Here is a 72,089-nt window from a genome sequence, read left to right as displayed (position 1 = left end):
AGCTTTATCCGTGGCCCAGCGCTGAGATATGCCACTTTGCAACGTTGCCTCTTCGGCACAGAAGAACCCGTGTTAGTGTCAAGACTGTGAAGAGTGCTGGAAGCAATGCCCCCTGGGTGGAGACAGGAGGGACGTCACAGCTGAGCCCTCCCCGAGTCTGGGTGCCGGGCACCTGTCACCTTGGGCCCGCTGTCTGTTTAGCAACGGCAGACTGTAACAACACACCTACCGGAAGGGAGGCTTGCGGCCCAGGCCCCCCGGTGAGGTGTTTATGATTTGTTCACGGGCATTAGCAAATTTTGCTCAAATGTGCATTGGACCGTGTTTCTGCACATTTCATGAATAATTGAAAATGAAAGTCTAAACCTTTCGTGTGCAGGGATTTGAGTATGATTCTCAGGAAAGACAGACGCCAAGGTCTAAGAACTCAATCAAGAACATGGGTGTTTCAGCTTGCTTGTGATGTGAGCTGCACGTGGGAAATTGAAATCCCCCTTTTAAGGTGATTCGTGCGATCTGTGTTTTTGAAGACGGTGGATTTTAACAAAAAGAAAAGGAAAGAAAGCTTTAAAATATTCAGACTGATGCTTTTCCATACCTGATACTGAACTCAGAATGCATTCTAATATGCTGACATGTTAATGCCTTTGACCTGAGCTCCTCCATAGAGGCTAATGCATCAATGCACGATACATGCACTGTTTCAGCGCCACCAGGCCGCCCTTTATTTAGGTGATTTGCCTCTCGCCAAGGGTGGCTCAGGAGTTGTGCTGTGGGGGGACAGTTAATCTCTCTCCTCCCAGCACGGGCCCAGAGGCAACCCCTCCAGCACCTTCCATGCTCTGCCGCCCTGTAGAGCCTTGAGCGGGCTTACTAAGGGGGACGTGTTATCCCCACAGGCTGTTCCACAACCAGGCTCCCTGTTGAATCGTGTCCCTCAGAGATAGGATGCAGATTTTCTAGCGTCCAGGACCTCAGAATACATGACCTGATCTGGAAATCAGGCTGTTGCAGACGTAACCAGTTAAGATGTGGTCATACAAGGGGAAGGTGCACCTCAGTCCAGGTTCATTGGTGTCCTTACCGGCAGGGATGTTTAGAGACAGACGTATATGCAGGGAGGTGCCCCGTGAAGGTGGGAGCCCACAGTCACGGCCGAGGACCCATGAGAAGCCGGGAGGAGGCCTGGAGCAGGTGCAAAGGGGACAGGGGCCTACCACACCGCCCTCGGCTCTCAGACGTGAAGATGAGCTTCCTCTGCTCCCGCCGTGGCTACCGTGGCCCCAGGCGACCGGCCGGTCCCCAGGGCTTGGCCTCCGTCCTCTGTCATCATGCCTTCCTTGGAGAGACGGAGGCCTTTCATCGTAACTGAAGTTATGAACGCAGATTTCAGATCTGGTCAGGGCAACAAAGATGGTCCCCTCCAACCCTTTAACGTGAACAGATAAATGAGGCTCAGACAGATGAAATGGTCTTTGAGGAAATGACACCTAGAAACAGTCATTAGCCTGGAGCCCAGCTTCCTGAGTCCAGCACCAGTGTTCTCTCTGGCTCCCGATTCTCGTTTCTAAGTGTGTATCCAGGGCCTTTTGGGAGTGTCCCCCACTGGCCGACTTCTCAGAGGTGGGGACTGCTCTGGAGCCCATCCCCGTGGCCGCGGCCCCGAGGGTGAGTGCACCATCCACGGGAGCCTCCGCCCCACCCCAGTGCCTGCCTGCACAGCCATGCCTGGGTGTCACCGAACCCTGCTTCCCCTCCTCAGAAGGCGATGGAGCCTGGGGTGGAGCCGGCACGTCCTGGATGGGCCTCAGGGAAGACGAAGGAGGCCAGCGGGGACCCCTCTTCATAGTCTCTAGGCAGGCTGCACGTGGTGAGGAGGCATGTTCACGCTGGGAGGCCGGGGACCAGCCCGGCAACTGGGCAGGGGGAGTAGGGGCTCTTGGTGAAGAGACCGCAGGGCCCTAACACCGAAGTGTCTTTGGCGTGTGTTCTGAACGTGGAACACGCCAGTCTGGTCAAAGTCCCAAAAGAAACGCACATCACTGTTCTCTTAGAGGATGCTTGTGTCCTTTCGTCAGGAGGGCAGCCGGGTGGGAGGGGGTGATGGCAAGGGCAAATCCAGGGGAGAAGGCGCTGCGGGGGGAGAAGCCTGGGGACGTGTGTGCCCACCACACAGGGAAGAGTCAGGTTCACGGGCGCAATGACCTCTTCAGAATCGTGGGTTTGCCCGCGGCTCTCAGACAGAAGGAAACGGGAGCAGTGATGGGAGGGAGGGAGGCTGGGGTGAGAAGGGGTGCCTGCAGAGAGCCCCTCTTCTTGACGCCCTGAGAGTCCTAGGGACGCAGAGCGGTGGCCAGCGGGGAGGACTCGGGCTGGTGACTGTGGGTGGCCATGTACAGCGTCTGGTGGCCAGCACCCGTGCTGCGGTGGATGGAAGTGCTGTCCCCACTTTCCCTCTGGCGACTCCATCCGTCAGAGCTCTAGACCCTTGAAAGTCGACACAAGTGGTTCACAATAACCACACATGGACTTGTCACAGCCAGCCAGGAGGGCCGGCTGGTGGCTTCGGGCTTGCAGAGCTAGGACGCCGGGCATCGGATGTCACCCCTGGGTCTGGCCGTGGGGACCTGTCCCATCCTGTGCGGGGGGCTCTGTAACCACCAGCACGGTGGCCCTGAAGCATCTGGGGACCTGAGAATCAACCCACCATATGTGAACAGGTGAAAAATGTGATCGGCAAATGGACTGGGTTTATTCCACCGTGTTTATTCCTAGATAGTTGAATATGTACCTCGGCTGGAAGGCTGTGGGTCACGAGTGACTTTCTTTTCCCTTCATTACTTATGATTTTGTGGAAATAAACCAGATATCCACAAATCCATCAGTCCAGACCACAGATAACCCTGGCTACCTACCAGGGTTGCACACTGCCACGCTCTCTCCAGGAACGTGGCACATGACCCCATGACACACCTTTCTGGACTTTTCCTAAAGGAATTATGCCACATCCTGGTGGCATTTCTGCGTCTGCAATTCAGAAGAAGAGAGGGGAGGGGGGAGAAAGGAAAAACATTCTCGAGCGGATGAAAGAGAGAGGACAAAGGAAGAACGGGAGGGAGCCACTCTAGCTGGAGATTAAATCCAAGCAAACGCTCATGACGGTTGTTCCTTTTAAAATGAAATTATTAGACTGTGAATTGCAGAGACCGGAGAGCAAATAAAGCAAACAAACAAAAGATTATTCCCGTTTCCTGGACAGACGGTCTGTCCAGACCAATGAATGCGACTGAAAGACAGGGCCTGGGAAAGAGCAGTGCCCACAGCCCGCATGGGGCACCTCCCACGTGTGCACAGAAGTCTGGAGGTGAGAGACGAGACGCGGAATCGCCATGAAAGAGGGCAATCTCTGCCCAGGGAGCACAGGGGGGTTGCCCTCTCTGCAGCACCCGGAGACGCCGGGGGGAGCTGCATCTGAGGGCGGTGTGGTGCCACGGGCGTCAGCAGCTTTCCTGGATCCAGCCTGACAACTGGGAGCGGCGGGGTCCCCTCTGCCCACGGCCCCTTCCATCCCGGGGAGCCCCCCGCTTCCCTCACTGCCATTCTGCGGTGTCTCCTTCCCTTCCGCTACCTGGCCGGCTGTAATGTGTTTTTTGTTTTTTTCAGTGTTCGCCCCGTAATGATCCCTGTCTCCTACAAAGGCCACAGTGTAAATGAGATGTGACTTTGCTGCAGTGAGGCGGCGTTTCAATTGAAATATTATAGGGAGGGCGGCGCACTGCAGACCTTTGATGTAACAGTCCGCGTCTCAGAGGGGCTGTGGGTACGGAAGCCATTGTCAGCTGTGCAAAGTGTGTCGTCATCTCCAAGAGGCAAGGGAGCGGCCAGAGTCGATACAAATAATTCCGCCTGGGGACCCAAAGTCGGGGCCGCAAGCTCTGAAGCTGGATGGCCCTTAGCTTTGGAAACTAAAGCCAAAACGGGCCATTCACCTGATTCAAAATGGCTTAAGGCAACATCTATGTGTTCTGGACACATGGTATCATCTTTTTGTTAGAACACCAAACACGTAAATACAAACAATGAATGAAATGAATTAACCAATTAAACTACCTTAAAGATGTTTGAAAATAACCCCAGTCCCTATAAATATGAGGGAAGGCCTCCATGGGCATAAAGATGCTAGGATGAACTCTTCCCCGCCCAAAACAGGATGACCCATGAGGGACTGTTTATGTCCTCTTACTTAGTTTAAAAGCACGTTGAGGATTACTTTCAATAAACGTGTATAACTGTTCATAACTCTAAACATAGAGTTGCCCAGAGGTGACACGATCTTATATAGAGAAAACCTGAAAGATTCCATAGAGCAAAAACAAAACCAAAACTTTCCAGAGCCAGTAAATGAATTCAACAACTTTGCAGAATATAAAATCAATGCACAAAAATCAACTGCATTTCCCTACACCAGCAATGAACAATCTGAAAAGGGAATTGGGAAAACAACTCCATTTGCAATAGCACCAAAAGGAATAAAATACCTGGGAACAAGCCTAGCCAGAGAGGCGAAATATTTGTACATTGAAAGCTACGAAACATTGCTGAGAGAAATTAAAGACGTACCTGGAAGGACGGCCCATTTTCGAGAGTCGGAACACAACGTTGACGTGTCAGTACTACCCCAAGCAATGCACAGATTCAGTGAAGTTCCAGTCCAAACCCCAACAACGCATTTTGAAGAATTACAAAAATCCATCTTAAAACTCGTATGGAATCTCAAGAGACCCTGGGGCACCAAAATAATCTTGAAAAATCAAAACTTACTACAAAGCTGCAGGAAAAGGACAGTGGGGCCCTGACATGAAGGCACACCAATAGACCAAGGGTGCAGAGCAGAGGGCCCGGAAGAACTCTTGTGCACGTGGTCAGACGATTCAACAAGGAGACCAACCAGTTCAACGGGGGGAACAACCCTATCTTCAGCAAATGGTGCTGGGGGAACTGGGTTTCCACACGCAGAAAGAAAATGAAATTAGACATTTGTCCTACATCATCTTTAAAAATTAACTCATAATGGATGAGGGACCTAAACATAAGAGCAAAGTGTAAAATTCGTAAGCGAAAAGACAGGAAAATGCTTCATGACGCTGACGCTGGCAATGATTTCTTGGATATAACACAGGTAACAAAGGAAAATACAGACACAGTGGACTTCAGGACCTCAGCCATCAAAAAACAAAGCAAAATGAAACAAAACAAAAACACAAACTTTTTGCATAAAAGGGTATAATCAACAGAGTGAAAAAGTCAACTCACAGATTGGGAGGAAATATTTGCATATCGTGTATGTGGTAAGGAGTTACTATCTTAATATATAAAGAACTCCTACAGCTCAGTAACAAACAACCCAATTAAAAAGGACTTGAATGGACATTTCTCCCGAGAAGACATCCAGATGGCCAACAGACGCTTGAAAAGATGCTCAGCGTTTCCAAGGACAGGCACATCAAAACCACAAGAGACCAGTGCCCAGGTTAGCATGGCTATCATTAGCAACAGTGTTGGTGATGATGTGGACCAAGTGGAACACCCCTCCCTGTGCTGGTGGTGAGAACACAGAGTGGTACAGCTGCTGTGGCAAACAGCGTGTTGTTTCCGGAGGGAAAACTGACTACAAAAGCACCACATGACCCAGCGACTCCACGCGGAAGAAAGTGAACAAGGACACAGAGACGTGCAGGGTGCAGGAGGCCTTCAGCCACATTTTGTGGCATCCTGAGAGGAACACGTTATCGAGCTATTTTTTAACAACTGGTTAGAATATTTTGTTTTACTTTTTTAATACAATTGAATGATTTTGAATAAATTCACTTATCTGACTCAGAGGAAATATTTCCATCAGCTGCTTGTCCCACACAGGGAGGGTGCAGGGGTAGCCATGGCCAATGTCAGTGGGCAGTTGGAGTAACTTGAACCCCCCAAATCAAAGTTTGGCTTTCTCTTGTGGTCCGTAGAGTGGAAAGTCAAGTGAGGAGACGTAGAGCTATCTTGAGAGCAGAGCCAAAAATGAAACCGTCCCTGTCCCGCAAGCTGCTCACTTTGTACTGGCGTGGAAGGAGGGTAAACCCAAAGTCTGGGCTCTCAGCCCTATTGCTGCCTGTTGCTACCTTTCAGTGCCTGAGGAAGGGAGGAAAGAAGGAAGGTGGGAAGGTAGGAAGGAGGAAGGGAAGAGAAGAGGAAGGGAAGGAAGCAAATAGGGAAGAGGGAGAGAAGGAAGGAAGGAAGGAAGGAAGGAAGGAAGGAAAGAGGGAAGGAAGAAAAGAAGGGAAGGAGGAGGAAAGAAGGAAGGTGGGAAGGTAGGAAGAAGGGAGGGAAGAGAAGATGAAGGGAAGGAAACAAGTAGGGAAGAGGGAGGGAAGGAAGGAAAGAAAGAGGGAAAGAAGGAAGAAAAGTAGGAAGGAAAGGAGGGAGGAAGGAAGGGAGGGAGGAAGGGAGGAGGGAAGGAAGGTAAGAAGGTGGGAAAGTAGGAAGCAGGGAGGGAGGAAGGAAGGAAGGTGAGAAGGTAGGGAGGAGGGAGGGAAGAGAAGAGGAAGGGAAGAAAGGAAGGAAAGAAAGAGGGAAGGAAGGAAGAAAAGTAGGAAGGAAGGGAGGGAAAGAAGGAAGGAACAAAAGAAGGAAGGAAGGAAAGTAGGAAGGAGGGAGGGAGGGAGGAAGGGAGGAAAGAAGGAAGGGAGGAGGGGAGGAAGGAGGGAAGGAAGAGGAAAAGAAGGAAGTAGGAAGGGAGGAGGGAGGGAAGAAAGGAAGGAGAAAAATTATAGCTAATTACAGCCACACTACACCCTGCACTGGGGTCCTATAGAAGTCGATGGGTTATTAATTTTCTTACTAAATGATATCTGGCCAAGGAGAATGATTGCCCAGGGTGTTTTCTGTCTCCTGAATTATCCCAGTAAAGGCAACATCCCTCCATGGAGGGATTAGGCCGACAGCCTTAGACAATCCGCTTAGACAATCGTTATTCTCCCTCATGCTTTAACCCGTGAGATAAGTTTTAGATTTTTCTCTGTGTGTGTGTGGAGGGGGAGTTAATGGTAAGAGAATGGACACACAAAAACAAGGTCAGAAGATTTCTACACCATGTGGCTCTTTCTGCCTGGCATGGGCCCTGATGAGGCCACAGGAAAGTACAGGCCGTTCAGATGCCAGGAAAGACCTGCCCTCCTCCCCTAAGTCTGGCCCTCCCCAGATGCGCTCCGTGTGAGGGTTTAGACTGGGTTGGGGACTGCAGGCCGGGTCCCCTTGGGGGAGGCCAGGGGCCGGGAGGCTGGCCACCCCACCACTCAGTGTCCGTCAGGGCCACTGGCTTTGTTTTTATACATCATGCTTCTGATTAAGGCTTTTTTTTTTTTTAATGAAGGGTTACACTGCTTTAGGGGAAAGAAGGTGGAAAGAGAGGTTGAGATGGTAATTACTCCGCTCCCGAGGAAAGCCCTCTTCTGAGCACCTGCCCATGACTAAAAGAGGAGAATTAAAGTCCCTTAAATAATCCGAACAGGAGCCAAAAGTCTCTTCATGTGTGGCCCGGTCTCTCTTCTCGTCTCCGGCACAAACTTAAGTAAAGAAAATAAGCTGAACCATTCTTGGAGTGACTTTTCTGTTATCTGACTCACTACAAAGTACAGTTCACTGTTGGTGGCTTATTCAGACCCAGAAGGGGTGAAATACCGTTTTTCCAGGGAGGAAGACCGTTTGCATTTCTGGGAAAATGGATCATCAGTTGGCAAATCATTTCACACACGCAGAACATCCCATTTCTGAATCTTCTAAATGATAGGGCAGTTACGGCAACCTGCCGGGTAGAGCCAGGAACTGGCTGGTATTAAGGCCACATGTCTTTAGGGAGACCAGGGGTTCCGGCTTGCCCCAGGCTGAGGGGATTGCTTGGAAAACAACACAATCAGTGCTACAGGCCGACAGTCCCAGGCAAGCTGGGACCGTTGGTCACCCTCTGTGCCTTGCAGACACATGTCATAAACGACTTATCAGTTAATTGATGGGTTTATTCCTTAAATATTCAGCGAATGACTCTTGGGCACTTAATCAGCCCCAGGGTGGTCTGATATGGATTCTATATGCAGGATTTGCTGTCTAGAATCACTACAAATGCAGGTGGAGGGTGATTAAGACCCCAAAGGAGTCATGGGTGGGTTGGACAGGAGGAGAAATTGCTACCTGGGGGAAGCAGAGGAAACCACATGGACCCTGGATGCAGAACGGCCGAGACTGGAGCATTTGCAGACAGGTGTGGAGGGGGCTGTTTGAACGAAGGAAGCGTAGAGACAGAGGCATGAAGACAACGACCGATCTGTCATTGGTTCTACTCCTACCCCTTGTATTTCAACCCCATCACACGTACTCCTATAAAGCCGCTTTCGTGGGATACCCACAGGCACACACACTTCGGAGGGACTGTGGTGTTGCCAGAAGCCACCTGTACGCAGGCACGTGCGTTGTCAGTGCCCCAATAACACAGCACAATATAGCCTGGGTCCTCTCTGTGAATGGGGCTTTGGGAATGCAGCAGAGAAGAAGTGCCATAGGGTTCCCCCTCCTGGAGCAGGTGGTATGGCTGAACCAACTGGAGATTGATGGGGAGGCAGATGAAGGAATGAGGTGACCTGGTCTCATTCGTGCAATGACGGAAGACAAGCCAACTAAGAGCTAAGAGCAGGGAAGGTGATGAGATGGGCAGGGTTATTCGAGATGGAGGAACCGTGGATGGCTTCTCTGGGGAGAGGACATCCGAAGAGAGCCCTAAAAGAGCCCTAAAAGATCCAGGAAGACCAGGGGGAAGGAAGGAAGGGTATTTTAGGCAAGAGAGTCCCCCCCACCCCAGCCCCGCCAAAGGCTAAGACACCGAGAGTGAGCAGGTGTGCTGGACGTGAGAGTGGATGGGAGTCGATGAAAATGGACATGACTCAAGAGGATGTTGAGACATCCTGGTGGGGGTGGGGGTGACACAGAGCAGAGGCTTGACCTCTGCTCTAGTTCTGGGCGGTCTGAGGCAGAGGAGTGACATCATCAGATCACTTTTCAGATGATGACTCAACATGTTGAGAGGAGCATGGACAGGGCAGGGCCCATGCGACATGCTCGGGTCAGGTGAGGAAGCAGTGGGGTCTGGACACTAACAGATGAAGGAAATGGTGGGCAGTGCAGGAATCTGGATCATCTGAGGGCAATGTTGGGAGGGATTGTGACAAAGTAGAATAAGGGCAAAGAAATGAGGAAAAGCCAAGGTTCTTGGGATAAGGAATTGGTGAGAGACAGTGGGCTTCCCTGAAGCGGGAGTTCCCAGCAGAGGATCGGCTGTAGGGGAGGGATGGGACTCAGGTCATTATGTCAGTGCCCAGACGGAGACACCCAGGGTGAGTTGACTTTGACTCTGCAGCTCAACACCTGGATGGCGATGAGACCAGGGGGCACGTCTGGTCCCACAGGCAGAAATGCTTGTTAGAGAAGAAGACCAGACCCCACGCTTTGGTTCTTCTAGGACTTCGGGATCAGAGAGAAGGTGGCTAGAAAGACCAAGAAGGGGCAGCCCGTGCTGTCTGATGAAGCAGGATGCTTCTGATGTGTGCTGAGCTCTGAAGGAAGGGAAGAGAGTGCCTGGCGTTCACCGCTGCTCCCCCAGTCGCTGAGCACGTGCTTCCCGGTGAGGTTTTTCCAACTCAGTCTACATAACTGAAGACACTAAAAAGCTAACATGCAATGGAAAGGAGGCTGAGTCCAAACGCTAAGAACTGAGCCAGGCACCGTGTCGGCCCCACTGTCAGTTGGCCACCCTCATCACAGGTAATTACAAAGTTGGGTTTTGCTCATTTTCGTTTACATTTCCTGTGCCCACAGCAGATTGGGGTGAGTTAAAGGACCACTCATGCTTGCCTCCCAGGGGTGGGCTTCCCACCCAGGAGACCTGCTCCCCTGTATGGGTCTGGGCTCAGGGTAGGCATTAAAGCAATCTGTCCACAGTGAGTGCGCTGTGCTGCCTTCCACAGAGCTTTCTTGGTGCTCTTGGGAACACCAGTTTTGCTCATCCCACTGTGTTGTATGTTTGTAAAGAGTCACCACATCTACACTTCGCCGAGGCCTCAAGAAAGCATTCATTGGATGGGCCTCCAAGAGTTATAGAAGTTTTCTATTGGTGCTACAACAAATTGCTATAAATCCTGTGCCTAAAATTAACAACACGGATTTATAACCTTGCAGTTCCGTATGTTAGAAAGCCCATGCTGGTCTCGATGGATTAAAACCATGGCATCAGCAGGGCTGCACTCTTTTCTGGGGAATCTGGGAGAAAATCAATTTTCTCGCCTTTTCCAGCTTCTAGAGGCCGAGACATTCCTTGGATGGCTGCCCCTTCCTGTACAGTCCATTTGCTTCTGATTTCACATCCCTTTCACAGACCCTCTCCTCTGCCTTTTCTTCCACCTTTAAGTACACTCATGATTACACTGGATCCACCTAGGTGATCCAGGCTAATCTCCCCATCTCAAGGTCAGGTTATTAGCACATGCATTCCATCTGTAACCTTGACTCCCTTCTGCCACGCACCATATCCATTCGCAGGTGCCAAGGTTAGGATGGGGACTTTTCCTGGTGGGCCATTATTCTGCTTCCACATCTTGGAATTGCACACACAATGTCGTGTGAAGATTTTTCCTGGAGAGAAAATCCATAGTCACCGCATGTTCAGTTAGCAGCCCGAAGCAAAGGTTAGAACCACTGTTTGAACAACCGCATGACAAACACCTGTCCACACAGTGGCAGGTGGGCATCTGCTTATGGTACCCACCACTTGCTGTATTGATCCGCGAGCATTTATCATTACTCAAACATCGGTTGTCAAAGCAAATCAGTGTTTGAGTTTTTGTCTTCCTCCAGCTCCACGGGGCCACACTCCATCTTTCCCCCAATCAAGTATCATTGCTCAGTACAACCTATCTCATATTTTCCTTAGAATGTGTTTGATGTTACTAAGATTAAAAAAAAATGGGGGTGCCTGCGTGGCTCAGTCAGTCAAGCCTCTGACTTCGGCTCAGGTCATGATCCCGCGGTTCATGAGTTCCAGCCCCACGTCAGGCTCTGTGCTAAGAGCGTGGAACCTGGACCCCACTTCGGATTCTGTGCCTCCCTCTCTCTCTGCCTCTCCCTTGCTCATGCTCTGTCTTTGTCTCTCTCTCTCTCTCTCAAAAATAAATAAACATTAAAAAAATCAAAAGGCAATAAACAAAACCATGCACACTGAGTCTAACCTGACTTTGAAACCAGAAACCAGTCAGCGGACAAGCAATCCTCTCTGTTTTTACGTAAATAGTCAGTGTGTTGTGTGTGCGTGTCGTTGGCCTCTGTGAATCCTGGACTTGTTTATAAATTGCATCATGCTTATCTGCAGACTGCCAAAGGGAGTGATTGAGAATGGAAGGCGCTGATGTGGACAGTTCTCTGGGCATCTACTCTACCAGTCGGAGACAATAGAATCCTATTGTCCATGCAGTGGCCTTCCACGTCTTCAGTCTGTCATCAGTGTCTTATCTCTGTGGAGATAAAACAGATCAGATAAAGGTTGAATGCACTAAGAATTTGTTGGCTAACAGGTGATTGTATCATCTAAGTCAGGTGATATGCCCTAAGTCTATTTAATAGCATATCTGTGATGGCAAGGGGCATCGCATTGGCACGTGTGTATTTTTACCCAGAATATCAGCCAGCGTCAAAATCACCATTCACAAGAGACAAACGTTGGTGCCATCGTACCTTGTAAGTTAGTGGAGTCCCGATGAGGTTGAGAGACGCATGAGATGCACGTTCTCCCAGTCTACAACTGTGTAAACTGAATCATGGGAGAGCGTAACAGTTGTTCTAGAGTCTCGGGGAATTTCTATAATTAGACTTCCTTGTCGTTCAGTGTCTCGGGCTCCACCGTGCAAAGATTTTATCGGTACCTTTCTTTCAGCATCTTGACTCATCGTAGGTACACAATCCACATTCAATTTAATGGGGAGTAAGTCAGAAAAAATGCTCTTTCTGAAGAGCTGTTTCTGATCAAGTTCTGAATCTTACAGCTCTGCTCATGACAGTAATGCATAACTCTGTCCCTGGCTTCTACAGATAATCTACTAGGAGGGAAGAAAAGTAATCAGCTCCTCAATGCTGCAAAGTACAAATACATGGAAGGAGACAGAAACCAGCAGCCTTGCACTGGGGAAAAATAAGCATCCAATCCATCATTACATTAAAGGTATAGGACCTGGGCTCCTGGGGGGCTCAGTCAGTTCAGCATCCAACTCTTGACCTCGGCTCAGGTCATGATCTCAGGGTCGTGGGATCGAGCCCCATATCGGGCTCCATGCTGAATGTGCATCCTGCTGAAGATTCTCTCTCTGCCCCACTCCCTTCCTCACGTTTGCACTCTTTCTCTGTCTCAAAAATAAATAAACACGCAAACAAATAAGTACAGAAAAGGTATATGAGCAAACGCAGTGTCGCTGGGCTCTCAGGGTCCTAGGATAAAAGTTTACGTGCTTAGGATTATCAGCCTCTGCTGCACGGAGCCTCCGGTGATCTGGCTCCTGCCACGGAAGGAGCCTACGGGACTGACAGTGGCCGCGCCGCGACGAAGCATTTCACGCTGAAGCGCCGCCTGTCACCTCACCTGTTTCCCAGCCCATCCGAAGGCCGGAGAAATTCTCCAATTTAGCAGGCAAACTTAAGTCATTATTAGAAATGACAGGGAAACCTGATGAAATTGTACTTTCAATTGGAAAACAAAATTGCAATCAGACCAACATGATTTCCTCATGGTCTGACCATGCTAATGCCAGCCGAGACATGGGCAAATGTATTTAAAAGTCATAATGGAGCATTACCATGCGATCTCCTTTCACTGGCCCTTATTAATATAAAACTTCAATTTGCATGTAAATGTGGTCAACTTTCATATCATCAAAATACATGAGGCCTGGGAAAGTAATGAATTGAAGTTGGATGCAGCAATTACTGACGTTTATAAAGAATTTTAAAGAGGTCAGTCTCGCCTTGGCTGAGAAAATGAGGAAATCAACAGGGAATATTGTCAATATAGCAGCCGGGGGAGGCCGAGTCAGTCCCAGGTGTTGGGAGCCAGACGATGATTAATAGAGAGGGAGCGGCCGCCTGTCACCCAGAAGGGCTCGGCCGGACCCCGGGCCAGCGGCGCCGCATGAAAGGTTCTCGGCGGTCCACTCCGGAGCTGCCTCGCGGTGCGTTCCAGGGGGAATCAAGGAGCACGAAGAACTTACGAGCGAAAGCAGGGCTGAAGGTTTAATTGGGCTGCACATCCGTTCGGCTTTCTTCAGTCGTTGATGTGCAGTTTAACCTTCCTTCCACCTCAGACACTCCAGAGCCACGGGGATTTTAATAAGGCACTCGCGTGACGGCTTGGCTAAACATTGACTTAGTTGCTAAATTGAGTTAAACTGCCTTAGCGTGTTGTAATGGCAATTTAGGAGTTGCCTGGGTTTTTTTTTTTTTTTTTTTTTTGGAACAGGAAGTATTTATCCAGTCCACATGTTTCATAAATCCTCTGCCACGTGGAGTGATTTGGGGGGATTTTCTTTGCCTATTTGTGCAAACAACTGAACAGGCAACATCATTTCAAACGCGCCTGGCGAAAATCAATGCAAAGATAGAAATAGTGCTCTAATTCTGGACTATTTGGACTCCTGCAGAGCGGGGCCAGGATGCCCCAGCCACGGTTGCGACACTGGGATGTGACCAGTGAGGACCTCTCCGGACTCCGAGTCCAAGAAGGACAGAAATCACACGGCCTCTCGCAGAAAGGAGGTGGACACGGGGTCCAGGCCAGGATGCGGTCTCGGTGTGTGTGTGGGGGGGGGGCACACACAAGCCACATTGCTTACTGCTTTCCAGCTGCTCTTTGTATATTCCCGCTTTGCAACTCTTCCCTGTTAAGCGATGTGAGAGGCATCTACAAACCTATTATAAAGGCAGACCACCTTGGAACTGCGTAAACCTTCATGAAATCCATATGTGACTTTTATTAACTGCTTGGTTCATGGGTAAGACTCTGTGTCTGCCCCTTCCCGGACCCGAGCTGGTGGTTTCCCCACTAGGCAGACACGGCCCTGTCTTACACCGAATTCCTCATCCCACATCCCAGGGTCCTGTATCCACTTTTCTTTACATGGGGCTTTTTATCACTTCTTCCTTGCTGAGAGTGCACATCATTGTGGATGTCCCGTCGCCCTTAGAGCCGTGAAACATATATTTCCATTTACATACGTATCTGCCATCATCGAAACCAGATTCCAGATGCTGTCACCATCAGTATTGGGAGCTGGCAAAATGTAAGTCTTTGAATCAAGAGGACCGCTCTGTGACAACCCATAAGCACCGTGTACACGCCTTAACTCCAGTAATATTTACATACTGAGAAGAATGTTCTTTTCTTCCAGTAAATAAGCAAGAGTCCTGTCTCCCAAGAGCTGTGGTGAATGGATGAAGTCAGGGATCTTTACGGAGCAATCCTTGGGAAAGGATTAGCCAGGTATCGGGAGCATCTTTCGAGCCTGGGTTTGGCTGCATGGATCTGTAAGATCCTTTACCTGGGGCTTTAAAGTTGAACATATATGGGTTTTTTCACACATTATTTCATGTATGAGCTACATCTGAATGCATTTTATTTTGGGGGTGAGAGAGAATTGACATAAAACATTGTGCACATTTAGGGTGTATACTGTATTGGTTTGATGCATGTACGTATTGCAACATGATCTCCACCTTACTGTCAGCTGACACCGCCATCACATCCCATAATTATCACTTATTTTTTGATCCAGTTAAGATTAAGATCTAGTTTCTTAGCAACTTTGAAGTTTATAATATAGTATTGTTGACTATATTCACTATGCTCTGCTTTAGATTTCCTGAATTTATGTATCTGCTAATTACAAATTTGTCCCCCCAAACAACATCTCTCCAATCCCCACCCCACCCCAGCCGCTGAAAGCCCCCATCCTGACCCTCTGTTTCTATGAGTTTGGTTTTTTAGATTCCACACATACATGAGGTCATACAGTATTGGTCTCTCTCTCTCTCTCTCTCTCTCTCTCTCTAATTTATTTCACTTAGCATGATGCCCTCAAGGTCCATCCATGTTGTTGCAAATGGTAGGATTTCCTTTTTTTTTCATGGCTGAATAACATTCCAGTGTGTGTGTGTGTGTGTGTGTGTGTGTGTGTATACTTAGGTTGTATCTGTGTCTTGGCTATGGTGAATAATAGCGCAATGAACATGGTGGGGGGGAGGAAGGTGAAGATATCTCAAGATCCTCATATTAATTCTTCTGGATATGTACCCAGAAATGTGATTTCTGGATCATATAGTAATTTACTTTTTAGTTTTTTGAGGAACCACCATATTGTTTTTCATAATGGCTGCACCATTTTACATTCTTACCAACAGTGCAAAGGGTTCCCTTTGCTGCACGTACTCAACATTTCTTATCTCTTGTCTTTTTCATAATAGCCATCCTAACAGGTAGGAGGTGGTATCTCACTGTGGTTTTGATGTGTATTTTCCTGAAGATGAGTGATGTTGAGCATCCTTTCACACATCTATTGGCCATTTGTATGTTGTCTTTGGTAAAATGTCTGTACAGGTTCTCTGCACACTTTTAACTGTATTATTGCTTTTTCACTCCTGAGCATCATGAGTTTTCATATATTTTGGATTTTAATCCTCTATCAAATATATGGTCTGGGGATCTTTTCTCCCATTGTGCAAGTTGCCTTTTCAATTCATTGATTGTTTCCTTTGCTGTGCAGAAGCTCTTTAAATTAGATTTTCTTTTTTTAATGTTTATTTTTGAGAGAGAGAAAGAGAGAGAGAGAGAGAGAACAAGTTGGGGGGCAGAGATAGAGGGAGAAACAGAATTGGGAGCAGGCTCAAGGCTCTGAGCTGTCAGCACAGAGCCCGACGTGGGGCTCAAACCCATGAACCATGAGATCATGACCTGAGCCAAAACCAAGAACTGGATGCTTAACTGACTGAGCCCCCAGATGCCCCAGAAGTAAGCCCACTGAAACCACAGTTAGAACACAGCACAAAATACACACTGAAGATTGTTTAAAATATCCAAGGAACTAGCAAGGGCCATGCCGAGTCGTTGAAGAGAGAAGTATAAATTCCATCTTTATTTTGTAATGAATGAATAAATAACCAAAATTTACTCAAAGCCAAATTGAAATTTAGCATAGTAATTAATCTATTGGCTTTTACGTTAGTATGGGAAATAAGAAACATCATGCATTGTTTTTCAGGACTTCATAATTAAAGTTTATATAAATGCACATTCAAGGCATTTCAGTTTCCTCATAGAGTTACAAGAAATAGCCGTTTGGTTTCATGCCGGGACTCGACATAGGGCACACTTCAGTGACGGGAGGTTTATTATAATCATCATCTCATGCTTCTGATTTCTGGCTTCTTGTCTTCTCAACCCCTTTGTTCACAGATGCACAGCAGTTCTTGTCTGTGAGAGAATCAGAGTCAGTCCTGCCCCGGTCCTCACTGTCAAGGAACAGAAAGCTAGATTTATTACTTACAGAGACAGGGGAGATGAATGCCCTCAGACACAGGTCCCCCAAGCACAGCAGACTGATGTCTTCATAGAGTGGGGCTTGGGGGCTGGCAGACTGGCAGAGGTTACAGCAAGGGGGTCCTCTACTTGGCTGGCACTCAGAGACGAGTTTATTGGAGTCAGACTCTTCCCAGTTGTCTGACTTTCAGAAGGAAGAAGTTGCTAGCAGTGGTCTGGCTCTCAGGAGCATGTGGACTGGGGCAGACACATCTCCACTTGTTTCTAGGGGTTTGGACAGAATCTGGGGGCTGTGGACCTGGAATGGCAGACCTCTGTCCCCCACCAAAGAAGCCTGGCTCTCTGCTGAAATGCTGGGACCCTGCTCCGCCTCTCTCTGTGGGCGCCCCTCAGCCACCACCGCTGGAGAGACCCCCCCGAGAATTGTCCTGACCTCCACCGCGGCTGCTGGTTTTTCTTGAAGGTGCTATTCCATTGGAACCTGTCAGAGTTTCCAGTTACAATCTCATCAACCTCACTTTATCCTTTATCCTGGCTGTCTTTGAGTGATTTGTGGAGTCACCTGATAGAGTAGTAGCTGCAGAAACGTATTCATCAGAGATTAAAATGCTGTAAGTATTAATACAAGGGGGGCATCAGGTGCCTGGGTGGCGCAGTCGGTTAAGCGTCCGACTTCAGCCAGGTCACGATCTCGCGGTCCGGGAGTTCGAGCCCCGCGTCGGGCTCTGGGCTGATGGCTCAGAGCCTGGAGCCTGTTTCTGATTCTGTGTCTCCCTCTCTCTCTGCCCCTCCCCCGTTCATGCTCTGTCTCTCTCTGTCCCAAAAATAAATAAACATTGAAAAGAAAAATTAAAAAAAAAAAAACAAGGGGGGCATCGTGGAGTGGATCCACACACAGCACCAAGTGGTACCAATGGCTTGAATTACCCGTGGGTTGGCCAAAAGAAAACTCAGAACTGCAATATTACCCCTCATTCCTTGGGCCAAAGAGTTTAAACCGGTTTGTTGTCTGAGCTAGAAACGAAAGGCAGATTTTCGGTGACCACCCCCGTTGTGCAGCTCCCATGCGTGGGGCCACTCTTTCCAGGGGCCTGTCCCACCTGGTCTCATACATACAGCCAGGGACAACTTTCACCTTCAGAGACTGTTTAGGGAGAAACCATCCCATGAGGGGATCCAAGAGTCATACGTTTGCAAGATCTGTTACGCCACAGAAAGTGTCCATGATTTCTTGAATTGGCTGTGCTAACAATTGCTTGAAAGCTGCCTTTTACAGTGAGTGTCCTTACAAAGTCTAAATTTGAGTAGCCTCCTTAGAGTAGCAAGGGGGACATGAAAGACTAGAACAGACACAAGTTTACCTTAAACTCTTTTTTTTTTTAAGAAAAAATATGAACAGGAACACCTGGGTGGCTCAGTCAGTTGAGCATATGTTCCTTGATTTTGGCTCAGGTCATGATTCCAGGGTCATGGGATCAAGCCTGGTATCGGGCTCTGCACTCTTGGGATTCTTTCTCGCTTTCCCTCTGCCCCTCTCCCCTGCTCCCTTCTCAAATAGAAAGAAAGAAAGAAAGAAAGAAAGAAGAAAGAAAGAAAGAAAGAAAGAAAGAAAGAAAGAAAGAAAGGAAGGAAGAAAGGAAGGAAGGAAGGAAGGAAGGAAGGAAGGAAGGAAGGAAATGTGGCAGGTGTGGCTCCCATGGTGTTGGGTGGAAGCCGTCTGCCTCACTGTATTAGTTTTCTATTTCTGCTGTCACAAATGAATACCACTTAGGGGCTTAACATTAGCTTACAGTTCTGGACATCAGGAGCCTGAAGTGGGTGTCTCTGAGCTAAACTCGAGGGGGTGGCAGGCCTGGGTTCCTTTCTGGAGGCTGTCCACCATCTTAGACCATTCGAGCTGTCAGAACAAAATACCACAGACCGAGTAGCTTATCAATAGTGGGAATTCGTTGCTCATAGCTCTAGAGGCTAGACGTCCAAGGTCAGGGTCCCAGCAGGGTTGGGTGAGACCCTCTCCTGGGTCACAGACATTGCACACCTCACAGAGTAGAAGAAATGAGGCTATTCTTTGGGGCCTTTTCAGAAGGGCACTGATGCCATCAGGAGCCCCCTCCGACCCATGACCTAAGCACTTCCCAAAAGCCCCACTTCCTAACACCATCGCCTTTGCTGGTTACAGTTTCAACATATGAATTTGGGAGGACACAACTCTTCAAATTCCAGCACCCACACTCTTTGGCTCATGGCCCCTCCCATCAGCAAAGCCAGCAACCCCACTCCTGCAAACTCTGTTTCTGTTGTGCATTTCCTTCTCTGATTCTGGATCTCCTGCCTTTCACCTTCACTGTAAGGACCCCTGTGAGAACCCAGGACAACCCCCACTATCTCAAGGTCAGGTGATAAGCAGTCTCAGTTCCATCTGCAACCTTACTGCCTTTGCCAAGTGACATAGCGTGTGGACAGGCCTTGTTCTTGCATTCACGGCTGCGTCCAAGCATGCTGGCCAACATATAACACGTTGTAGACGACCCACAAACACTTGTGAATGAATGACATTGTGTATTATTAAAATACTGCAATTGTCTACAGTTGAAGAATTCCTCATTTATCTTTGTAATTGTAAAAATACAATTGATGTCTACTTTACAAATAGTCAATTTCTCAAAGAGAAAGCTGGTTTTATCTGTCACAAACCTGAGAACTTCTTGCTTGAACAATAAACATGTTTGCTTAATTTTGCCCAATATCTCTGGTATCTTCCCTATAAACAATGGATATTATCCCTGAAATGATATTTTATTTACAAAAGAAAAGTAAAATACTTTTCAAATGCATAACAACTTTGTTTTCTAGACATAGATATGCATAGATCATGCATAGATTTGCATACAAATGGTTTAGTGTGTTTTTAAAACATTAGTTTATAACACCTCCCTAATGGGTGGACTTCATCTTTAGAATCCTCATTAGTCTACAACCAGAAGTGTGTTATGAGGCAACTTAGTCCAGACAGCGTGGCTGGTTAACATCTGGGATGATATTACCTGCAACCCTACATTTGGAGTCATAAAATTGAAGGATACGGCCATGAAGAGCCTCGTTATGGTTGTGTTATACTCTAGCAAATTAATATTAGTGTGGTTTTCCTTAGTGCTACTCCTCTCTGTGTCTAGAACATTACCAGAATCTCTCGCTGTTTAGGTCTGATCGTCCCTAAACCAAGAAATTGCCACAACAGGCAAGAATTTAAAGAGCTGGAATGGACTCATCTGAGAAGGGTCAGGAATCTCTGGAGAAGATGACAAGAAGGGGTGTCTGTGACCTACATGCGCTTTGCATGAACCCACTTGCTACGGCATCTTGCAGACCTTTAGCAATTCTAGGCAAATGTCAGTTACTCAACTGATGGTGCCGATGGGAAAGACCTGCTGCTCTTAAGCATTTGGAAGCAAACAGGTGGACGTGAAGGTTTGGATCACCAGGTGTGCGACACACCTCCTTCTAAGACCAGGCACTTGTCCTTCACACTCTTGTAATACTTGTAATTTTGTGAGTATTTTGCACTCGAATTTTTTAATGGTTCTTTTAGTAAAGACTTGTTAACTACCTACCAGGTTCCAGTTCCTGTGCAAGTAATGGAATCCAGGTAGTTTCTAAAACAGGCAAATTCTGCCCCCCGGGGAAATTTAGGTTCCAGGGAAAGAGGCAGAGAACATGGGTATGAAGCAGCCAACCATGACCCGCCTGGGGTACACCCTGAGGATACGAACAGGGTATGGTGATGGCTGGGAGACCCGTGGGGAAAGCCACTTGGGGGAGCCACGTGGAGCTTCTGTTTTGAATTCATGCCCAGTCGTGAATTTGTATCAGTGTAACAGTTCTGGGTTCCCAGTGACATTCTCAATGACTTCAAGTTTCTGATAGGATTAGTTCTACCGTTCCCGGGTAATAATGGGGTAACGGAGAGGCATGGTGTCCATATGTGTCTCTTTTGAGGGAATTCATGGTTGTTAAAACCCACATTCCTGTAATGATCACTTACGTTGGCCTATTACGTGCCCAGCACGTTTAAAAACACCCCCAGCTTCAATAGAATTAGCCCCCTGGAGGGGAGAGTGAAGCCGGAGTTTAGAGAAGAAAAAGCTTGGTGGAGGTGCACCCATAAGAGTCAGATCAGCTGGACGTACTGGAAAATGGAAACCCTGTTTGTCTGTTGCCTTATCCCAACCCCCCACCATCCAGCCCCACTCTCCTCCACGCCCCCACACCTGGGCAGCAATAGATACGATATTGGACAGTCTTACGCCTTTGCCACTTACTCACCACAAGGATGCTGCTTGGACACCAGAGCATGTCCTGGAGGGCCCTCTGACACCAGCTGTGCTCCCTGTGGTTATTAGGTGGTGGGAAGGCCCAGGGGCATCAGAGACCCTGTTGGCTGAGATGTGGCACCCAGTCTCCCTGGCAGCTTCTGTCTGCCAGCCAGTATAGAAGGACTTTGACATTCTAACGACCACCGCAGGTGTGCCAGTGTGTGCCTGGCCACCCAGAATGGCCTTTTGTGCAATGAGCCCCCACCCCCTGCAACCCTCATAGGCTTGGTTGATCATCTGGCTTAGGGTGACACGTGCCTGCACTGGTCCTGGCTGCACGCTGGACCCATGCTGGTCGGCCAGAACCCTTCCTCTGGGATCTGTAAAACACAAATGAGTGTGGTTCTCCACTGGCCACCGAGGAGATGATAGCCAGTTTAAAGGACGAGGTGAGGACCATGGCTCACAATCTAGAAAGATGGATGACAGATGATAGATATATGATAGATAGGTAGGTAGGTAGATAAATGATAGGTAGATAGATAGATAGATAGATAGGCAGATGATAGATACATAGATAGATAGATGACAGATGGATAGATAGACATAGAGATAGAAAGAGAAGAAAATTTTAGAAATAATTAAAAAAAAAACAAAAAATTAAAAATTAAAAAAACATACACTTTGAAAATAAAAATGGTTATTTAACAGTCAGAAATCTTTTGTTTTGACAAATTATATTCTAATTTGGGGTTTAGATATAGTCTGTCCAAGGTTTGTTTGTTCTATGTGATAGGAGTGACCTCCTTTACAATGTGTTTATCTTTCTTTCTTTCGCATCTTGAAATGGAAGGCACCTGAACATCGCCTGTTTCGATGTCCTCATTGTACAGAGGAGAGATGTGAGCTTAGTTAGACTATTTACATTTCTACTTTTCCATGGAAATAACATCCTTAATGACTGCTATGTTGAGATTGTTTCCTACCACATTCTGGACAGCTCTGTGCACATAGCCAGCCCGGGGACAGCAGGGGACACACCAGACCCTTCCTTTGGGTGACCTTGTTCGTGTTGGGCACCTTCAACTGTGGGTGGAGAGAGACGCCCTGACCTCGGGCCTGTGAGGTAGACTTTATTACTCTCTTCCTTGTTTGGACTTCTCAGTTGTGTAGAAAAGACAACATGCCTCTGACCACAATGTGCGCTCTGCAGAAGCAGCATCACAGAATGCCCCAGCCACATACAGGAACCACGAGAGGTAACCACGAGAGGTGGTGGCTTTGGTCAGTGCCAGCAGGATGAGAATTTCACGGAAGCAGCTTCTGGAAAACCTCTGCAAGCAAATCTAGTATCAACGAGGGCGGGGCTAGCAGCCCACATTCACGGCCACGCACTCACTCGTCACTCGGGGTCAGACACTTGAGGCGGTGCTACAAGAGGACTGATTCTCTACCAGCACCCACAGCAGCTCTGCGCACTCCTTTCTCGTTGTCCTCCAAAGTCCCTGGCCTTTTCTTTCCCTGGATGGAGTGACTTTTAAGATTTCTCTGAAGTTCTTTTCTTCCTTGATCTTTAACACCCATGTGGTTATACTCTGAGCATACCAGAGCCCTCCACTTGGCTGAGAGAAGAAAAGTCAGCCAAGAAAGGGACTGAGTAACTCCGCCGATTGTCTTAAGAGCTCTGAGTGCAAAGGAGGAGACAGATTGTGTGGCAGAGGCAGGACAGACGGGGGCTGCTTCGTTGTCCCCCCTCGCACCTGCATCGGTAATAGGTGACAGTTACAGAAAGCCATATTTAGTTCAGTAAAAGGAAGCCACATCTGATAGCTCCATAATTGGGCTCGAACAGAACAAGCCGACTTTCCATGGGAACCGGAGGGTTTCTGACAGGAGCTGGGTCACAGTTGTCGGCAGTCTGGTGCAGGGCGATCCGTCATGGGTGGAATATCGATCCCTGCACGGGATGCTGGGATCCCTCACCACACCCCCTCTCCAGGGCAGAAGCACCCCACCCCCACCCCAGCTAGAAGCCCAGAGAATCTACTGACCCAAGGTCAGATCTGACCCCGGGGGCAGCTCTGAGGGTCACCCCGCTCGGGGACCAGGGGACAGGGCAGCAGCCACCGTGCTGTAGGCTGACCTCCCAGCCCTGCCTGTCCATCCCCCCCTCAACCCCCCCCCCCCAGGGCATCTGCCAGGTCTCCTAACAAACCTCCCGTCTGGCTTCATATCCCTTCACTGGCTCACTCTCTATCTAGCACAGCGTAGCTCAGCAACAAGTGAGCCAGGGAATGAATGAAGGAAGGAACGAATGAATGAACCACCTCTGTCCAGATATTTAAATCAAACCTTGCTCCCCACAGCGTGGAACTCATGCTGCTCAGCCCTTTCCAGGTCACCCACACTTTCGAGACGTGAACCGTCCTGTGTCTCAGCAGACTCTGTGAGGTGAGCCTCCACTGTTTCCCCTCAGTTACTGTTCCTGGATTGGGGCGCATCTCGCACCCACGGCAGGGTGTCAGTCAAATCGCGTGTGATTATTTGCTTTCCTTGCCCTGTAAGTTCCTTCTTGAGCTCTGCAGGCCTAGCGTACAAATGCAGGTGGCAAATTGGAAGGACCCTCAGAAGCTTTCCTGCACGGTCCCCTCAGAACAGTGGCCTCCCCGAATTCTGGGCATGATGATGTAAATGTTAATGAACAATGAGCACACAGATGACTTTCATCTCCCCATTTGATGAGGATGGTGGCTCTGGACACGGGTCAGTCCGGTCATGTAGTTAAAACTTGGCGCTAATGAGACCGGGATAGAGACCTGGGCCCCTTATGGCCAATTAACTCTGAGCAAAGAGAAAAACTCAGTTCCGTGGTCAAAAGCTACCCTCTTTGGCACAGTTAGTTATTCCATCAGTGTATGACGTTGACCCTGAAGGGGAACGGAGTGTGGGAGGAGGGACAGTTTAGTGCAAAACACCATTACAGCAGGGAAGAGCGGCAGGCCCCGAGTGCATGGTTGTCCCCACATTGAGGGACGTCCCCTGTTCAGGAAGGCCAGAAATAAATCTCCCTGGAGGAGACCGGCATTCCGTTAAGTCTGGCATCTCAGTAAGAAGCAGCTTTGGCGATCATGTTTCCAAACCTTTGGCTTTACTGAGGCACTGATCTCCCTGCTTTGTTAGCTACCCACAATACAAACAGGCTTTTGGATAAAATTGTACTTTTTCCCACAAATAATTTACCAGAATCATAATCTCTTAGGTTTAGAAGGAACCATGAAGGTCACTCCCGTCAGTGGACCATCCAAGCCTAACTTGCCCACAGACGGCAGGTGCCCCAATCTCCTCTGCTCTGCACCACCTCTGGGGTAAGAAAGGCAGGATCTCTCTTCTCCGGGAAACACCAACAGTTAGGAGACTGCCTATGTCAGGAGCTAACTTATCTCCTGCGTGTGGGCATCCTTCTCTGGATTCATTTCACATGTGAAAATCCAAATCTACACATGGAAAGAGAATTTTCACTTCCCAGCTTTCCCCAGGGCACGTGTTTTCCTAAACCCTATGCCCACCCATTTCCAGGAACACACGCATCACGGAGGATACAACAGCCTCAACTCCGTGGCGGTGTTTGTGTGCTCACCACATACGGTGGCTTCTACCCGAGTTCCACAGATGCAGGTGGGCCCCAGGTGATGTTACCGCCTCTCAGATACTTAATTTCCCTCTGTCTGAGTCTGTAATCCCTACACACTAGGGCGTGAAACATGGTGGTGATGCCAAAATCCAGCTAGGGGTCTCCATCTCTGTAGTCTCCAGCGGACCCCAGGAAGATGGTCTGAGGGTTTCACTCCAGAGTTACCCAGGCTCACTATTGTGTTAAGTCAAACTCCAGTTCACATGAAGATTGTAAGCTCTCACTGGACAGATTTATAACCAAATGAATATGTGTCTACACTTTAAAACTATAGAAACCAGTTACATATCAACTTCTGAGTATCTAAACATCGGTAACATTCAACAAACTCAGAGTAAGCCTGTTAAACCAATTGCCTCTAATTGAAGGGCATAAGAATTATAGGAACATTTGTTAAAACTCATTATTCTGGGCACCAGCATCAGAGGCTTTGCTTCCTTAGGTCTAAGGAAGAGTCTAGAAACCAGAATTTGTGAGCAAGCTCATTATTTGAAACAAGACCAGGCATGGTCCCATCAGAAGAGGTATGTGGTCAAGGATGGTTCATTTTGTTGTTTTATTTTGACAGGCAGAATATTTTGTGGTCATCTATAAGGCACTCGCTAAAGCAGACTTGAGAATGACCAGAGCCCCAGGCTGGTCCCGAGGGGCCACGGAACTTCCCCAGCCACGTCCCTCCTGCTTACCTGTCCCCACACACCTGAGCCCACTCAGCCAGTTACACTGTCTTCCTGCTTTGCACATGGAGACAGACATGAGTTAAAATTCTGGCTTTCTCTTTCTCTAGAAAAAAAAAAAAGATGATCTCTGCCTTGCTTTCCCACAACCAAGGGAGGCCACTGAAATAGTTTCCCATGAGGAAAACTCGCTCTCAGGTGAGTGTATCATGGGCCCTACCCCGAGGCGGACAGGTGGCATGCCTTGAAGATGCTCCCCTAAAAGGACATGACCCCACATGCCCGCTCTCTGTCTAGACTCGGAATGTTTTTGAAGTCAGAGAACAAGCATTTTCATCTTTCAGGCCCACTTCTTGGCAAAATATGAAGCTTTCGCTAAATATTGTTGAATGAATTAACCAATAAGTGATTCCTTCATTTTCTCTGCTTAAGCCTTGAAAATTACATGAGATAAAAAGGTAATTATCACAGGTTGCTGTTCCCGCTCATTCAGTGTTTCTTCCATAACATCGCCAATGACATTCTCCAGCATTTGACTCTCTCTCCAGGATTTTCTCAGGAATTCCCCAGAGGAACCAAGAGTTCCTGTGAGAAATGAACGTTTCTTTTTTTTTCCTTTTAGCTAAGCACTTTTTCCCCCCTGTAAGAAGCATTGTACATGTATCCCATCTCTAATACGTTAAGATGTAATGGTGTCGGAGTCCCTCTGGAATGGAACTTCAGTTCCAAAGGTTTTGAAGGGAACTAAGAGGCAACTGATCTTGGGCCAAGTATTTATCCTTTATGAAATGAGGTGAAATGAGGCAAACAATTATGGAATTAGCTAGGAAGGGAATTTAGTTTTATAATAAAATTACTCAAGTTCCTGATAATACTAATTGTGAATAATTAAGCTCAGGATTTGCCATTTCCTTAGTGTTGTGAATGAGTAGAGAGGAAAGCTACCCTCCAGCTCATGGAAATGATGTCACCTAATTCTGTTCCATTCTCTTCCCCTTTAAGGGCTTACTGTTAGTGGCATGGAATAGACAGGTCTGACGTCAGAAGCTGAAAGAGACTTTCTGCACAGTAAATATTTTTGAATGAATAAATAAAACGTTTTAAACCTACATAAACATCACTTCAAAAACATCTTCATTATTTCATACCAATGACTCAAACTGAAGTATTTGATATCTGTCCAAAAACTTCAAAGCATAGTTTGATTTTTGTGTTTTTTTTCTTTTTAAATAAAATATGAAAGTGCTTGCACTAGATTCTGAAGAGGAACTATTTCCATCTATGTTTCTGCACTCCAGTAGAAAGAACGTTAAATTATCACAACAGGGTCTCTCACATATGGGGATACTTGAAATAATTTTCTTTCAGCGTGCTCTAAATGTTCAACAAATACAGGCTCACATTACACTTTTTTTTGTTGTTGAATGAAAAGTCACAGGAATCCTTTCTAAACAAGAGCATGCAGGTTGGCTTTGAACCCAGCTCGTGACAGCCATCTCTGTAACACATTCAGCTTCTCCATTCATCTCCTTCTCTGGGGACAACCTTGCACAGGAAGAGAAGAGAGGTGACCTTTCCCATCGGTGCACGCGCCATAAGCGAGAGGTCCCATGGCCAGCACCAGGGACAGCTCATCTACGCCGGACCTGATGAAGCGCATTCCGGACAGGCCTGCAACGCTACGCCAGCACACTAATATGTTTGCTAAACTGATCAATAAGGAGATTGATACGTCTTCTACTGGGTTAAGTTAATCTTCTTAATGATCAGCCTCGCAAACATATTGCTTTCCTTGGGCAGTCTCCCCCCTCTGCAGCTCCCCTCCCTAGCTCGACGCCCTGGTTGTCGGGTGCTATCAAGAAGAGAAATAGAACAACATTTTCTACATTAAATGCTTCCATTACATCAGGATCATCTTTGCCGGCCACAAATATTTCCTGGAGTGGAGAATTTATAACTGGTAGGTGCCTGACTAATTTCTCTGTGGGTTAGAATATTGATAACGACCTGGGTTTCTCCTCACACACACTTAGCATGTAGATTTTAATTTTTTTAAGGTTTATTTTTGAGAAGAGAGAGACAGAGAATGAGCAGGGGAGGGGCAGAGAGAGAGAGGGAGACACAGAATCTGAAACAGGCTCCAGGTTCTGAGCTGTCAGCACAGAGCCCGACACGGGGCTCGAACACACAGACCGCGAGATCATAACCTGAGACGAAGTCGGATGCTTAACCAGCTGAGCCACGCAGGCGCCCCAGCATGTAGATTTTAAAGAAATAATAGTCACAAATGGAATGTAGTAAGTGCATCTCCGGTTGCAATGCCCAGAGGAAAGATCTTTGAATCTAAGACTACGGACGCAGCTGAAACAAAGCTCATGCCCAGTCTGTTCCTGTGTCATTCTTTTGCTTATTAAGGAAGAATGGAAAGTAGGGCAGAGGGAAAGGAACCTGGCAGGCTAGAGAGGAGCCAGCCCCAGGTGAGCACGGTGACTGCAGACAACACGGACACTTACTCCAGGAGCTCAGGCAGTTTAGGGCACCAGTTCTGATCTAGCACCCCCCCCACACACACACACACCAGGTAGTCCATTGCAAGCAGCTTCACTTCCATTACCTTGACAAGTGCGTCTGTGACCTCGGGCAATTTGAGATCTGTGCCCCCAGATATTCTGAGAAGGAGTGACAGCAAGCTTCCAGAAGGCTCTCTGCCAAAGAGAAGTTGAGGCTGAAAAACCCAAAGCATTGTGGTCATGTGGAAAGAAGGGCAAGTTCAATACCTGAGTGCTGTCAGCCCACATATGACGGGTCACCTGCCAGCCCCAGGCACAATCGGAAGGACCTGCAGGCAGGTGTCCGGAGGGCTCCACAGAGTCTCAAGGAAGCCATGGTGATGGGGCCTTTGGGCAGAAGCCATAAAAGCTTTGGAAAACCTGTGATATCACATAAAGCCGGAGGAATGAGGACCCAGGGTGTAATGCTGGACGGCCAACAGCACTAATGGCATTCGAGTGCAAGAGACCCATCAGCCGCTTCTGGGCAGCCCACCCCAGGAGGGAGACTCACCAGGTCTGCTGAGTCTGATAGATGTGAGTGTAAGTTGACAGGCCACCCTGAAGGAAAAAATATGACTTCTGATAAGGGGACCCTATATTGAGGGAAAAGACTGTGTTTCAAGTATAAGCAAGGCCGTTTTCTGAAAGGGAATCGGGGTCTGATTCACCCATGAGATTCCAGAAGGCTACGCCCTGGTCGTATACAAGGAGAATGAGCCTCATCAGGCCAGGTGCTGGGGGTCAAGAGCTGATGAAGGAGGCAAGTGGACGTGCCTCAGCTGAGTGCTCTGAAAGATCTTCCAGTCCTTCCACGGAGCAATGTGCATGCAGGTACTCTCCTGGCTGTGAGGGTCTCCTCCCCATCAAGGACACGTCAGCCTGGGGTTACTGGTGGAGAACCCCCATCGCCTGTTGTCAGAATTTCCCCATCCCCTGCTTGGCAAGCCCTCTGCAGGGCACTGGCTCCAATGGAGAATTCTATGGAATTAGACCTTCAGGAAAACATTAGGTCAGCAAACGAGGGGCGGTCTTGACCCTATCTTCCCCACCAACCTTCCTTGACTCCTCCACCCTGGACTCCTTTGCCTTAGTCGGCCAGTTCTCTCCTTACACCCCCAGCCTGCGAGCTTTGCTCTCATGGCCCTATTAACACGTAGGGGTTTACATACGTGCACACTGCTTGGCCGTCTCTGAGCATCTTGACCACAGATGGCTTCAGTCTTTATATCTTGTTCCCCCAGCTTTTCACAGAACACATAGTGGTGGTCAGTGAATATGTGCTGAATTTTTGAAAAAAGGCAACCAGGCTCGGCCCAGAAAGCTCCCCGCCTTTCTTCAATAGCTGCATGGCAAACTTGAGTCCGACTCCCTAGATTTGCTTTTCTGAAGTTGAATACGGATAGATTGATGATGATGGATATTTTTGTACAGGCTACTGTGGCTTACATCTACCTTTTCCATTTTATACCAGAACACATTCCTCAACTTGGTCATTGCTAAGGCCCAGCTGTGTGAAGAGGACCATCATCTTGGATACACCGTGGCTGGCAAAGGAAGAGTGAGCAGTCCTACTCAAGCTTCCCAGACCTTTGGGGGCGGCTAGCAGATTGGACAGAAAACTGAGTCCCATGCTCTGTGTCCGGTGTGAGGTACTGAAGAGAATCAGACGTGTTCCTCGAGAGGGAAGCTCCAGGAAGCCCCTCTGTGGTCAGAGTCTTAGAGTATTGAGAACAAACTCAACAAGTCTGTATCAGGGAAGGTTCTGGAAGGGCACAGCTGGGACTTGTGCACAGGTTCCACCTCAGGTGGGTGAGACTTTACCCTGTGGTTTCTAGCCAAGCAAGGAGTCATGAATTAGAAAAACTCTCTCTGTGCAGAGGACCATGTAATCAGCGTTCTAACGTGGGAGATGTGAAATCCAAAGCATTTGATTAAACTGAGAGATGTTCCCTTAGCTCTGCGCCGTTCTCCTTTCTAAGTGATGAATACAGCCTTCTTTAAGCAGGAAAAAGGCTTCACATTATCAATTGGGATGAAAGCCAAAAGCAGTGGTTTGGGGACGTTGCTGCCGGGAATTACCAGTCACAGATGGAAGGATTGGGCTGCTCTAGGCCCCTGGCCACGGTCGAAGCCCACCCCCCATGGCCCCAGCTTTCAAGATCCAGATAATTTCATTCCACTTCCCTCAGCCTCCATACACGCAATGATCTTTTTCTCACCCCGGGATCTGAACAAGCATGGCTCTGAGAACGAGGCGGGATTCTGCCACTCGCATGAGATGAAAAGAAAGGCAGACATCAACCAGTAGGAAGAGTGAAGGTGTTATTGCTGCCACAGTGGGCTGCAGCGATGTCCCCATGACGTTTGCCGTCCCCACCTCTGCGCAAGGAACTTCAGGCACCTTAAACAGAGCTGAGCTGAGCCTGACCCTTGTCTGACTTCCACTAAAGACCTGGTGAGGCTTTTTTCTGGGGAACGTGTCCGAGCAAAATGGAGCAGAGTTATTTAAAACCAGTTCTGGTGATAGATCCCTGATTTCTTTGCAACTATTTTTGAGTGACAGGCAGGTCCCTATTTCCTTTTTATTTCTGCAAGTTAACTGAGGTTCCTGCACTTTTTGCTGAAAAGAAAAAAAATCTCCTCCTCTTGGCACTCTGGGAAATCTTTCTGCACAACATTTGCAACCGAGAGCTTGAACATTCGTCCTTTTTACTTGTCTTTTGTGGAATATCAATACTTTATTCTGAATCTGAGATATCCCTGGTGGACCAAAAGTGAAAAAAAATTAAAAAGAAAGAAAGAAAGAAAAACCTCCCTCTACTGTCAAGAGAAAAAGAATATTCTGGATCTTTCCAGGGCAAATGTTGGATGTCGTCCCCTCATTACACCTTTGGATAAATTCCCACTTCAAGCAAAACTATTTTCCTTTGAAACTGCTGTTATGCAGACACACACCACAATCACTCAAAAGGAATATTTTGCCTGGGAATACGGTGATGTATTTAATGTATTCTGACAGTCGTCAACATGCCGGACTCCAAATTCCTTTCATTTTCCTGTGTTCGCCTTCCTATATGTTGGCATTGGACACCTGTCCTTAATTAGAACCTGATCTTAGATCAGTGCTTCTCTACCAGGGATGACTTGCCAACAACCCCCCACCGTGGGGACATGTGGCAATGTCTGGAGACATTTTGGTTTGTCACATTGGGTAGGAGGTGTTACTGGCAACAGACACTGTTTAACATCCTTTAATGCAGAAGACAGTCAGCCAACGTGGTGAATTACCTGACTCTAAATGTCCATAGCACCAAGGATCGGAAGTCCCACCTTTGGTAATCAGGACAGCTCACCAAACATCTCACCAAATTGTTCCATCTGCTACAACTTACAGTCCCCGGGTTCATACATGTCACTTTGGAATACATGATAAGTGCCATGTGTCTGCATACTCCATTCTGTATTTTCCAATGTATTCGTCCCAGTGATGGCGACCCAGTGCCTACCCTTCATGAGGAGCTGTCCCCAGAGAGGTGGGTTAGGACAGACACACTCAACAATCACTACACTAGCAGGCACACATAGATGATCGCCGGAGAGGGGAACAGAGGTAATGGCCTGAAGACTATCCATAGGAAGTTCTAAATTAAAACTAAGTGGGAGACAGGGGGCCCAAATGGGGACCAAAGGGCTGAGAATTCCAGCACATGCATGGAGCGATGACAAAAGATGATCACCAAACTTCTGTCCAGAACAAAGACCATAGCGTGCTGCTGCTGAAATGGAAAAAGAAAGAGGGACTTCACTGTGAATGATCCAAATATAAAGAGACTGGTTAGAAAAAAAAAATAATGAAAGGACGGGAAATAACGAAAAAGGCTCCCCAAGAAAGATTTGGATTATTGTTAAAGTTAAGGAGCTAGGAAAAAACCCCAGAAGGATAACAATTAAATTTTGCTTTTTCATCTAGAGGAAGTGTTAGGAAGAAAGACAGACTTCATTCAGTTTGCTTGATTTGAACTGACCTTGAACCCACCAGCATCACACCTTTGTATAAAGCATGCCCACAGAAGGAGCAATAAATCACAGTCACGTCTCCAGGTGAACAGAGGGATCTACAATCTGTCCAATGTATAACTATATCTATATATCTATTATGTAGAAGTGGGCCAATTAACACAGGGCTGGTGAGTTCACATACAACATAAGCAAACAAACTCCATCTCTTACAAACACACAGATTGTATGAAATAAACGCACAGTGTTTTCCAAGCGCTGTGGTCATCACATGCTTGAGGCAGAAGTTTATAGCGGTTAGCAGCTGAGAACCTTTGGAAGCTTCTAGTTTCTTCTCCATCTCTGTAACAAAAGACAGACCCTGAAAACATAAACACAACTCCTTAACAGCACATTTTCTTGTTCTTCTGCTGGAGCCATTGAATGTTGATATTCTTTATCTTTGTTTTGCTATTTTCCTAACAAAGGTAATTCAAGACTTTCCAGAAGAAGCTGGAAGAGCTTTGGATGGGTTTCACCTCTGACGTATGGTGACTGAGTCTGTGCATGTTCTCAGCTCCAAAAAGGAAAAACATGATTATTCCCGTGTTTTCAGACCAAGTAAGGGAAATGCATATGATGGCTGAGTAGTGCAGGTGGCAAATGTCCTAGGACAGTACGTGGAGGGGAAGTGGGCTGGGAGGAGATGATAGGGTAGGATTGATGGGGAGAATTTAGGTCAGCACAGATGGACGGACATTCCAGGATGGGGCAGAGAACCGGTGCAAAAGCATGAAGGAAAAAAAAACATTCAGAAACGCTGGGCAGTAGGCATGGTGTGGGACACCTAAGGCATGAAGTCCTTGGACAGAAAGAATGAGGAGGTAAGTTTGTGGTCATGTGGGCTCTTAAAAATGAAACACTTGGCATACTAGGTTGAGAAGGCTTTATTTTCTCCTGGACTCATTGGGAAATAAAAAAATAAAAGTCAACCATCAAATCTGAGCTCTAGAAAGTGGATTTGGTGGCACTCTCCAGCCGAAGGAGGGGAGGGCATGGCTGCAATGGAGCAGTCTCAGTGTGAGGACGCCTGAGGGTCCTGAGGGTCGAGGACGCCAATAACGGAAGCTTTAAAAGAAAGCAACAAGGATAGCCAATTGGTGGTGTGATGGTCGTGTCCGGGCAAGAGAAAAATGTCAAATATAGAAGAGGTGGCACCACGTGATCATGAGTAAGAAGGTGACAGAGTTGATGGCAATGCCACATGAGCATGAGTAAGAACACAGGAGGGGCAGGTGGCTGGGGGGTGGGGACAGGGCAGAAGAGGGCACGCTTGGTGTGGGAGGTGTGGATGGTGGATTGTTGCTGGCTGTGGAGACAGAGGACGCCAGCCGCCCACTGGACGGTGGCACTTGCTATTGGCAGGGCACCGGGCTGCCCCCACCACCTGTCTCGGGGAGCCCCCAGTCCTGCTCTATTCCAGGGAAACAGTGCTCCTCATGGTCGTGTGGCCTGGGAAAGTCTTCTTACCAGAAGTTTCAGCGAGCTTGCAAATCAGTGCAAAGCAACTACTACATTAAAAAATACCCCTCCCACTTCTTGACGAATGGAGATCACTGTCATAACATACCGACAAACCTTAACTCTTCACCAGGATCCTCTGGACCATGTCTCCATCTTTCACTTTACGTTTGCCGAGTGCACACAGTCTCAGAATTAGCCTCAAGAGCGAGATGGAAATTCCTGAGCTGTTCGGACACACCCGGACCTCCTAGCTCCCAGAGCTTCCTGCCAAGCACCTGCCCAGGTAGGTCTGCAGAGGCTTTGGTCAGTTCACCCAGGGGAACCCAGGCCTTTCAGGGGCATTCTTCTCCGGTGTGTCTGCTCCCACCAGCCCATTCCCATCACCCCCACCCCTTTCATGCGTCTCCCCAGGCTTCTTCCCTTCAATATCTTCCACGTAGCATTGATTGAAACTTCTCTAGAAGAGAGTTATTCAGGCTTCTGTAATGTAGCATCCACTGTGGATGCCAAGTCGGCAGCAGTGTGTTCCCGAGAAGGTGAGCCAGATGGCAGCGGCAGTTGTGACTGTCCATGGTTAACTTCTAATCCACGTCAGGCAGGCAATACCCCGGCACTGCCGCCCGGCCAGCTCAGAAGCCTTCCTCTGTGTTCCCTCACCACCTAGGTTTCTGCCCAGCTGGCTGCCTCAGAGTGTTGGTTTCTGCATGTCTGTCCCCTGAAGTGGGAGACTGTTGACACTGGGAACATGGTCTCCATCCTTTTTGTTCCCCCAGCAAGCATGGCTTAGTGACTGTGTTAAGCCTTGCTTCTTTCATTAAAAAGCTCACTTCTGGGGTCCCTGTGTGGCTTAGTCAGTTAAGCATCTGACTTCAGCTCAGGTCATGATCTCAGGGTTCGTGAGTTCGAGCCGAGCATCGGACCCTCCGCTGTAGGCACAGAGCCTGCTTCAGATCCTCTGTCTCCCTCCCTCTCTGCCCAACCCTGCTTATGCTCTGTCTCTGTCCCCGTCTCTCTCTCAAAATTAAGTAAACATTTTTTGAAAATTAAAAAATAAATGCTCTCTTCCCTTCCCTCTTGCCTCCAGGCACCTCCACACATCCAGGCGTCCACAGGCAAAGCTTCATGTGCTTATGATCTAACTATTGTTTGTGTCATATCCATAGCAATCTAAGTAGTTGCCTCATGAAATCACAGATGACTAGGCCTAGGGAAATATTTACCCAAACATAATTATGCATGGATACCTAATACTCAAAACAAAAGGGCGTTGATCTTGTTATCGTATGAGTAAGGGTCTCAGGTTCTTAGACACCTCCCTTAGGTCACCTCTGAAGAAAATCAGGGCTCTGCAAACTGTAGATCAAAGACCCCCCCCCCCCACCTAGGCCAGTCTTATTTTACAAAGAAGAAAACAAGGGCCGTCATATGTCAACAACATCCTCTATACACCCAGGTCCCTGAGCCCTTTCTCTGTGCACGTCATAGTAAACGTGCCTCTTATAAATGCTTATGAAAAATTGTTCAATTAGTTTCATTAACAGACAACTGACAGGTTAGTAAAGGATGTGACTTAGAACTTTGTGTCTGCTCTGTGACTTGGCTGCAAGCACAGCAGACGTGTTATAATATTGACTGGCACCAACTAATAAACAGCATTATGGAAATAATGCAGCCATAATAAATGAGATTGGAGTCAAACCAAGAGACTTTGAAAATAAATACTTTAGTAATTATGGCCCTATCTATAAATATAATGGACAGGCAGAGAAGCAATTTCTAATTTGTGATATTGCTATGATTTATACACGAAACCACAAGTAATAAATCCAAGGATATTATGTAAACTATGAAATCTTGCTCACAATATGGTATTAGTTTTACATTTAAACATTATAAAAATAAATTGTGTAAGTTTCCAGGGCGGGAGGGAAAGAAAGACTAGGTAAAGCATGACAGGAATCTTCGTGAATTATGCATACCTAATGGGGTATTAAAAAGTACTGTTGTGTAAATAAAACATGATTGCATTATTCTCTTAACTATTCCAGTTAAATAAAGTTGGAATCATGGCTTATCCTTCAGAGGAGCCAAACTCAAACACCTGCTAAAGTTGAGGGCTGGTTGGGTTCCTAGATCTGTACTTCAGCACACGGCTGGTGTTTGGAAGGGGATCAGGTAGCCCTAGCCTTGGCCTTCTGTTGATATATTCATTCCAGAAACACGCCAGAGCTCTTGGGGTAATGGAGACCACATCTGGGCAGAATCAGCTGGGTCACAACCATCCCCAACAAGAATACCCCCTGGGAACGAAGAGATCAAGAGCAATTATAGGATGAAAGGAGAAGATGGCTTGGCTCATACCTGCCATGATCTAGGTAACATAATTTAGGCAGCCCACTAGGGCCAAGATGAAGCTGGCCACTCTCCCAAGAATTTTCTGAATCCAAACTCATTGATTAATCTCTAGCTGTGTCCATAAGTTCTTATTCAAGTCCATAAAGTTCCAAATGTGACATGTGTAGGCAGCTTTCAGTCTGCAGGTCTAGCCCTTCTGCTGCATCCAGCCTCGTGTCCATCTGTCCACAAAGCATCTCCACCTGGGTGCCTGCCTGCACCTCCAACACATCGCCCTCCCTCCACAGAATGCAGCCATGTTTCTGACTGGTGCTTCATCGTCCTTCCAGACATGCAAGTCATTTGCTTTGTTGAAATCTCAGCACTCAAACCAATTAACATGTTGTGTCCACCAAAACGTCTGTGCCACAGCTAAATTTCACGTGCTTCTCACCCGGAAGTCAAGAAAGCCTCCCCATTGGTCTCACCAATCACACAGTCTTCCACCACAGTCTATCCTAAGCAGTCCCGATGGGCCAGGACTTACATGCAAGAAACATGTGTGAATTCTGCAAAGTTACCCTGGAGCTGAGAGTGCTTTGGTCTGGTTCTTAGATACATAGTTTTTATACAATACAGCTTCTTCCCATAAGCCAGTGACTTCATCTTGTACTCAAATACAGAATCTATGACAGCACTGGAAGGAAACTCGCTATGTTGGGCTCACCAAGAGATAGTGTTCCTGTATGTGGTACTTTACTGGATAATAAAGAGCTTTGTCAAGGATAATCTGAGCAGTGCACAATTTTAACTGACACACTGAATTAAGAATGTGAGTCATCTGTGGAAATGAATACCCCACTGTGAACTCAATGAAACACACACTTGGATGGTTTTCTGCCTCAGAGCATTCAAATGTACCGGTAGAGAACGACTCTCACAACTCATCCGTCTTAAGTATTTCCACTACTCTTTTAACCATAAAGCCTTTTTTCCCTCTTCTTTTGATTTAACATTGCTGGGATTCTGTATTTCTCCAGAGTATCAAACTCTGCTTCCATTAAGAGCATTTCTGTTCAATTTCCACATCTTCATGAGCTAAAATCAGCCTTTGAAGGGGATGTTGAGGTGTGGTTGCTGGGTGAGATGTGAAGGGGGAGGATTGAGTGAGCAGGTGTTGATCATGGAAGCTAGGATAAGGGAGGTCGAAAAAACACTGAAAGTAGACACCCAGCCATGAAATCTGAAGGAAGCACAAGACACAGAAGCAAGAAACAGCCAATAAGATCGGGGGTCGGCTGAGCCCATGAATGGGACAGAAAACAAGGAGACAAGGAAGGATAGAAGGCAAAACTGAAACAAATAAAAAACAAACAAACAAACAAAAAATGTCTTCTGAAACTATTTCTTAAGATTGGCCATGAGATTTTTTTTATTTGTTTCTGATGTTGTGGAACATGAGTAGGTTACCCTGTTCTACAGGCAAGGTCAAGGTGGAAAGTCTTCTTTTTTTCCATAATGTTCTAATACCCTGTAAGCTTTGTAAAGGTGAAAGCTCTGATTCCCTCTGGCATATATATATATATATATATATATATATATATATAGTGATACCTCACTAGCCCTGCTATTTTATAAGAATTTATAGATAAACGCCACATTGTCGAATAACTGACATATTTTACGACGACACATCTCAATAGTGAGTACAATTTTTTTTCTACAGACTTGGGTTTGTAAGTAGTCTCCCATTTTTCTAGGTAGATTATACTGGATCATAAATGCCAATGTTTCACTATAACAAGATAAAAATAAGATAAACGTGAAAAATCATATTTTAAAGATATTTGAGAACTGCAAGGACACTAAGGATGAAATGAACCACATCCCAGGGAGTGAAGGAACTGCCCTTGGTGATTTGATACAGACTGCCTCTTCCTCTCTAAGAGCAAAGGAGGCTGGGCCAGAGCAGAGGACTATGTTGGGGTGAAGAGAGACCACTAAAAGAAACAGATGAAGCAAGTTTGGAGTTGACACAGGATTGAAAATTCTTCACTCTACCACCAGCAGACCTCATCATGGGCAAGGCATTGATGGAATACTCAGACATCACCACCTTTGTAGTGGCGCTAACTGAGCGCTGGGGCAACAGCCCCTCTGGACACAGCGTGGCAAGACCTCAGAAAGATCCACTGGCTTCATACTGTACCACCTCCCTGAAGCAAACTCAACACTATTTAAAGGAATACAACATAATCCAGCAGTCAAAAAGGAAAAAAAAAATCACAATATCTGCCACTCAATAATGGCCAGACGTACAAAGAAATAGGAGAATTAATTAACGAAATAATTAAATAATAAATAAGTATTAAATAAGTAATTACATAATAATTAATAATTAATTTAATTATTAAATTTAATGTTTGATTTAATTTAAATTAATGTCTAATTTAAATAATTAATTTAATAATTAATTAAATAATAACTAGGAGAATAATTAGCTAAATTTAAAAAATTAGAATTATAGATATGATGGAACTAGAAGACAAAGGGCTTTGAAGGAGCTATGAAAAATATGATCATAAAAGTTTTTAAAAATTCTATATCATATATATGAGAGATATGAAAGATATATATGATATATATGATAGAAAGCAATAGAATTCCCCAAAGGCATATAGAACTGCCATATATGGAAAAAACTATCCGAATGGAAAATACCCTGGGTTGGGTACGTGTGTGTGTGTTTGTGTGTGTGTAATATAAATTATATATATTTATACATAAATATATAAAATATAATAAAATACATAAAATATATATTTTCCTAAATTTGATGAGAACCATGAACCCACTGATACCACAGGTGGGTTACAGATCCTCCCAAAAAGTCAACCTAAAGGAAACTACACTACAGAACATCATAATCAAAATTCTGGAAAGAGTAATAGGGAGAAAACAGTAAAAGCAGCCAGAGAAGGGATAAGACTACATTGCATAGAGGCAAACATAAAAGAAACAGAAATTTTTCTTCAGCCACAGTGTATACCAGACACAGTTAAGATATCTTTTGGTATTAAAAGGAGAGAAGGAAAAAAAAAAAAAGGACTGTCAACTGAAAATTCTTTACCTAGTGAAAATATCTTTCATGAATAAAGGAGAAATAAAGACCGATCAGATAAACAGAAGCTTGGAGAGCTTAGGAGCAGCGGACATGCACAAACATAGTATTGAAGTCATTGCCTCCGGAAGAAGGGAAAGCATTTCAGGGAGAAGTTTCAACGCATAGAAAGAGATTAAAGACACCAGAAATGGCAAACATATCTATAAGTATATGAGACACTCACTCTTACATATATTTTAATAGTGTAAAAGAGAATGAAGTGTTCACAAAAAACTAACAGCAGTGTGTTGTGGGTTTTACAATCAGTTTGAACTATTTGATATTTTTGCACACCTCCCTGAGCAACAGTGGAATATACATTCTTTTCAGATGTCCGTTTTACATTCACTCAGGTAAACTGTATTCTCAGAAAGTAAAACAAAACAAAACAAAACAAAACTTAAGAAGAATTTAAGAGGCAAAGTGTATCCTCTGACCACAATGCAACTAAACTGGAAATAAATAACAGAAAGATATCTGGAAAAATCCATAAACGTTTGGAAATTAAACAGCACACAGCGGTATAAATGTGGGTCAAAGAAGAAATCACAGGAGAAATTGGAAAATATTTTAAACCGAATAAAGATGAAAAAAGCAAAATGCTTATCTTAGAAAAAAAGAAATGCTTAAAATTAGTGCCTTCAGCTTCTACACTAAAGATCTTAGAAACAACAACAAAAAGAGAGGGTTTCACCCAAAGTAAACAGAAGAAAGAAAATAATAAAGATAAGAGCAGAAATCAATGAAATAGAAGACATAAATAAGTAGAAACAATACAATGGAATAAAATTTAATTATTTGAAAATATCAATAAAATGGTGGTAAACCCTTGGCTCAACTGAAAAGAAAAGCAATAGAGAGGATAGATATCACCAACATCGGAGGATATCATTACAGATGCTAGAGAAAAATACAAGGATTTTAGGGAATAATAAGAACAAATGTATGCCTATTAATATGAACTAAGAAGAAATCAAGAAATTTCTCAAAAAAAGACAAAATTTCCTCAAAAAAAGAATACATGAATATCCATATAATAATTAAAGAAACTGAATGTGTAGTTTTAGAACTTTCCATAGGAAAAAAACCCATGTTCAGATGGTTAGAGTGGTGACTTACCTCAAACATGAAAGGGGAAAGAAAAAAAAAAAAAACAATCCTACAGAAACTTCCAGAAAATAAAATAGATGGAAATACTTCCTTCCCAGTTCATTTTATGAAGCTAGAATGACCAGGACACCAAACCAGGCAAAGATATTACAAGAAAGTAAAACCACAAACTAAAATTCTTAGCGAAACTTTTAGCTAAATGATTCCAGACATAAATAAAAAGGAGAATACTTTATAACTGAGTGGGGCTCACCTCAGGGAGGCCATGCTGTTTCAACATTTGGACATCAGTTAATGTAATTAACTATATTAACAGACTAAAAAATATTTTAAGAAAAAATCTTACAGAGTGATCACCTCCATAAATACAGAAGAGAATTTGACCAAATTCAACATTCATTTATGATTTTTAAAAAAAGAAAACCTAAAACAAGGGAATTTCCTCATAATGATAAAAAAGACCTCAGAAAACTGGGAATAGAAGGGAATTTCCTCAGTTCCCCAAAAAAGGCATCTGTGGAAACCTATACCAAACATCATACTTCTCGGTGAAAGAGAATACTTTCTGCCACCAGTGACACGAGGCAAAACCCTTTGCCCTCATCATATCTTATTCAGTATTACACCAGAGATGCTAGCCAGTCAATAAGGCAAGAAAAAGAAATAAAGGCATACAGATCAGAAAGTAAATAAAACTGTCTTCACAGATACTATAATTATTTCTGTAATATTCCTAAGAAATCTACAAAAAAAAAAAAACCAACCTGTCAGTTCCTTGATCTCTAAGGGGGAAAAAATTGCTTCAAACAGAGAAGAAGGCAAACCATAAGAGACTCTTAAGTACAGAGAACAAACTGAGGGCTGATTGCGGGCCAGGGGGAGGGGAAAATGGGGGATGGGCATTGAGGAGGGCACTTGTTGGGAGGAGCACTGGGTGTCGAATGCAAGTGATGAGCCACAGGAATCTACTCCAGAAGCCAAGAGTCCACTGTATACACTGCACTTTAGCTAACTTGACAAAAATTATATTAAAAAAAAACTGTTAGAATTAATATGTGAGTTTATCAAGGTCTTAGGATAAAGGTCAATATTTAAAAGTGAATTGTATTTTTATATACAAGTAGTAAACATTTAGAAACTAGAAATTTTGAAAGTACCATTTACTGTAATATGAAAGTATGAAATCTTTAAGGAGGATTTAACAAACTAAGTGCAAAACTCAATACTGTTAATATATCCACCTTTGGCAACTTGATCTATATTGTAATATAATCCCAATAAAAATCTCAGCAATTTCTGAATAATCAGCAACAAGCTGACTTTAAAATTTATGTACAAGGCAAAGGATCTAGAATAAGCCAATCAATGTTGAAAATCAAGAACAAAGTTAGAGGACTTATAATGCATAACTCAAGTATTATTATAAAGTTAGTAACTGAGGTAATGCAATATTGACATAGGGAGACCTAAAGGAATGGAACATCATAGAGCCCAGAAATAATTTACATATATCTGATCAGTTTTTGACAAAGATGCCAATGCAATTCAGTGGAGAGATGACATTCTCTTCAACAGATGGTCTTAGAAAAATTGGATAACCGTGTGGGAAAAACAAATATCTTCTCAAAACATTCACAAAATTAATCAGAAATGAATGATGTACCTATATATAAGAACATATAAGAACTAAACTATGAAACTTTCAGAAGAAAGCATAGGAAAAAAATCTTTATGATCTTGGGTTGGGCAAACATTAACTATAAAGAAAAAAACTCATCAAAATTAATTTTTTTTGGTTATAGAAAGGCAAAAAATCAAAGGGCAGCCACATACTAGAAAAAATTTTCAAGATGTACATCTGATAAAAGACTTGTATTCAGTATATATTTTTAAAAAAACTTGCATTAAAATAGGAATAAAACAAATTAATTTTTTAAACATTTATTCATTCAAGGAGCCTGGGTGGCTCAGTAGGTTAAGTGTCTGACTCTTAGTTTTGTCTCAGGCCATGATCTCATGGTTCATGAATTCGAGCCCCTCATCAGGCTCCACACTGCAGGACCTTCTTGGGGTTCGCTCTCTTCCTATCTCTCTGCTCCTCCCCTGCGTTCTCTCCCTCTCACTCTCAAATAACTTAAAAAATTATTTTTAATTAATTTATTCATTCTTGAGGGGCATAGGGGCAGAGAGAGAGAGGGAGAGAGAGAGAATCCCATGCAGGCTCCACACTGTCAGCACAGAGCCGGACGTGGGACTCAAACTCACAAACTATGACATCATGACTTGAGCCAAAATCAAGAGTCAGATGCTTTAACCAACTGAACCACCCAGGCACAGCAAAACTAATTAATTTTTAAAAGGGAAGCATTTTGAATAGATACACCATCAAAAAAATATAAGATGTTAAATATCACTAGTTATTAAATAAATGCCACTAAAACCACATTTGGATACTGCTTTTAATTGTCTAGAACAGGTAAAAACTGCTATAATTCTCATAAATTTCTGGTAAGAATGTAAAATGATACACCCCCTTGGGAAAACAGTTTTCTCTTTTTTTACAAAAAATAGCATTAACATCTACCCATGGCCAAACAATATCACTTCAAAGCATTTATCCAAGAGAAACAAAGGCATATTTCCAGAAAATTATTTATCCATGAATGTTCATAGCAACTTTATTCATAATGGCCCCCAGCTGAAAACAACTCAAATGTTATTTAACTCGTTAATAGATGAAGAAATTGTGGTATGCCCACACATCAAAATACTACTGACCGGTGATAAACACAATAGAACATTGTTACTCACCGCAACACGGATGGGTCTCACTTCATGCTCAAGGAAAGAAGACTGTATCAAGTTCCAGACAAAACTAGGCTGACATCCATTCAGTCAGTAGTGGTCAAAGCTGGGAGGAAAGGAAGGTCCACGGACAGAAAGGTAGAAGAGAGCCTTGTTGGGAGAATTCTGGATGATGATTTTACTTAAAATGGGTAAATTTCATTGACTTTATATTATTTCTCAATAAAGAAGATTTGGATTTTAGAAAGGCAAAATAGGGGCGCCTGGGTAGCCCAGTCGGATAAGCGTCCGACTTCAGCTCAGGTCATGATCTCACAGTTGGTGGGTTCAAGCCCCGTGTGGGGCTCTGTGCTGACGGCTCGGAGCCTGGATCTTGCTTTGGATTCTGTGTCTCCCTCTCTCTCTGCCCCTCCCCCACTCACCCTCTGTCTCTCTCTGTCTCAAAAATAAATAAACCATTAAAAAATCTTTAAAAAGATGAAATAATATGTTTTTAGGCAAACATTCATCTCCAGCAGAACTAAATTATAATAAATGCTAGAAAGAAAGAAGAAAGAAAGAAAGAAAGAAAGAGAAAGTTCTTCTTGATTAAGAAAAATGATCTTAGTTGATTCTAGTACCTCAGAAGGAATACAGAGGACTGGAGGAGACAAGTAAGCGTATAAATGTAAGAAGAATGTGAATGTTTTATACAAAAGTAATTATGTTTCACGGGTGGCTGGCATATTTGTAAAAATACATAAGAGTAGAAAAAAAAGAGGCATGGGTAGTAATGTTAAATTGTTGAAAAATCTTTATATTATTCAGGATGTTAGAGAAGCAAAAACCTGATTAGGCTGGAATAACTCAGGGATGCGTACTGAAATCTCTCGGGCACCCCTGAGAAAGGAATGTAAAACTATGTGGCTTCCAGACAAGAGAGGACAAGAAATGAAACAGAAGGATTTGATTAATCCAAAATACCAACAAATCAATAAAGGGTCAATCAGATAGTACAATTAGAAAACCCTGAGACGGTAGACAGCCTTAATTATAACAATGATTACTTTTTTAAAGGTTTTATTGAAACTCTAGTTAGGTAATAGTGTAATACCCGTTTCGGGTGCACATTATAGTGATTCGACACTTCCATACAGCACCTGTGCTCATCATAAGTGCGACCCTTAATCCCCATCACCTAGTTCACCCCTCCCCCCACCCACCTCCTCTCTGGTGACCATCAGTTTGTTCTTTAATTCAGAGTCTGTTTCTTGATTTGTCTCTCTCTCTCACTTCCCTCTTTGCTCATTTGTCTTGTGCCGTAAATTCCACACGTGAGTGAAATCATATATTTGTATCCTTTGGGCAAATACCTAGTAGCGCAATTGCTGGGTCCTAGGGTAGATCTATTTTTAACTTTTTGAGGAAACTCCACAATGATTACTTTTACTTAAAAAGTTTGTTTTCACAATGATTACTTTTAATGGGAATGAACTAAATCCTATTTTTCAGAAGAAGGAAAGATGTCGTCTTGAAAAAAAAAGAAACACGATGAAAATATACCAAATACGCACGAAATGTAAGAGGACAGTTGGGTTGACATTGAATGATGGGAGAAGACACACCACACACACTGAGCAAAATAAAATGGCATGGCACCTCGAGAACAGATGGAAGAGAAGTCGCGAAACCCGTGCTGCTGGGGACAAATAGCCGTGTTTCCAGATGACGGTACTCAGGCCGACGGGTAGACACGGCAATCGTAAATTCCTACTTTCCTGAAACCATGGTTTCCAAATTTTTTTTTTAATTTTTTTTTTCAACATTTATTTATTTTTGGGACAGAGAGAGACAGAGCATGAACGGGGGAGGGGCAGAGAGAGAGGGACACACAGAATCGGAAACAGGCTCCAGGCTCTGAGCCATCAGCCCAGAGCCTGACGCGGGGCTCGAACTCCCGGACCGCGAGATCGTGACCTGGCTGAAGTCGGACGCTTATCCGACTGCGCCACCCAGGTGCCCCTGTTTCCAATTTTTTAACACACAAAGCAACAGAACTAAAGGAAAAGAAGACAAACACATCCCCCTGACCGGAATTGTAACACTCCTCCTTCAGTAACTGATACAACAAGGAAGCAACAACAACCACAAAAAAGCAGGAGATTTGAATATCCCAGTAAGACAACTGGGCCTGCCTCTTAGACACACCAAGCTTAACTGCAGGGGAAACATTATTTTTAAATACACACAACAGCGGATCTTAAAGTTTACATGGAAAAGCAAAGGATCCAGAATACAGTACACCCTGAATGGACAAAAACGCTAATGACTTTATGCTAGCAGAGATTAAGGCTCACCATTAACGCACAGAAATCAAGACAAGGAGATATTATCTAGAGATAGACAGGTAGGTCATTAGCACAGAATAGCAAGTCTAGAAACAGACACACACACACACACACACACACACACACACACGCAAATCACTACACTTATTTAAAAATACAAAACAAAATAAGCCACCAATGCAATTCACTGGGGAAAGGATGCAGTTCTCGGTCAATAGTGCTAGAACCATTATATACCCATGAGAGGGGAAAAACATTGTCTCCTTCCTCACACAATATGCAAACATTATTCTCAAAAAAAAATCACAAAACTAATTGTGAAGGCTAGCATAATGAAACGTCATGTAAGAACACAGTAGATTATCTTCAAGTCCTTGGGGTAAGCCAAGACTTCTTAAATAAGACACACACACACGCACACACAACAATAGCAGAAGAAAATACTAATAACTTGTATTTCACTGAAATTAAGAACTTTTGTTCATCAAATGCTCGGTTAAGGAAAATGGAAAGACAAGCCATAGACCAAGATAAAACATTTACAATACAGCAAAACTGCTTATCCATAATACATAAAAACACCTACAAATCAGCCAAAAAAACCACCAATTTTTTCAGTCAGCAAAAGACCTGAACTTTATGACAATGACTTCACCAAAGGGAATATCCAAATGGCAAGTAAGCTACAAAAGGGTCAATGTCATTACATATCAGTGATATGCAGATTAAGCCACAATGTGATACTAACAGATACGTAGCCACCAGAGTGGTTAAAATAAAATTAGGACCAGGAATGCCATGTGTGGATGGGAATGGTTTGTCTCTGGCACGCTTGTGCACTCTTGGTTGAAGTGCAAATTGGCACAACATCTTGGTCTGGCTGTATCTAGCAAAGACAAACATATGCCTACCACAGAACCCACTCACGGATACACACCCATGAGAAGTGCACCGAAGTCTGATACAGCTCTATTCGTAGGAACCCCAGTGTATTCATGGAAGCCCAACATGGAAAAAACCCAAGTGTTCATCAACAGTAGAATAAATAAACAAATGTTGGCATATTTATACAATAAATATAAAAAGAAACAACTAGCCCACCAGGAACAACAGACATTGACCAAAAGACAAACACAAAGGAAAACGCATTGTATGAGTCCATTTATATGACCTTGAAAAGGGTGATTAGGTTGAAATAGAATACTAGGGGGATGGGGGTAATAGTTGGAAATTCTCCTAAGTTTGTTTTTTCTTGATCTGGATATTGTGTAAAACCCACTGAATTGTAAAGTTAAGATCTGTGCATCTTGTTACACACACACATACATTTATTTACATGCATACATATATGTATGTGTGTATGTACTTGTGTGAATATATATGTATGTACATTTATGTGTTTGCATATGTATATTTGTATGTGTATCTCTAAGTTCACTTAAATTTTTCAGGCTCTTTATTTCTGAACTTACGTTATCTACATGGAAGAAAATTCCATCCAGGAATTCCTGGAAATACCTCTCCCTCCCAGATTCCTGAGAAAGCTATACGGGCCTCACTCCCACTAGAACTAGGGGACAGGTGGCCTTCCTAGTGTTCAGTCCTTGGGCTGCGACAGGGGGTTGGTCTTTGATCAGCCCACATGGTCCCCTGAGGGTAGATGGCCTTGCTTGTTTTCACCTAGCTTGTGCTGAGCGAGCAAATCTGCCAGAGCTGGAAGTCCAGTGACACGGGATCCTTCCCCTGGATCTGGAAGCTGCTCACCTCTAAGGTCCAACCAGAGAGCAGAAAACCAGCTCCCCACTGCCCTAGGGACCACAAACCACTGTCCCCCCGCTAGCCTTGGGGACATCTCCGACTTCGTTCATTTGCAGGTGGGAGTCTCCCCACAACCCATGCACGACACTCCAGCAGCCCAGCACACCCTCCTGGTGTCTGTCCCCACCGTCTCCCACCCACTCGGATGAATTTTAAGAGTTGAGAAAACAAAAGCTGAAAGGGCCTTAAGGCAACTTCCACTGCCAACACTGAATTCAGATGGTTGGTACAAAGGAATGTAAAAGCTAACTGCCTTATTTTTTTTCAGAGGGGAGAAATCTGACAACAAAATACATTTTATGACTCAGTTAGCTATCCTTCCAATGGATCTCTTCACAACCTTCTTCCCAGTCTTTGAGAACTTGCTTTCGGCTGAGTCTGTCTGTGCTGCCATCTGGACTCTTGGGGCCCGGGGATTTGGGAACGTGGCATCATAGACCCCCAGCAATGCCGGCATGCCACCCCTGACATCATGGCACACACAGGAGGGCACACACCTGAGAGAAAGCATTTACCGTGACTCTCAGCACTCTGAATGTCGCCGGCCGATCCCTGTTTGTTATCGACACTTCCCACCTCTCCAAAACGTCCACCCAAGCTCCCACTGGTTCCTCCAACACAATCAAAGTGGAACCGAAGCCCTCCCACAATCCATCACGGCTCGCAAACTCATGACTCAGCCTCGCAAAGGTGCGCACGTAGAGCATTATTACATTGGCATTGGGTGGAAACTTAGATATGGTCCATTTATTAATATTTTCCAGTATGTTTTGGAGTGCAGACTTTTTTAAATTAGAAAACTCTCTATGAAATCGTCTTATTGTTCAATAATCCCCATTGCTTTCTTTTTTTTAATTTTTTTTTAATGTTTGTTTATTTTTGAGACAGAGAGAGACACAAGCATGAGCAGGGAAGGGGCAGAGAGGGAGGGAGACACAGAATGAAGCAGGCTCCAGGCTCTGAGCCGTCAGCACAGAGCCCGACGCGGGGCTCGAACTCACGAACTGTGAGATCATGACCTGAGCTGAAGTCGGACGCTCAACCGACTGAGCCACCCAGGCACCCCAATCATTGTTTTCAACTACCAGAGACATCATCCCCTTTACCTCATAGGGAAAATGAAGAAAGTCCAGATTTACATACCTGGAAATATAATACAAATTGTGCTTTTCCCTTGATTACATTCGCCGGAAATGGCAGTTTATTTGAACACTTTGGAATGAATCTCTACAGTATTTGCGTGTGTGCCAAAGGAGGTTGCCTTTGCTCTCTTTAATCCGATGTCATTGTCTTCTTAACTGTGGGAAAGAACCCACGAGTCAGATATTTTATGCAATTCTTCTGCAGTGTTCACGTAACAAACAATTGATTCGATCAGAAATTCCCAATAACTTATTAACCCTAAGCATGGTTTCTTGTTCTAAAGTGTTACGTCCTCTTTTCAAAGTGAAAAAACAAGGAGTCGATGTCAAATGTCACAGACTCTCATTGCATTTTGTCTTACGTGGCTACTGATACAATTTTTAAAACCCACCAGAACCTGATAGGATTCCAAGAAGACATTACCTGCAATTGAGACCTCTTCAGACCTCAGGATTGGGTAGAAAGCAAGGCATAGCCACTAATAACGACTTCCTTGGTTGTTTAGAAATGTTTTTAACAAGTGGTACACAGCAAAAATGGTAAATAGGCATTTCATTTAGAACTTTCTACTGCTATCCCTTTTATTTCCCACAAAAGCTTGTTTTCTTATCACTTCCACTTGTTCCTCGGAAATCGCAAAATCGCAGAGCAAGACAATAGCGTGAAATGTACTTAATGTGCCCTCGTGATCTTAAGGTCCAAGTAGCACATGTAGCTTTCAAATGTTGTTACCCAGGTTGAGTTAAATATAAATGTTTGTGATTTGGAAAGTGCATTTCCAACTTCACTTTCCCATTTGACAGATAGAAAACATCCCAACAAAATTTCACATCTGGTCTTGGTACCGACCCCACCCACCCACCTACACACACGCATGCAAACTCCTCTCTCCTTTCCTGGTTGTCGATGATGCTCGCGCATCGTGTTTTCTATAAATCCAGGTGGCCGACTTTTGTCTTTAGTATTTCTGGACAAAAATGTGAAGGGTGCTTTATGTTTATTAAAAGCATCACTGGACCGGGTCACGCTCCTGGGAACCACAGTTGGAAATTGCGCATGTCGGTGTGTGTGTGTGTGTGTGTGCACTTGTGTGCGCTGCGCTGGGACAACAGGTGCCTATGAGTGACAGTAAAGCCCGTTCACTACTTGCTCACCCCCAGATCACTGTCTGCTGGGGCTGCCCTGGTCCTTCCCATCTGTGTCAACACAACAGGAACGGTGGGTCCCTGCTTTTCGGAGCCACCTCCTCCTTCCTCACTGCACCTCATTCTGTCCTCAAAGCACGTAAAGCTTCCTGCAAATGGAGCTTTATGACATGCCAGACATGGGAGGTGTAGATTAGCCTATTGTTTGAGGGTCCAGTTCTTACAGTTGTTTGGGGAGTTTGGGGAAAAGCATTAGTTTGGAAGCAATCATTTACTTTTTTTTTTAAATTTTTTTAATGTTTATTATCATTATTTTTTTGAGAGAGAGAGAGAGACAGAGACAGAATGCGAGTGGGTTGGGGAAGAGAGAGAGGGAGACACAGAATCCGAAGCAGGCTCCAGGCTCTGAGCTGTCGGCACAGAGCCCGACGTGGGACTCCAACTCATGGACCGTGAGATCGTGACCTGAGGCAAAGTCTGGCGCTCAACCGACTGAGCCACCCAGGTGCCCCGGGAAGCAATCATTTCTTAATGCCCGCTGATGAAAACCACTACTTTGCCTCTGTGAGCCTCAGCCTCCTCGTCCGTACAAATAGCATGTTTGCTTTTAAATTAGAGGTGCTTGTACACGTGAAGGGGACACCGTGAACCGTAAGTAACGGGATTATGTGCTGACTGAAGCTGCTGCTACTTCTTGTGTGACCGATTCTGCTGGAGCAGAAGCCACGTCCCAAAGTGGACACTAAAATAGAGCTTAACAAACATCCCCACTTGTCAATGCCACCGTGTCCAGGAAAAGAGATGAAGATTACCAATCACACTTCCAGGGAGAAATGATTTATCCCTACGGCACTACTTTTCTCACCCATTCTTAGAATTTCAACTACCCCTGAGCGGTGGTCACACGGCACACCCTCACCTCCTACCTATCTTTCATCCATCTGAACACAGTGAGCGTCTGCTCTTCCTTCCCATGAGTCATGCCCAATGGCCCCTTCCCAATGCCCTCTGCCTCGTCTGCTCAAGATGGATGAAACCAGATTGATAACAGGACCTCCTGGGAGCTCATCTTCTTCACTCCCCATTATTTCCTCGGAGGCGACTGTGTGCAAATTTTGAACACTGTGTATCATCGTTGCTTTTTCACTTCCTAAATCCAGACTCCCTGTGTCTATCGGTTAGTCAGTCAGAAGTCTCTCTGTGCTCCCCTTTCTGTGGGACACACCTCTGCTCCAGAATGCTTTAGCTTACCTGGACACACTGCAAAACTCCTGTCCAGGCTTCTGGCTGCGGTCTCACTCCCGTCAAAAGTTTCAGAGTAATGTGCAGCGTGCTTCTGCACAACAAGCAGTGATGTCATTGGGCCCAGTGATGTCAGCTGGCCCCTATTACTGGCTTGGCCGTACTCTTCGCTTTTAGGGTCACAGGCTCATGGCTGCACCTTTTCTCCCCATACAAGTGATCTCAGTCAGGCGGACCCCTTTCTGCTTGCATCCTGAACCCCTAGCTTTGTTTAAACTAGTCCTCAGATTTCAGTATTGGTGCCAGGCATCCACGTCCAGTCCTGGGTATGAATCAACCATTATGCAGCTAAAAAAAATCAGTCTAATCAGAATGTGAATAAATTCAGTAAAAAAGTGTCTGTAACGGCAAAACCTTTTGATGTCAGAAAGCTGATGTTGATGAGCCATGGGATAGATATTTAGTTAAAAAAGGGCCACTGCCCAATGTCCTTCAACGGACAAATGGATAAAGAAGATGTGGTATATATGTATATGTGTGTGTGTGTGTGTGTGTGTGTGTGTGTGTGTGATGGAGTATTACTCAGCAATCAAAAAGAATGAAATCTTGCCATTTGCAACTACATGGATGGACTGGAGGGTATTATGCTAAGTGAGATTGGTCAGTCAGAGAAAGACAAATATATGACTTCATTCATATGAGGAACTCAAGATACGAAACAGATGAACATAAGGGAAGGGAAGCAAAAGTAATATAAAAACAAGGAGGAAAACAAAACATAAGAGACTCTTATAGAGAACAAATTGAGGTTTCCTGGAAGAGTTGTGGGTGGGAGAGATGGGCTAAATGGGTGAGGGGCATTAAGGAGGATACTTGTTGTGATGAGCACTGGGTGTGATACATAGGGGATGTATCACTGGAATCTACTCCTGAAATCATTATTGCATTATATGTGACTAACTTGGATATCAATCAATCAATCAATCAATAAATGCAAACTTATTTTTTTTAATTGCACGTGTAATACTCAGTTGCTGTAGAAATACAATAATAAAGAAAATTGAAATCCTGTCCAAAAAAAAAAAAAGAAAAAGAAAAAGAAAGGGCTACAGCATATTGGTAGGGTAGGGATTGGAGGAGTCTAGGTTTGCATCGTCCTATAAGGTGGTAAGATCCCACCGGAAGCCTGAAGTCTCTCTTCTTCACTGACTCACCGGGACATGGGGCAAGACACTTAGCCCAGATCTGCCACCAATTTTTGCCTATTAATATAAGGGTTTCAGGCTGGAACTAATCTCTGAGGGGTTTTTCCATTTACTTATTATGATCAAATGCTTGGGGTCTGTAATTCTGCCTCCTCAAACTCAGGAGACGTGTGCAATGGCACTTCATTCCCACTGGGGTTAAATATATTCACTCAGCATTAAAATAGCAGAAAGAGACCCACACAAGAGTACCGCCATATTGGCTGCACGTACACCCACCCAAGACTGCCCCTTGCCTTCCCATAAATGGCACACACTGTTTCTCAGACTGTAACTCTCTGCTTGAAATGCAAGAAGAACGGGCCGCCTGGGGAACTCAGTCGGTTAAGCACCTGACTTGATTTCAGCTCAGACCATGATCTCATGGTTTGTGAGTTTGAGCCCTATGTTGGGCTCTGTGCTGACAGTGCAGAACCTGCTTCAGGTCTCTGTCTCCCTCTCTCTCTGCCCTCCCCTGCTTGTTCTCTCTCTCTCTCTCTCTCTCTCTCTCTCAAAATAAACATTTAAAAAAAGAAATCCAAGAAGAAGGAGAATGACCTCAGTAGGACACAGCCCTGTGCTGACACCAATAGGGACACACGCCAAGATACTGGATCTACTTGTCGAATGAGGTCCAGGGGAAAAGAAGGCTACTTTCAGTGTGTATTTAGAAAATGGGGCATCCTCAGGCAAAGGCAAATGCAGCTGGTGGCTTCTGAAGTACAAGGGGGGCTGAGTGTGTGGGGAACCACTCATAGCGGCAGCTGTCATGTCCTTTCCCGAGACCGAGCATCCTAATCTGCTGGGACTGCTGGGACACAGTGCTGCCGACTGGGAGGCTTGAACACCAGCCCTCTGTGTTCTCACAGGAGGCTAGAAGGGCTTGGATGTCTGGTGAGGCCTTGCCTCCTGGCTTGCAGATGGCCATCTTCTTACTGTGTCCTCCCACCGTGAAGAGTGAGAGTTCTGGTGTCTCTTCCTCCTTTGTAAGGGTCCTAGTCATACAGGATCAGAGATCCACCCTCATGACTTCATGTAACTGTAATCACCTTCGGGAAGACTGTAACTGGGTGCCGGGTTAGCACTTCAACGTGAATCCAAGGGGGAGCACAGTTCAGCCCATAGTCATGACCTCCACTGAGATTCAGATTAAATGGTGAATCTCCCCTACTAATCCTCTCCAGGTGAACTCCCGTATCACATTTCCACTCTTACAGGGCAGGAGTCGCGTTAGACTGTGCAGTGCCACACTCACATGCACACATTCACATGTGTGAGTGGAGGAGGGGCAGAGAGAGAGGGGAAGACCCAGAATCCGAAGCAGGCTCCAGGCTCCGAGCTGTCAGCACAGAGCCTGACGCGGGGCTCGAACTCACGGACCGTGAGATCGTGACCTGAGCCGAAGTCGGCCGCTCAACCAACTGAACCACCCAGGCGCCCCTAAACCACCATATCCTTAAGAGTAAGTATCTTGCTATGAATTGCTATGGTTGTATTCCTTCAGATTCTCGAACCTGGCCATTCAATCCCCTAGTGACACATAAGCCGTAAATAATCCCCACATGACCACTTTCTCATCATATAGCTAACATTGTCGTGAAGCAGGGGACACACATGTGGTGGAGGAAGCAACTATTTTCTCAGGCTGGACTACACAGACCAGACTTAATCCCATAGCGCACCCAGGAGTGCATAGCCAGAACACGGCTGACGTTTAATAGAGCAGGCAGCCCGTGCTCGCTCAGGGCGTGGGTAGTGCTCCCAGCCCGGAGCCTTCACTGGCCCAGAAGCATCAAGGGGGTTACAGGGCAAGTCTGTCCTTAACAAGAGCTAACACTGTAAGGTTCTCAATATTCCGAACGAGGTTCTTTAAAATGGTAAGCGTAGAATCACCATATGAGGGGCTCCTGGGCCGCTCAGTGGGTTAAGCGTCTGACTTTGGCTCAGGTCACGATCTCACGGTGCGTGGGTTCGAGCCACCGTCGGGCTCTGTGCTGACAGTGCAGAGCCTGCTTGGGATTCTCGCCCTCTTCTCTCTCTCTCTCTCTCTGCCCCTCTTCCCCCCTCCCTCGAAATAAATAAACTTTTTATATATACATAAAAAGAGTAACCGTAGATCCAGGATTTCTGTTGCTAGGGGTACACCAAACAGAGCTGCAAACGGAGAGTCAAACACTTGTGCTCGTGTGAACAAATGTCAACGGTGGCGTTATTCGCAGCGGCCCACGTGGGGAAGCAAACCACATGCCCGTCAATGGCGAGGGGCTAAACTAAAATGTGGTCTATCCGTATGGTGAAATAGTATACAGTCATAAGAAGGAATGAAGTCCTGATACGTGCTACAGTTCGGATGAACCCCGAAAACATCACGCCAAGTGAGAGTGGCCAGGCCCAGAAGGGCATATATTGTATGATTCCATTCATACAAAACGTCCAATATGGGCACATCCGTAGAAATAGAGCAGATGAGTAGTCGCCGGGGGGTTGGGGGAGGCGGGATCAGGAGACACTGCTTAATGGGTGGCAGGCGTTTCTTGGGGAAGAGGGGAACTGTTCTGGAAGTTCAGTCAGGTAGGTGCCGTTTACACAACACTGTGAACGGAGTAAAGGCCACGCACACTTGTACGTGGTCACTCCTGTGCGCATCTGACCTCCCTTAAAAGAAAGAAATCTATCTCAAGTGCACAGCGCGCACCCCGTAAAGTGGAGAGTCCGTGAGGTCAGCTCACGACCTCTGCCACAAAACCCTGGCACAGAAGCCCCGTGTGCGTCGCGGTCCGTCCTGCCACAGGGCCTTGCTGTTGCCTGTTTGTGTCTCTGTTTTCACCTTCACGTGTGTTTCGTAGGATCCAGAAGCTGAGCACACATCAGCCCTGGCTTCATACGACTCTCCCGGGACAGCACACGACACAGGCTCACCGGGAAAGGCGCCCGGCAGCGTGGACCCGACACCAGCTTGCAAGAGGACACACCCCTCCACGGGGGAAGCTGGCAGCCACGTACCCAGGCTGATGCTGCACGAAGACCCGCGGAAACCGCCGGGAGCAGAGTGGGTCAAGGACAAGGCAGAGCCAACAAAAGGCGCAAGGATGCGCTGACCCACAGGTTCAAAGAGGCAGCTAGCAGAAGACGGCTGGATGAGCAATAATCCCAAACGTGACTACTTCTTGCAAAGACAGGTCAGGCCGGCACTGAGGGATGGATGAAACTTTTCCTTGATTCTGCAAAGAGTCACGGCAGAAGCATGGCCTGTCCTGACCCCAGCGGGAACGCCCTGGGTGCCCGGCTCCTCCTGGGCTCTGAGTCCTGAGCCGCTACAGCTCTCCCCTAATGTCTGGGCAGATGGCAGTCACCGCGGGCTCAGGCACCCCCGAAGCCGAGTGTTAGCAGCGCTCAGCCTTCCCTGGACAGCAACAGAGACGCGACACCCCCCAAGAGGAGGCGGAATGGGACGGGCATGAAAGGCGGGGAGGGCAGAGCCCAGCGCCCTCGCCACCAGCTGCCCTGCTTCTGACAGCTGGTTTCCTCCTCCTCAAATAACACGGACTGTGCTTTCCAGCCACAAGGTCGGGGCAGGCCCCTCACTTGTCCGGGAGCTCCCTCGGTCGGACACTCTCAGAGCTCGCCTGGGTCGGTTTCCTCTCCTGTCCTTAGCCGAGGGTGTTGCCTGCCCGCCCCCCTTTTCATGGTCACACCCCCCCACTGCCCCCATGGTGTAAGTGGCTTGTGGCCGAGAAAGCCCCTCTGGCGCCCCACTGCTGTCCCCCGCGTCGCTTCCCCGGGCCCGGTCCGTCCACATCCTCCGGCCGCCACTGTCCAGCAATCAGTATGCTTGGCCAGCAGGGAGGGGGCCCCCCGAGAAGACCCGTGCAGCTGAAGCCCTCCGCCAACTGGGCCCTTACAAGGAAGACTGTATAATTAAGTGGAGGCTTGCTCCCGGCCCCCCAGGGCGCGGGGCGTTATTAAGAAGAAGGAGCCCCTCTCATTACCCAGTAAAGAGCACCACGATTGGCCACCGGTCAGGCCTCTGATGGCCCTTTTGTCACCACCGAGGAAGGAGCGTGCACTTTCCATCAGAGCTGGGTTTGCCAAATGTTATCATTTGAAAAGCCGTGGAAGAGAGGGGCCGGGCCTAGGGGTATACACAGCCCCATATGCCGGCGACAGTGGTACAAGTGTAATTCTAGACTGTTATACTGACACACAAGATCGTTTCTGCCCCGGAACACGAGACAGCGGAGGGCATTATGCAGGACAGGCTGTCACGCAATGAAATTTTCAGAAATCTGTTAACCCCAGCTCAGACCCAGTGAATATTTTATGGCTTAACACTGAGGAAAAGTATATTTATTAACTATAGAGAGACAGAGTCTCCGGGCCTGGTGAAGAGAGGGGAGCGAGGCGGCCAGCTTGCCCCCCGCAGGTGAGCGCACGCCAAGAGCTGGAAAAGGCAGGGGCGAAGCACAGGGGGTCCTGGGATCTTCCCAGGAGGGGGGCCCACAGTCTCCCAGCCCTCCCACTGAGGAAGGGGAGTTCCACTGTGGTGCTGAGAGCAATTACCGTCACCGGGGCTGGTGGGGGGAAGCCAAGTGCTTCCAAGGATAGAGGGAGAAGGATCCTGGGGGCTCGATTCTCTCTGTAAGTATGTCCTTGGATTTCTACCATTTTTAACCATAACAGAAAAGAAAGACAGATCTTATTTTATTGTTTTATTTTATTTTTTAATGTTTATTTTTGAGAGACAGAGAGAGAGGGGGAGGGAAGGGCAGAGAGAGAGGGAGACACAGAATCCGAAGCAGGCTCCGGGCTCCGAGCTGTCGGCACAGAGCCCGATGTGGGGCTCAAACTCACGAGCCGTGAGATCGTGACCTGAGCCAAAGTGGGACGTTCAACCAACTGGGCCACCCAGGAGCCCTGACAGCTTTTATTTTAGAGGAAAATGGGAGACAAAGCACACTTCAGAGTCACAGACCCTAAGAGGAAGGGCCCGCTGCTGGCTGTGCGTGGTAGCCCCAGAAGGGGCCATAAATGTGTGGTCAGCGTGAAAACCCCTAATGAAAACACGGTGGATCCCTTACCTGTCGTGATGTGGGTAGAGAAAGCCATGGCATTTGGGACCTGGTGTGTCCCCAGCTGGGCAAGGAGAAAGGCCAGTGGAGATCATGTGCCAGACGAGGGCTGGCAGGCAGTTGGGCCCCTGCGGCAGGAGGAGGGACAAGGGGGACCTGCTGGGGTCCCCCATTCGGTGCTACAGGAGAGACAGGGCCCCATAACAGGAAGCCCTGCCAGCTGTGGGCCGGGCCCCGGGGGCCCCCTGAGGCACACCTGCCTGGTCCCACATCACACCTTTTCCCATCTTGCCAGGGAAACTGAGTCACGAGGTGACCGAGGTCTGAGGGTCACGTAGACTGACCTACCGCTCGCCCGGGAGTTGCCAAGACCACAGAGCAGCAGCAGTCGGTCCGACGCCAGCGGGAAGCAAGCCGCCTCGGGCAGCTTCAACGGAATAAACTGTTTTTACCCAATAAAGCCGTTCCTGCATCATCGAACCCCTGCTTTGTCCTAGTCGAGGGAACTGGATTAAAAACCGAATACATAGATAAACTTGAAACAGAACGTAGAGGGCCGCAAAATACAAATACGCTGTTTATTTAAAACTGCTCCTCGGCGGTGTCCCCCCCCCCCACCCCCTGCCACCCCCGCACCCACACGCACTCAGACACAACAACGAGAGTGGAGCTTGGCCTGGCTTTTTAGCAAATCGCTGCGATTATTGAGATCACGTTTGCCCAACAGTGTCACAAGGTCATGGAAAAAACCAACACAATATGCTTCCCCAAACCCACCCCCTCTGAACGCCAGCTCCCGGTGTCAGCGGAGCCCAGGGGGTGCGCGGGCAGAACAAAAGCGGCCCTCTGCTAATTGACTGAAAAATTAGCCAGGTCCCCCCGTGGGAGGCACAGGAGGCCACGGCAGATGGAGACTGCTTGGGCGCCGCGGCTCAGAAAGCCTCTCAAAACCTGCTGCGGGTCTGCCACAATTATGGGTCACAACACCGCTCTGTCAGACGGAAGGCCAGCAAGAGGACGGGAGGGGAGAAGCCCGGGGACCCCCGGGAGGCTCTAAGTGGGTCGTCCCCTCTCCCCAGACTCTGCCCTGGGGCTCGCGGGGGTGCTCCCCTCAGGCTGCCCACGTTTGCTGGGTTTTGTTTTATGGGGGTGCGTGTTCGTCTACAGACTCAGCCTCTGGTCCAAGCAGGTGCCTTCCTCTTCTTTCTGTGATTCCATTGATCCGAATTAATCTCTATTTCAGTGGCCTAGTCCCCAGCTTTGGTCTGTGATGACCCGGCGACAGAAGTGTCTGTGCGGTCGCTCGTTGTGAATGTGCAGGGTGTGTGTGTGTGTGTGTGTGTGTGTGTGTGTGTAAACGCATGCACGCACTGAGTCCACGATCACACACCCTCACTCCCCTGCGACCACAACTTCCACAACACTGGCCAGGGTTATTTATCCCTCTAACGAGAGAGAAGACCCTGTGGCCACCCCTGGTTTTGTGGCTTAGAAGATGTTTTCATCACAGATCTGACCCTGAGGTCGCAAAGTGCCATTTGATGGACACTAGCCACCTCCTGTCCCCGAGCCCGAGTGGGGAATTCTTGGGTAATCGACATTTTGAGGTGCGGCGGAAGCTGAATTGAAAAGTAAACGATAGAACCCTGACTCTCAACTACCCAGGCTCCTTTGTCTTTTCCAGAAGAAATAAGCACCCAAAAGAATAAAGTAGAAAGTCTTTTCTACACCTATCTAATGAAAAAAAAAAATCAAGTTTGCTCATGTTGAATAATCCTTAGCTCTGAAAATAAGGCTTTCGTGTCCTTACTCTTATTTCCTCTATGTTAAAAGTATTCATTGTAGAATTATCAATTCAGACACAATCTCACTATTCGCAGATTTCTTCATTTTTGTCTCAAGTCCCTATAGACGGTACTTTATTGGTAAAACCTTGATTTCATCACCGTGATGTGAAAAATGTTGTAAAATCATATCCCAGAAGGAAAAACAAAGTTATTCATGCCAGGCCCTATATAGCTGATGATTCATTAAACGTAAGATGCACTTTATATCTTCACATGTGTGCTTCTGTTTGAGGTTTCGTATGTGTTCTACCGATGATAGCAAAATTGAATCCTTTCCATTTGCCCAATTATTTTTAACACTTAAAACATTATAGACCATCGTCCTAACAATTCTGGAGGAAAGGACATGAGAGAAAATCACCCATGGCCCTGCAAAACAGATGTCTGTTACCACTTGGCCTATCCCCTTTCGTTTGTTCCTTGCCAAAATCTTATATAAGATTAAATATAATTCGCAATTTCACAGTACAACCCGTTGCGTTTCGTATTATTACTAATCTGCTTTTTCAGGTGACTGCCGTCTTTATGATTATCCTTCTAATATTTCAGCAAGTGTCAGTGTCCCTACCTAGCGACCCACCACCACTGGCCATTTGGTTTTTCCCCCTTGGTTTTCATCTTTAAGCTCTCACACGGTAAGATTGCCTTTTTTTGGTGTGCGCGTGTGTCGATGTGTGCCAACATGATCACAATCACGATATAGAGCGGCTCCATCACATCAAAAACTCCCCGTGCTCTCCCTCTCTCCCTTTATAGTTGCCTCTTCCTCTCCACTCTGACCCTTAGCCACCCTGATCTATCCTCCTCCGTCATTATGGTTTTCCCTGCCTGAGAATGTCGTATGAATATAAATGGGGCCCCACAGTACGTCGCCTTGAAACTGGCTTCTCTCACTCAGCACAGTGCCTTTGAGATGCTCAAGCTGTCGCATGTCAGAGCAGCCCATTCCTTGTTACTACCGAGCAGTTAGTATTCCACGATGTGGCCAGAGTGTAGCTTGTTAATCCGTTAACCTGGTGAAGGACACTCGGCTTCCTTGCGTCGTTCACCCATTGGAGATAAAATTACCGTATATACTTGTGCCTCGGTTTGGTGTGACCGTAAATTTTCATTTCTTGGGTTAATACCCAGGAGGGGAGTTGCTGGCTTAGGTGGGAAATACACAATTAAGGTGATAAGAAATTGATACACTGGTTTCCAGAAAGGCTGTACCAGCTTTCGTTGCAACCAGAGATGCATATTCTAGGGCTTCTACATCGTCTCCAGCACTTGGAGCTGTCTCTGCTTTCTATTCTGGCTGTGGCAATACTGGGTCATCATGGTCTGACTTTGCATTTCTAGCTAATGATACGGAACATCTTTTCATGTGCTATTTGTTCCTTCTTTGGTGAAACATCTGTCCAACTATTTTGCCCATTTTTAATTGGGTTGTTTTCTTTCTGTTTGGTTTGGGGGGTTTTATTTATATATATTACACTATCTATCTATCTATCTATATACACACACACGCACATATATATACACATATACATATATATATTTCTGATTACAATTCCATTTTCAGATATATAATTTACAAATATTTTCTCTTCGTCCACATTTGTATGTCATTCTTTTAAGTTAACCTTCTTCGGGCACCTGGGTGTCTCAGTCAGTTGAACGTCTAACCTCGGCTCCGGTCATGAGCTCACAGTTCTTGAGTTCCAGCCCCACGTCGGGCTCTGTGCTGACAGCTCAGAGTCTGGAACCTGCTTCAGTTTCTGTGTCTCCCTCTCTCTCTGCCCCTTCCCCACTCACGCTCTCACTGTCTCTTGTTCTCTCTCTCTTTCTCTCTCTCTCAAAAATAAGTAAACATAAAAAAATTTAAGTTAGCCTTCTTTTACAGAGAGCAAATTTAAAAATTTTGATGAAGTTACCTTTGTCATTTTTTTTCAGTAATTGAACCCTTTTTGGTAAATTGTTGATGTTCTTAGTGCATAGTTGCCTGTACTGTTCCCTGACTCCTATAATATCTGTGAAGTGATATCACCTCTTTCATACTTCATATTGGTGATTTATAGTATTTTTTTTCTCTCTTTTGGCCAATCTAGCTAGAAGCTTTATCAATTTTATTGATCATTTCAAATGAGCAGCTTTCAGTTTTTCCATTTCCTCGATGGTTTTTCTATTTTCAATTTCATGGATTTCTGTCTCATTTCTATCATTTTCTTGTCCTTTGTTGATTTGTGTTTATTTTCCTCTTACCTTTCTGGATTCTGAAGCATGAATCTCTAATTTGAAACCTTTCTGAGTTTTTCATACACACCTCCTATACTATCAATCTCCCTCAAAGCACCGTTACAAGGACATTCTACACATTTAATATGGCGTATTTAATTTTATTTCCGTTCAGGATATTTCTAATGTCCTTTGACATCTCCCCTCCATCCCATAGATTATTTAAAAGTGTATTGCTTCACTTCAGGGGTTTTCTTGGTATCTTTCTGTTATTGGTTTGTAGTTTAATTCTATTATGACTTAAAAAGATATTTTGCATTATTTCAATTCTCTTCAGTTAGCTCAGGTTTCTTTTATGACCATAGATATGGTCTTGGTGAGTGTTACACAGGCATTTGAGAAGAATGTGCTTTATCTGTTGGGGCGGGGGGGAATGCGGTTTAAATCTCAATCAGGTCCAGTTGGCTAATGGTGCTATTCAGCTCCTCTGTGTCCTTGCCTATGTTCTGTACACAGGTTGTGCCTGCAATAGAGAGGTGGATGTTGAATACTGGTCAAGTATTTTGTAGAACATCCCTCAAAACTGTCAGAGTTTGGGGCGCCTGGGTGGCTCAGTCGGTTAAGCATCCGACTTCAGCTCAGGTCATGTTCTCGCGGTCCATGAGTTCGAGCCCCCTGTCGGGCTCTGTGCTGACAGCTCAGAGCCTGGAACCTGTTTTGGATTCTGTGTCTCCCTCTCTCTCTGACCCTCCCCCATTCATGCTCTGTCTCTCTCTGTCTTAAAAATAAACATTATGGGGCGCCTGGGTGGCTCAGTCGGTTAAGCGTCCGACTTCAGCCAGGTCACGATCTCGCGGTCCGTGGGTTCGAGCCCCGCGTCAGGCTCTGGGCTGATGGCTCAGAGCCTGGAGCCTGTTTTGGATTCTGTGTCTCCCTCTCTCTCTGCCCCTCCCCCGTTCATGCTCTGTCTCTCTCTGTCCCAAAAATAAATAAAAGTTGAAAAAAAAATAAATAAACATTAAAAAAATTGAAAAAAAACTGTCAGAGTTTAAAAAAAAAAAGGAAATTTTGAGAAACTGTCATTGCCAAAAGAAGCCTAAGCAAACACAATGACTAAATGTCATGTGGTATCCTGGATGGAATTGTGGAACAGAAGAAGGACATTAATGAGGTACAACATCAACTATACAGAACTAATAAAGTACATAATATTGAATCAATACTGATTCAAAGCGAAAACCAAAGCTGGAGGCATCACGGTTCCAGACTTTGAACTGTATTACAAAGCTGTAATCATCAAGACAGTATGGTACTGGCACAAAAAAATCAGACACATAGATCAACGGAACAGAATAGAAAACCCAGAAATGGATCCACAAATGTATGGCCAACGAATCTTTGGCAAAGCAGGAAAGAATATCCAACGGAAAAAAACACAGCCTCTTTAGCAAATGGTGCTGGGAAAACTGGACAGTGACATGCAGAATGAAACTGGACCACTTTCTTACACCAGACACAAAAATAAATTCAAAATGGTGAAAGACCTAAATGTGAGACAGGAAATCATCAAAATCCTAGAGGAGAAAATGGGCAACCTCTTTGGCCTCGGCCACAGCAACTTCTTACTAGACATGTCTCTGGAGGCGAGGGAAACAAAAACAAAATGAACTATTGGGAACTCATCAAGATAAAAAGTTTCTGCACAGCAAAGAAAACAATCAACAAAAGTAAAAGGCAAATGACAAAATGGGAGAAGATATTTGCAAATGACATATCGGAAAAAGGGTTCGTATCAAAAATCTATAAAGAATGAAACTCAACACCCCAAAAACAAACAATCCAGTGGAGAAATGGACAAAAGACATGAACAGACACTTTTCCAAGAAGACATCCAGATGGCTAACAGACAAATGAAAAGATGCTCAACATCACTCATCATCAGAGAAATACAAATCAAAACCACAATGAGATACCACCTCACACCTATCAGAATGACTAAAATTAACAACTCAGGAAACAACAAATGTTGGTAAGAATGTGGATAAAGGGGAAACCTCTTGCACTGTTTGTGGGAATGCAAACTGGTGCAGCCACTCTGGAGAACAGAATGGAAGTTCCTCAAAAATAAAAATAAAAATAGAAAATAGAACTACCCTCTGACCCAGCAATTGCATTACTAGGTATTTATCCAAAGGATAGAAAATGCCAGTTTGAAGGGGCACATATGCCCCACAGTTTATAGCAGCAGTATCAATAGCCGAATTATGGTGGGGGCGTGCTGAGTGACTCAGTCAGTTAGGTGTCTGAGTCTTGATTTCAGCTCAGGTCATGATCTCACGGTTGCTGAGTTTGAGCCCCACATCAGGCTATTCACTGACAGTGTGGAGCCTGCTTGGGATTTTCTCTGTCTCCCTCTCTCTCTCTTTCTCTCCCTCACTTGCAATCTCTCTTTCAAAAATAAATAAATGGCTTTAATAAAAAATAATAAACAAATTATAGAAAGATCCCAAATGTCCACTGGCTGATGAATGGATAAAAAAGATGCAGTATATATATATATATATATATATATATATATACACACACATATATACAAGAGAATGTTACTCATTGATCAAAAAGAATGAAATCTTGCCATTTGCAACATGGCTGGAACTAGAATATAGTATGCTAAGTGAAAAAAGTTAGAGAAAAACAAATATTATGATTTCAGTCATATGTTAAGAAACAAAACAGAGGAACATAGGGAAAGGGATGGAAAAAAATAAGAGAAAAATAAAAACAGAGAAGGAGGCAAAACATAAGAGACTCCTAAATACAGAGAACAAATTGAGGGTTTCTGGAGGGTTGTTGGGTGGGGGGATGGGCTAAATGGTGACAGGCATTAAGGAGGACACTTGTTGGGATGAGCACTGGGTGTTATATGTAAGTAAAGAATCACTAAATTCTACTCCTGAAACCATTATTACAGACAGTGGGGACCGACTGTGAAGGGACCATGAAGCACCTTCTGGGATGATGGAAATTTTCTACATCACAAATGAAGTGATAGTTTCACTGTATTTCAAACTGCCTTTGAAGGTACACTTCATATTTGTGTGTTTTATGGTTTGCAAATTATACTTCAATAAAGCTGATTTAAAAGGAAAACAACGCCATGACTCAGAGGATTCTAGAAGGTAAGTAGAGAACACATTCAAATAGAATTCAGGGTAAACCCAGGTAGGGCTGGGATCTGGTCTGGCCTCATGACAGTTAGTGGGAGAGTGATTAAAGTATCTTTAGTGCTGGACCAGCACCAATGACTGACTGATAAGGTGATATCTTGGGCTCATAGAAACAGTATTTTTAAACTTGGGAAAGCATGGGGCAAAGCACTGGGGAGTTTGGGGGTCTATACAGGAAAAGGAAGGGTGACAAGATCAGCACACAATGACAGGACACGTAAGCACTGTCCATCAGGGGTAATTCCCTTAAATGATGTGGTCCATTGTTCTTGGGATATGGGAACTTGAGTACTCAGAGATGATTGAAAACTTTCAAACACTGATATGTTGGGTGTTTGGGGATACTTTGACTTCATGTTGAGGGTAATATGATCTGTATTGCTTCAGAAAAATAAAGATGAAATCTCAGAACTAACTGACAAATATAACTCATGCTTGAGAGGCAGCCCTCATTAAAACACACAAGGACCCTGTCAGTAAATACAGAAACATCTGCTTTATATGTCCCCATCTCTAAACAAAAGTTTGAAAAGCTTCCAAAGTTAACATTGGTTGTACACACATACACACACAGCATGTGTACGTACAGAGAGAGAGAGAGAGATTATAAGTGTGGGGTTTGGGTTTTCTCATGTCTCTGCCTCCTATCATGTTAGAGGGAAATAAAAATAAAACCAATCCTTGGGATTCTGGTTGGCCTAACCAAAAAACAAGAACAAGATGCAGTTTCCTTTGTCTGTATTTAAAGCTTTCATGATGCTTAAGTGAAATTATTGAGGCAAAATACAAAAGATGAGTTGTCTGAAATAAAATGCAAAGACTAAGCGCCAGGGCAGAGTGAGAAAACAAAACAAATCTAGGCTGGAGATCGCAGGTTTCTGAGCCAAGCGACACTCTGAGTACTCTTGGGGACCCTGGTGCTTACAGCCTAGTAGCTCGGGAAGAGCAGGAGTGCTGGGAAGGACGATTCTATTCTCCACTTGGTTGCCCATTTGGATTGCCATGGAACCACCAGTGTGCTCAGTTTGAAAAGTATTATGTGTTCAACTGATGCATAGGTACTAGGAACAGTACATTCTAAGTAAAACCTATGCAAGAAACCTGGAGCACCGTTTATTTACGAATTTTTGTCTGACTGATAGGAGACCCATAGACCAGAGTGGTTCTGAACTCTTCCAGGTAATACGACTGACTTCTGGCAGAAGCAGGACTGGAGCCTGTCTCCAGGTACCATGTTCTTCATGGATTGCTCTGGCGTTGACCTTCTGCATACATGGCAGTCGCTCATATCTGAGAGCGCGCAAATGTCACGAAAGCAAGTGGTACGTGGGGACTCATCCTCTCCAACTTCTTCACCAACTAAACAATTAAACAGGGGCACGTATCTACAAGGTGCGCATACACGTGCACGCCCACGCCGTCTGGAATGCTGCAACGTATTTCTTCTTTCCCTTCGTAGTCAAACTTCTGGGGTAAAAATAGATCTCTTGTTATCTGTATTTACTTCCTCCCTAAAGATCCGACTGCTGTCCTCCCAATTCCCTGGAATCTGCTCTCTTGTCACCAGTCACGTCTCAGGTTATACACTAATCGGGTCCTTGCCATTGTCTTTTTGTGGACCTGTCCTTCCTTGTTGCTATGCTATTGCTCTGCCCTGTTTTTTTCCTCATGACCTTTGTCAGCAACTTTTCCCCTGACCCTGCTTTAAATGCATATGCTGTCCAGAGTCCACCCTGAGTCTCCCGCCTTCTCCCCTGTGACCTCAGGCGTCTCATGTATTTCTCTGTCTTCGGCACTCACCTACACCCACTGACAATCAGCTATCTGCCTCTGACAAGATAGATGCTTGTAAACACCTTCCTACTCGATAAATGCTACTCGCGTGCCCTATTAGAGTTCCAGCTGGGCATTTCACGATAAAATTCACCTTGCTTCTCTCTCAAAACGTCCCCCACCTTGCCCCATTGTCTCCATTTTAGTAAATGACATCGCACTCACTCATCCGTGCACATTAGAAACCAGAGAATCTTTTAGACCCTGCCTTTCATACCTCGTTGGCAAATGATAGAGATTGGTAATGTTTACTGAGTGTTCCCTGGGGTCAGGTCCCCACAGTGAGGCAGAACCAAGGGCTGGGCCCAGCCAGGGGAGGGCCCTAGTCGTGGCCTGCACATTTTACTCTGATATGTTCCCGTAATATGATCATTTTACTGGATAAATCCGCAATTCCCAGCACAGGCCTGGTACCGTGCAGACATGTCATAATTACCTGTGGGATGGTGGAGTTAGATGGAAATCTTTCTGTGAACATTCAGACGACAGCAGGGTTCCACACGTTTAATGTGATTCTGGCCTTGAGTTCTCATTCTCTGTCTCTGTCTCTGTCTCTGTCTCTCTCTACATACACCTACACACACACACACACACACACACACACAGCGCTATAACAGGTAAATATGTGAAAATGTATATGTAGGTGGATTTATAGATCCCATTTATATTTATTCAATACTCATTCATCAACTGTATGCGGAGTGCTAACTAAATGTCTACATAAATGTATTATAGGGACATCTTGATATTTTAACTTATCTTTTGAGTTTAACATTTCATAATGTCCAACTGAAGGTGATGGTGCCCTTTATGACAAGAACACCCTTTAGCTAAGTGGTTTAGACACTAATGTGACAGTCACCCTAATAATATACTTATATCTGCCGTATTTTTGAAAACCATCCTAATTAATTAATAGCTTGAGAACACCAGGTTGAACCATATTCGTGAAAAATACAACAATGCATCGCATAGCTGGAGGGAGCTACGAGAACAGAGTTCTTGTTCTGCTTTGAGAGACTCCAATTCTGCTTTTCAAACATTAAAGAAAGAGTGCCAGTCACCCCGAACGGGATGTCTCATACACTGCCTAGTCCAGTCCTAGAGGCAGCTGGACGGGGCCAGAGTTTACGATTCGGCAGCCCATGCATTCACATAGCCACGGGTATATTGGGTCTCCCTTACGTTGTGTTTTTTTTTTTTTTATTTTTTTATGCTTCTTAAGAATTACACAAAAATTACATTTGCCATCTTGTCCTGAACACTTGGCCAATTCAGCCCGGCTGGGCCGAACTTCCTGCACGGTGACAATCAGCTAGGGTGGGCTGAGTGGGGGCATTGGCTCTCCAGATCACCATCCTTACCAGGCCCTGTTCGATCACACTGACCTTTCGCCTGCCTTGGTAAATGTAGATCAGAGATCAGCAAACTTGTTCTATAAAAGACCAGCTGGTACACATTTTAGGCTTTGCAGGCCATGTGGTCTCTGTTGTAACTGCTCAGCTGTGTACTTGTGGCACAAAAACAGTCGCGCTCAGTACACAAATAAATGAGTGTTGTCGTGTTCCAATAAAACTCAACGTACAACACCCAAAACTGAATTTCATATAACTGTCATGTGTCATAAGATAGTCTTCTTTTGATCTGTTGTTGTTCAACAATGGTAAAAAAGCATTCTTAGTTCCAAGACCTTAAAGAAATAACTGGCGTGGGGCGGGGGCGGGGGCCGCTAAATTTGACTTGTAGGCTATTGTCTGACTGCTCAGCGGACTGGAGCACGGATTGGACAAAACTACATTTAGATGTGTCCTTTAACGCAACAGTTCCTGTGCATAGGACATAGCAATGATACCGGTGTTGGGCAAACTCAATCCCTGGCTAAACCAAACGTTAGTCCAAACCTGAGATTGACACGGATAAGTGAAAAGGAAAACGTGATGCGGGAAGACACGGAATCATTGGTGACTCTGGTTGACGGCCCCCTACGGTTAAGTTCCCAGGGCGTGGGCCCGGGGAAGGTAGAAAGAGGGTGATGGTGCCAGGGTGGTCGGGGAGACTTCACACCCATGCAGGAAGACAAGAGAAAGGAAGGCTCATCCTGTGGCAGGACAAGGAAGCAGTTTCCGGAATCCAACCCATAACCTTTCTACAGCAATTAGGAAAATGGAGCACTGCAAGATTGACTGGGAAATTGTAACAACCTCATTCATTCTGGTCTCTTCTAGCAAGATAGCAATTAAAAGACGATCTTTAACGAGCAGTTCTCAAGGAGTATCCCTTAATTATGTTCCCGGGCTTTGGCAAGTTTAATCGTATGCATTCCTCGCTTCTGCTAACCTTAAACATAATGTGAGCCAAGGCTACAGAGCCGACTCTCTACTCTGTGAGACCATTTTGTGGTAAGCGTCTGGAGCCCTAGCATTTCCAGTGGGAGCACTGGGCACCGCGAACCAAGGGCTGTTAACATTACTTTGAAAGGTAAGCAAGCGGAGGAGAGTTTCTGCAATAATGAGCCGAGCCTTCAGGAGCAGATTTGCTGGTGTCTGTCTCTGCACCCTGGAGACAGTTTCTAGCATCATGGGGTCCACATCGGATGTCAGAAACAGCCAGTAGTGCTTCATGTACCTAAACCTCGGTGTTAATCAGATCTCATAAATCTCAGTGTAAATCAGATTTTGTTTGCCAATTTCCTCACCAAGAGTTGGAGAGACTAGACATGAGGCAGACAATGTAGGTTTGGAAGCAAAATAATTTTACCCTATTACAAAGGAAAAACAAATAAAATGCCAGACAGTTATGTTCAGCTGCATATTTTTTTTTACCTCTATGACATACATAGAAAGAAGACATTAGTGACAACGCTTCTATGGGGAAAAGTTACCAATGCATTGCAGAAAGGAAACCATTCACGTTCACGTCAAGAAATCATGCATTCTTGCAAATTGAAACTACAAAAATATTATTTTAAAATTAAAGATGAAAATGAGGCTTAATTGAGGGATGCCTGGGTGGCTCAGTTGGTTGAACGTCTGGCTCTTGGTTTCGGTTCAGGTCATGGTCTCGTGGTTTGTAGGTTTCAGCCCGGCGTCCAACTCTGTGCTGACAATGTGGAGTCTGCTTGGGATTCTCTCTCTCCCTCTCTCTCTCTCTCTCTCTCTCTCTCTTTCTCTGCCCCTCTTGCCACCCCCCTCTCTTTCAAAATAAATAAACTTTAAAAAAAAGAAAAAAAATGAAGCTTAATTGGAAAGTATGAGGTCTACATTTATTGTTACAGAAAAGTGTAGGAGAATTATATACAATGGGCACCTCTTTTAGGCCCCAGAGGAAAAATCCACAAGTGGATATTTCGTGTATATATATGTTTATTCTACATTAGGGAAAAAAGGTATTAAATACATTATTTTTTTTCACACCAAAATGCATTTAAATTAAACCCAGGCCTTCTTTGGTATGGATCACTAGGTATCAGTGGTCCAAAGGTGTAAAACAATTTAAGTACATGATTGAGATATGCAGAAAGGGTGACTCTACTAGGCATTAATAGATGTGAAATTGTAAATTAGGTGCATCCAATATCATCTTCCTGGAAACAAGTTTCTGGATCAGGTATCTGTCTTTGTTGAACTGCAATCCAAAAACACATGGGCCCCGATTTCCTACAACAAGCAATTTCAGGACTCTAGGGCTGCAGTGAACCCAACTCTTGGAAACCGTTCACACTCAGTGTTATTTTTCTAAACCCACAAATATAACTAGATATTTGCACGGCCCTTTCCAAAAACGTATCTGATTTTCTTTGGCAATTTATTACCTATTCTGGAATTCTTTTATCCAACAAGTTCTTCCTGAATTGGTTGGAAGCAGCCTTCTAAATTTTGATATGCGTTCTAAGGTAGATGTTTGCATTATTAGGACCAAACAAAAATGCTGTTAGGTTTTAATTCACGGTGACGTATTGTTCAGGCCACTCATTTCTGGCTGTGCTACATTTATTAAACTTCGGAAAATGAAGAGAAAAACATCTCTTCTCTCCCACATGATGTACGCTCTGCAACATAATGAGATTCCTTATTGATTATTTGAACATGCAACATTTTTAGTAAATAGTTAACTTTAAAAGTCCGGCCATCAGTTTTCAGTAGGAAATACCCAACTTTATTGAAAGTGCGCATTGTGATGTGAAATCTGACCAATAACTACTTACATATGAACCTGTCCAAATACTGTATAATATGCTGGTTATGTGGCATGTTAATTTAAAACACACATTCTCATCGACAGTTATAGTCTAAATGTCAATAGTATACAAATTAAGTGTTTCTAAAAACACGTCAGACACAACAGTCAGTGTGCAGGCTGAATGAGCACCTGACCAGGAGACGCTACTGATCCATGAGCCAGGTTGTGTCGGAAACCCCTCTATTTCAATTTTGTTGTCACGGCATCGAAATTTTCCAAATTCCAAGTTGCAAATACATTCTGTCCTCAGCTGTCAAATGGCTCGGAAACCCAGCTGAGCAGCAGAAAAGGCTCCGTGTTTACTCAGAACTAGTCAGCCCTGCCTTCAAAGGCTGTCAGAGCAAACCCAAGTTCCAAAGAGAGTTCTCCTAGATGGCCCACAGACAACAGTGGCCCAAGGTAATCTAATGCTTAATGTCAGATCACGGAGGAAACAATCATTCCAAAGACTGGACATTCTTGCTGTTTTGACTTAATTTATAAAAAGTAGTAAGCCTCAGCGTGGCTTTCTACTTGCAGTCGACATCTTGGAGTGGCTCTCTCTCTGTCCCCAGAATACTTCCGACAGCCCAGCCACGCTGTCCCTGTCTTCACCAGTCCTTCGGTCTGAGCAGAGACCACGGTGCTGACTGGTTGATCGAACCTGAACGCCAGTTTCAGTGACCATTTTATTCCTTATCTTGTGTTTCCTTCTACGTGCATATTAACCTCGATTTTTTTTTTGGACAGACATTGCAGGATTTAATTATTAACGGCCGCATTATTAATGCTACTTAGGAGAATTAATATCTACAATGTGCTGGCAAAACGTTACTTGTCATTCCAGTTCATTTAATCTACACAACAACATGCGTGATAGTGCTATATCCCATTTTGAGGATAGAGAAGCTGAGGGGCGGAGAGATTAAGTCGCTTGCACCAATTGAGTAACTTGCCCCTGTCACAGCCGGGAAGCAGACCGTCCATCTCATGCCACACTCAACCGCAGGACACGAAGCATGTGCGTGAGCTCAGGTTCTCAGTGGCTCGTGGGCCTGGCTCCCTTGCACGTCTCCCTGGGTCATCACCCTGGGCAGCAGAATTATATCCAAGCCAAGCATGGGCCAGTGTTCTTAACATGGCAAGCACAGAAGCACAGTGCGTGGCACTCCCGAAACACTCTCAGTATGACTCTCACTAGCGGTCATAGAGTCCTGTGGGTCTGCAATGAATTATCTGAATGCCCACTCGAGGCAAAGGTGAGAAGGGCTAGAAGTCCTTGTAAGATAGCCAATGAGTCTGGATGGCCCCTACTCTATGCAAAGGGCTGTGCCATGGAGAATGTAGACCTACTCATCGTTGCTGCCATTCGCTCAGCCCTTACCGCACACCCGGGGCTGTTACAAAGGTCACGTCTCCAAACCACGCTCGGGGGGTTTGGTATCGGCAGCTCCGTGTTGCAGGTGAAAAAGCCGAGCCCGCCAAAAGTAAGCCCCTCACCTCTCAGCCGAGGCCCTCCTGCCGGCCAGCTGGTCGACCAGATGTGGCAGGCGTGAGCCCCCGGCACGTGTTGTTATCGTGTCTTTCTGACAAAGAGGTGTCCTTCCCGTGAGGGCACATTATGCGGTCTGTTGTGGGAATAGTCAGTGACATTAGAAAGAAAACCACAAAGAGAAGCCAAGATGGTGTAAGGCAAGGCGCAGCAATAATCTTGAAATATTCCCTTTAATATTTGCTCCTGTGTGACTTGTAATGGTGTCTACATTTTCGGATATTGTTTGTCTATTTAAAGCGTGCTGACGGTAAACAATAAAGCAAAGCCAGAATATCGCATACGACCGCCCTTACACTTGCGTTGGATATGTACACACCTACCTACAAAACCTGATCCGTTATAAAGCTGAAATGGGAAAACAGACAAGGAGAGAAACTTTGGC

Source organism: Prionailurus viverrinus, chromosome A1 (assembly GCF_022837055.1).
Source record: "Prionailurus viverrinus isolate Anna chromosome A1, UM_Priviv_1.0, whole genome shotgun sequence".
NCBI lineage: Eukaryota > Metazoa > Chordata > Mammalia > Carnivora > Felidae > Prionailurus > Prionailurus viverrinus.
This window is presented reverse-complemented; position numbering follows the sequence as displayed.